Raw genomic sequence first — 70178 nt, 5'->3', positions numbered from 1 at the left:
CTGGATTTCTTGGCTCCTTTGCAGGTTTGTGTTGAAGGATTTTCTCCTGAAGAGCGCAGGTGCTTCCCGCCCTGCTCTCGCTGACTGCCTGCACCCTGCACGTGCCTCTTCCTCCTCACTCTCCCCTGAGCTTTTCCCTTCTTGCATCTCCCTCCTCAGCTGTTCCTCTCACCCCTTTTGCTTCCCTCTGACTTGCCAGTATCGATTGCATTTGCGTGCACAGGCTGTGTCCAGGCTCACACCTCATGTGTCTTCACCAGGTAAGGTTTAAACTTTCTTTGGGTGAAGCTTCAATACCATGTGCAAAGCTGTTGTGAGGCTACATTAGCAAGGGGGGGTGACGGTGCTCCCCTGCCTAGCACAACGCAGTCATGTTTGTTTAAACTCGTTAAAATGAATTGGAATCTCCTTTGTACGTGCTTTCCCTGTGAGATGTTGGGAGGAGTGTCATTTCTCTGCAGTCATGTTTTCATACTTGGTTGTGCTTGAGTGTATTTTCCTTAATTTATATCTCAGATAATGGCTTCTGCTTCAGCAGCAGCTTGTGTGCCCCTGCTCAGCCAGGGACGTTTCGGTAAATTGTATCTTCATTCATACGAAAATCAAAAATCAAACACTGAATTTCAATTCCTACTTAATTTTAATTATTTTCTTCCAAACGCCCTTGGTGTCTGCTGTGGGGAGAGTTTCTCGCTGATTCTCCCCTGGAGATGCCTGCCTCTCGCCAGCAGCCGCTGATCCCCGGCACGGCACTGTCCTCCTGCCGGGTCTCACTGACGGTGCTCCCGTTGTTCTGCCCGGTCCTACTGACGTGTTTCTCCCCTGTGTCTCAGCTATACCCTGGACAACGATGTCCTCACCACAGAGCAAAGGCAGTTCTATGAAGACAATGGGTATCTGCTCGTTAAGAAGCTCGTTTCTGACGAAGACATTGAACGCTTCAGGTACAGGGCACTTGCCTAAGGTGCTGGCGGGTCCTGTGTGCTCCCGAGGGAGCTCTGGGAAGCTGGACTCTCCCAACATAGATGTGCGTGGTGTTGCTGGATACCTTCCTCTGTAGCAATAGTCTCTTTGAGGAACATGGCTAAAATATGCTCTGGCTTCTCCGGTTCCCTCTGCTTTGCAGGAAGGAGTTTGTGAGGATCTGTAACAAGGAGGTGAATCCGCCGGGAGTTCTGATAATGAGAGATGAGATCCGCAGACCCAACTTTGTTCAGTCGGAAAAAACAGTTAATAAAGTGCATGATTTCCGGGAAGATGAAGAGTTGTTCAGATACTGTATTCTGCCAGAGGTAAAAAGCCAATAGAGGGATGGTGGTTGGAGAATGTAGTAGAGATTTGTGAACATATATATATGTTTTAATGCCAAGGTGAAGGCAAAGACCAATCTGGGCAGGCCAAACTAACCTTTCCGGAAGGTTATGTGATGCTCTGTTCTGTACAGCCTACTTTAATACATGCTCCATCCCATATCAGATGGATTTGTACTTTGTGTTCATGTTGGGGGAGTTAGCAGCAGCAGATTCCCATCACTTTTCATAAGATAAGAAAGTATATTAATGTATGTAATGTGTAGATACAGTTCCTCATGTATTGGCTTGTCCTGGATTCTGGAGTACTACAACGGTCAAGTTGTGTTGGAGAATCAGAGGTGGACATACGAGATTTCGTAGAGCTCTTGAGCTGTTGCCCTGGCAGTCATCCATCTTGGGCAATGCCTTGGCATATACTGCAGCAGAAAAAGCGCTGGTGAGCATTGCACCTATGGCAGCATCTATAGGTGGTTTGTTTGTGCTTCTTTTTTTTTATTTTGGATAAAATCCAATCAACAGTTAGTTTCCGGTATACATCTGCCTAGCTTTTTTTTATTTGCAATATATTACTGTAGCATAAAGCACATCTTTTTTCCTATTGCTTTTTCCTCTGCAGATCCTAAAATATGTTGAATGCTTCACAGGGCCAAATATAATGGCCATGCAGATGATGCTGATAAATAAACTTCCAGATCCTGGTAAGCAGAGCTCCAGGGAGAGGGAAATGCAGAAGTTATTACGTATGCCTGGGTTGCCGTGTATTTAACCGAAGCGGTACTTACCCTTTTAGAAAAGTTGCTTGAATTGAATTAAAAAGAATTCTGAAAATATATGAAGTTATTTTGGTAATAGTGTGTTTTAGTTTAGTCCTGGCTTGGTGGGATACATTTCTTATCATTTGGTTTGCTGTAGATGGTTGGGTTTACATGTTGGGAGATAGGTGTGTGCCTCCTAAATTGAACTGCTGTTATATCTAGCCGCATGTTACATCTAAAACATTCTTTCCAACTAATTTAATATGTTTCCGCAGTTTAGGTCTTTGCACCATATTAACTGTCCCTCAACTATTTTTTTTTAAAAGCAGCACTCAAGTTTCAAAAAGGAGCATGCAAAAATCAGACACCGAGCTGCTTATTCAGCCGTCTGCACTTGCATGAAACCCCACTGTTTAAGACGCTTTTTTTTTTAGGCTTGACATTTCAACATGTGTTGAAAATAAGTGCTTCCTGGAGCTTGGTAAAAGACAATAAATACAGAGAAGATCCTTTGCTTAGAGTGTATGTGCTATTTTCCAGACTAACAGTTCAGACATGTCAAATTTAGTCTGACTCCTGACCTTGATGACAGTCGTTGCATGCTCAGCGCTTTGATATGAAGACACATAAATAGGTGCCAAAGGAAGGATTTGGAATCCTGGCTTTGGCTTCTAGTGCTGCAGATCAAAGTCTTACTTCATACAAGAGAAATGGGAGGAAAAAAGAAGTTTAATTACAAACATTACTGTTTTTTCAAAGTTGATTTGACTCTTCATAAGCTTTTGCAGTTCAGCAGAGCTGAGACCCGAGCTGTTTCCTATTCTGAGGTGTCCAGCTTCTGCGCAGGCACAGAGTGCATTTAGTTATTAAAACACTCAGTTTGTTCATGCCATTCCCAACAACTCCGCAGAGCAGCTATGGACCCAAGAACCGTGTTTGGAGTCTCACTGTGCCATAGAGTGAGATGTAAACTCATTTGGCCTCAGAATTGAGTGCCAGCAAGGAGCATGCTTAGAGACTGCAGTGCTTCACCTGCAGCTTTGGAGCAGCTTCTTGGGACACATTACCACCATAAGTGACATGATGTTCCCCAGGACAATTCTATGTCACATCTAAAGTGCATGAAGAGTCTTTTCAGTGCAACCACCTGCATTCCCCGTGTTTCAGGTAACCTGAGTTCTCGCCACCCCATGCATCAGGACTTGCATTACTTCCCCTTCCGACCCGCAGACCGCATCGTGTGCTCCTGGACCGCCATGGAGAGGGCCAGCCGGGACAATGGCTGCCTGGTCGTGCAGCCAGGGACACACAAGGAGCCTCTGAAGCCTCATGGCTATCCCAAGTGGGAGGTAGAGCAGCACGGGGGGTTGGGGAGGGCGTGCATGAGGGGACCACATTTTGGCTGGCGGGTACACTCTAACAGTCTGTGTCTGGGAAACTGTCTGTTACCAATTGATCTCTGTTCACACTGATCAACTGTTTTTCTTTATTCTTGCCAAGTCTGAAGATGCTTTCTCCTTCTCTGAATTTGTTCCTGCCAGGCAAGCATGTTTATTTTCCTGTAGAAGAAAACTGGATGATAAACAATTGACCAGAGTTTAATTTCAAGCAGTATTTTTCTCCTAAGCGAGGATGCTTCCTGACCTGGCTGAGTGTTGGCTGTGCTTGGAGCTGGAGGCTGGACTTGACATCCCAGAGGTGGCATCAGGCAACAGGAGCTCCCTTGTGCTCTTCTCCATTCTCTCCAGTGGAGAGAAGTTCTTAATTGTTTGAATTCAACTTTAGAAAGCAGATGAAGAACATTTTAGTTGTGAGATGGGAATTTCTCATAGGGGTTTGCAGGTCAAAAGGGAAAGTGAGCAGAGAAGTCCTGTCATATGTGTATGAGGTGCAACTGGGGAAGCTGAGCTGTCCGTGAGATGTGCAAAGATGATCCAGAAAGCAGAGTGGACCATTCTGGTTCTTTACAAATGAGTTTTTACAACTGATTAGCAAGGCTTGTAGGCAAACATGCAGACTCTTCATCAGGTATATTGAATGTACTACCTTCAAGAAAGAAAATGAGTAACTGCCTTTGCATCTCTTCTTCTACACTGAGAAACCGGTGTTGTTCTAATTTTACTGAATTATTTCCACTCTTACTTGGTTTCTAGAGTCCACCGATCAAATTTTTCCATGGGCTGCTGGATTACGATGAGAAGAGTCCCAGGGTTCACATTGTCATGGAGAAGGGAGACACGGCGTTCTTCCATCCCCTGCTTATTCATGGCTCCGGAGCAAACAAGACATCAGGTTTCCAAAAGGTAGGAAACCGCCTCCAGATACAGCTGTCAATATTTGTTTAGCTGCTAAATACCATCAAAGTCGTCTTAACTAAGTTCTGATTACAAAATAAGTGGGCTGATGCGACTGTCTGAGTGCAGAGCAAGAACCCTTACTGAAGACACAGGTCTGCTCTGACTGACTTCTCTGATTGCCACTCTGGTTGCTTGTAATCTGAGATCAAGCAGGTAAAGTATTGCTTTAGGTCGCGTACGTCCACCATCCGGGATGCATGAGCTTTTTTCTACCAGTCGTTCGTAATCAATGTGGTAGTGAGTGATGCCTAATTTCCTCACGCAGAGTATAAGCTGTCACTTCGCCAGCTCAGAGTGCTACTACATTGACGTCAAGAACACGATCCAAGAGCACCTGGAGAAAGAAGTGATTGAATTTGGACAGGCAAAATATAAAGTGACTTCTGCCTCAGACCTTGCAGTAATCTTAAATCATGACCTTATCTTGTAACTAGCAAGAATTTTTGGCTTTTTAGCTGATAAGGCTGCTTCTTGCTGCCTGTCTGCCTGTGCTGGAGAAGTGCCCTTGCTCTCCAGGCAGCCCCTTCATGTCTGTGGAAAGCAGCGGAGGAGCTCTGCAAGTTCCTCCTCCAGCTCTGCTCATCGCCATTCCCACCTCTGAGCTGCCAAAATGGATTTCATCCACGTGCCTTGGTATCTTTCAGAGCAAATCAGCCACGCTAGGGCAAACTTACGCCAGCAGCTGTTTGGGTGACTCTAACTGAATATGCAAGAATAGGAGGACAGAGTTTATTCAGTACCCATCTGTGGTGCCTTCTCTGCATACCACATCAATCCAATGAGCCTTTTGGCTTATTTCAAGTATGGTTTTGTGCATTGGGATTTGTAGCTTTTTATTTCATTTAGTGTTTACTTTTCTCATGGAGACTTTGAAGAGACAATGAAGAAGTTAATCGGTATTTTTATGAATACATGGCCAAACAGATAAGCTCATGCCAGGAATAAGCAGGAAACACTGTATCCAAAGATGGTGGCTTCTAAGTGTTTGTTTGTTTGTTTGTTTGTTTGTTTTTTAATGCAGGATGTTTGGAAGAAGCGAGCAAAGGTCGTGCAAGGAAAAAGAATTAATCTTTAAAGTGGCCTCTGAAGACCAGGATGGAAAACATGTGCCTGAGCATCAGCTTCTGAGTAGACAGATTTATGTGCTTTTGGCCCTCTTTTTACCCAAATACTGCATTACAAAATCATTTTATGCTAATACAAAATAGTTGCACTGAGGTTGAATAGATAATGTACTTCAAAGAAAACCTGACCTACAAAAACAGATTTGTTGTGGTTACTTGAGGTAATCAAAGAAAAATGATGATGGTAGATGTGCTTTACTTCTTGATGATTTTTTTCTAATCTCTCTCTTCATATACTTTTGGGCTGATGGTCTATTAATGTAAGGGTATTAATAATCTTAATAGAATTACAATAATTATTATAGTTAGATTAAATTAATATTATTAATATAAGATTCTATGCATGATTATGTTTTTAAGGTTTCTAACATCCTTTCTCCATGCAAAGTAAACACAGTAAATCAGAGTTTCACGCAAGTTTCAGTATGAGCTCACATGGGAAGTCATTAGTACAGCTGATGAAGACGTGGATTTTATTTTTATTTTTGAAATAAAGATTAAATTAGAGCAAAGACATGTTTGGTGGCTGAGTCGTATTATTTCTATGGTTCAGAAATTCTGCCGATGGGTGTGTGGTTGAATAACCAAAGTGAATCCTGGAAAGGCAGGTGTTTGGTCTGAGAAAAATGTCAGGACGCTGCACCTGAGAGTCACCCAAAAAACAAATAACACCTGCCTGTGTCCTGCCTGTCTTGCAGGATGTTTGGGCAACCGGGCGCAGGGCAGGGCAGCTGAGAGCAATCCCGGTGCTCCTGCCGCTGAGCCCTCCCGGTGTGGTTTGCAGGACTGGGGAGCAGTTCAGGGATGGCTCTTCTTTATTCCAGGAAATCCCGCTGCCGTTCAGCTCGATGCTCTGGCATGCTGGGGTGTAGTTTTGGTGTGTGGGGCTGGACACCCTCTCCCGAAGGCTTCCAGCCCAGTGGGAGTTTGGCTTTACCATCATTACTTTCTCCAAAAATCATCAGGACATCTTAATGAGTCCGGAACTGGTGGGTGCTTCCTTGGCACCATATTTCAGTGCACTTAGGAGTCTTCTTGCTAACATTAAAGTCAATCTCCTTGAGGTGAGCTAAGGCCATTTTTTCTACTTTTAAATCCTAGCAGACACTTCATGACTCTTTATTACAGGCTTTGCTCACAGATATGGTAATGCCAAAACCATTTTGGAAACAGCTTTGGGCAACCCACCTGCCAGTACCTCATCTCCTCACTGCGTGACCATCCTAGTCCCAGCCCACGTCCTGGCTTCCATGCTGTTACAGCCAAATTTTCAGAAATCAGGGTATTGGTGCAGCAGTAGCTGAGTTATGCAGTGTCTGTAAAAGCCAACTGTCATTAAGGAATTGTTATGTGAAATATAAAACAAGCTGCCTCTGAAGGCCTCAGGACAGCTTGTGTAAGGAAAAACGGTGTGCATGCTATTTAGGGAGAGATTTATTTTTAATAGGGAGATTTATTTTTAATAAGGATATTTATTTTTAATAAGGACTTCTGTTGAGCAATAGGCATGAAGCAAGGTTTCATGCAATCAGTTTACGCGCATGGCATGCATGTGGAGCATAGACAGCTTGTCCATGGGGTGTGAGGCAACCTCGATTGAACTAGAAGCTTTCAAGCCCATGGTCTCCTTGCAAACATCTGGTCACCCGCACCATCAGGCAAGGTGCATGATTTCAGGGCTGTGAGTGATGCTACAAGACTTAACATGTCCATGGCTTGGTGCCTGGTCTTCCTTACGTTGCTTTGCCCCGTTGTGCTGTGTGAGGGTGAGCAGGAAAATTCAGGACCTGAGCATCAGGCACGTGGTACAAAAGCCCTGGCCCTGATTTTGTCATTGCTGCATCCTCCCATTGGGTGTTTGCCCTCCTCATCATAGTTCAAAGCTGACAAGTGAGGGGAACATAGAGCTAAGGAAGATTTCGCAGAGAGAAGGTATTTTTTCCTCTAAGGCAGTGAGTGAATCTCCTCTCTGCACCCATGCCTAGCTCCCCTCCTGCTGGGGCTCAGGGTGATGCTCTCCGCAGGAGAGCAGGACACACACCTTCCCTCAGCATCCTCCGGCCCTGAAACGCAGGGGAAATGCTCTCTTCAGGGCTGTTGTCAGCGAGCTGGAGAGACATTTTCCACAAAACAATTTGGAGGAAGGTTTTTTCCGTCAAAGTAATGTCCTGGACGTCCTGATTTGCACAACAGCTAAAATGTTGTTCATGTAATTTTCAGACCACTTTTCCCCTGATGCATGCAGTCCTTCCTTTCCTTTTTCCTTTTCCCTTTCCTTTTCCTCTCTTTCTCTTTCCTCTTGCTCTCTATCTTTATCTTCTTCTTTATCATGTACCTTTATCTTTCTTTTTCCTTTCTCTCTCTCTCTTGCTTCCTTTCATTCATTCTCTCTTTCTTTCTCCCTTTCTCTTTCTCTCACTCTCCTTTTCTGTAGCTTTTTCTTTCATGCATTTGGTCTCCAAGCATCATTTTCTCTCTTTTTTTTTTTAATAAAAAAAGAAATTAAATGTTTCCATTATATATTTTGCCTCCCCTATTGTTTCAAGACTCACTAAATTTGCACATCCCCAGAACACCAAAGCTGCATTTCTCCTGGGAGCGACAGACACCCAAATGCCTGCGGGGACACATGCGCTCAAAGTCAAAGCCCCAGTTCTCCACCAAAGGGGGGTCACGGCTGTTCCCGTTGCAGCAGGTGCCCTCCTGTCCCAGCTCGCCCCACATCTGCAGCCCCAGAGATCCATGATCCCCTTCTAGCTGCAGGATCACTGGCGAACCCAAGGGCTAGCAGAGCGTGACCAGACCATAAGAAAAATCCCATTTCATTGTAGTTTTAGCCCTTGTGATTCTTTAAACTGGTTTCATTGATGTGATAAGGTCCGTTCATAATTTTCAGCACTTGACAAAGCTGCTGCTGGCCAGCTTTTTTAACAAAAAGCATACGCCCTCTCACACCTAGGCTTGTGGTTTGGCTTGGGAGCTTTCCAGGTGTTCAGCTTCAGTGTTCGGCAATTGTTTCTATTGCTGCATGAAAAAGGATTTTCTCAAAGAGTTATTCCGTTCTTAATCTCAAAACTAACGGAAAAAATTCAGCCCAACCTTTCCAAGAAATATCCCTTCCTAAGACCTGGCATGGAAAATTTCACCCCCAAAAAGGACTTCTCAAAAGCATCAACAGCAAAAAAAAAAAAAAAAAAAAAAAGAGCATGAGAAAGCATTTATTGCCACTGTTCCCAAGCAATTTCTGGACTAAGAGACCCCCACGTTCAACTGCAGCCTTCTCTAAGGAGCAGAGCAGCAGTTTCAGGGATGAAAGAGCATGGAGATTTTTGGGAGGGATTTACATAACTCACTGAATCTAACCAGGGTGTTCAAGTACTTTATCACCAGGATCTCCACGGGCCTGAATGAAACCAGACTGACAGCATTAGGCAGGTTTAACACACAGGGCATAGGAGTCTTGGCATGTGCTAGCAAGTAACTGAGGCCTTAATTTACAAAGGTAATTAAGACCCCATATAATTACTTCCTGTGGCACACGCTGTGCTGCTGGTGTACAGGATGGGCTCAGATACAGGAGCACCAGGTGCTGTGATTTGCCCATGATGGGCTCCCATCCAGCCCCTGACCTCCTCTAAGCCACCCTATTTACTCCAGCTCTGCAAGGGAAGGAGGAACCTGCTAATTTTATGCTTGTTCATTTTCAGTGTCATGTGTCCTCGCCTAAAATCAGCACAGCCAACATGCGCCGAGTTATCTGGGGTTACAACGCAGGCGCTTGCCCGGTGAGTACTCCCTGTCAGGACGGCAGCCTGCACCAAGGTCGCTTATTTTCGTGTTTGCATATGTATCCTGTCCCCTGCGCCTTTCGCAGCCCCTATCTGTGTTATCTGCGTAACCAGCCCAGACGTGTCTGTTCTCCAGCCCTTAGCTGCTGTGGGGAGAAAGAGGGAGCAATTACCTTTTCCTACACAAAATATCCCCCTTTCCTTGCCCTGATTACTCCCCTGCTCATTGTCTGGGTGCAGTGCGGATACCCTGAAGCCAGAGCTCCTCCTCCCTTGGCTCCAAGTCTATGAAGACAGAACAGCAAAATACAATATAAGCAGCTGTGCTGGAGGAAGCCACATGACATGTTGATAGAGCAAGTCCGGCCACCTGTGCTGAGGGCTGCCAGGCAGCCAACAAAAGGCATAAGCAAACACCAGGACAGGTAGCAAAGTCTGGAAGAAATCTAACAGCAAGGTGCAAACTTAATAGTGAAAATTCTTCCTGGAGAAGCCATGTCCCCAGAGACACTAGGGATTTCCCCTCCCTCTGCATTTGCCTGTCATTCTAAAAGTCAGGTTTTGAGTTTTTTATCTAAGGGACCACGGACAAAGGTTATTGTGCCATTTTTGAGTCACTGTTAGTCATATAAATAGAAAAGAGCACTGACCGCCCAGGCTGTTTTTTCAGCCAGCAGTGGAGGATCCTGGCTGCACCTTGAGGCTCTCCCGCTTGGGCATCACAGGGCTGTTTTCTGGGCAAAATGAACGGGATCTGCAACACGGCTTTGCACAGGAAATGAGAATAAAAGAACAGGAGAAAAGTTTTGCCTGCGCTCTTGTCCCACACATACTTAATTTTGGGAAGGAAAAGCCAGGCAGCAAGTGGGTTAGGAAAAATGAAGTGATGTGAAATGGCTGGGTGAGTCCAGCTTGCTGGGGAAGCTGCATATGATGGCCCAAGAGACCATTGCACGAGCTCTGCCATGAAAAACTGACGGGCAAAAAGAAAGGTCCTTTAGCAGTGTATTTATTGTGAAAGGGTATTAAGTTTTGATTAAGCTGATTTTACTCTAGAATTAACAAGCCTAAACTGGTTAGTCCAGAGGGAGAAAACGCTGAAGGTTTGATTTTTCTTCAAAGTGTTTGTAAAACTCCAAGGAAAGACAATTTGTGGCAGCAGGGGAAGGTGTTCTAAATTATCATTTCAGCAGTAGCTGAAGGCTGAGGAGAGGCAGGATGCTTAACTTATCTAAAAACCAAGACTGATTTTGTAAGAGGTTATTAGGAGAAAAGTTGGATATCTTCCTGCACATTTTGACATACACACAGGGCATTTTGTAGCTGGAGAAAAAACCTTGCAGATAGGTGAAAATTTGGCTGGGAAAAGGGCTGATTTATCAGCTTACTACTCTGCAAATCTTAATAATGTCTCTGAGACTGCACATTCAGCATTATATTTCCAGTGTGATTCTGCTTCAGTAACAGCGCTGTCTTGATTCACCAGCAATGCTAATGGCGGAGGTTTCTGTAATGTTAATCCAGTTTAATGCCTTATACCCACTGGTAGTGTTAGGGCAGACTCACATCCCTCGACCTGCTGGCTGCTCTCTTGCTAACACAACCTGGCATGCAGTTGGGCTTCTTCATTGCGAGGCTGGAGGTCTTTGTATCATGTTCCCAAAATTTGGACAGCTTTAGTGACAGCATAGATCCAGCTGGGCTTGTCAGGTCACACCTGAGCTGCCTCTCATGGGTCTCTGCCTCTGCTCTTGCTCCCAAGTATTGGTGGAAATGTAATCAGCTCGGTACGGACTGGAGACCCTGCAGGTTGCTCTGGCACGGTGCTGGGGCTGTGCGCTCACGTGGCAGCATGCCGCAGCAGGTAGCTCCCCTCCTGCCTGCTTCTGCTGGGCTGGAGCCATCTCTAGCACGAGAAAAGTATCTCCAAAAATAAACTGAGGCACATAAAATCCATTACATCAATCATCTCGCCCACTCCTTGTTTACTGCTAGGGTTTAAGCAAAGCAATGGGCCTTGGTTTCTTCATCCTATTTTTGCATACAAGAATGAATTGAGTATTGCTTTCATTCCTTGGCTCCCAAGGAAGAACATACCTTTCCTATCACAGTCCTGGGGGCATTTATGAAGATAAAGCGTTACCCCACCTTTGACAGTTTAATTTCTGCAGAAATCTCCTTTGGCCAGAGACAGGAACTGGAAAAAGCCTGAAGCTTTCAACACGCTGGCTGAAGGCTGATACTGATGTGGAATTTCATGCTGGTTTTGTGGACTCCAGGTGAGAAACTCTGTTGGTCTGCATGAGAAATCTGCATGACAGCTAGAGTTATAGACCACGAACCAATTCCTTTTGGTGATTCAGCAATGAGCTCTTGGGCAAATGAAGATGTTGAGTGAGCAACTCATCCTCTTCCTCAGAGAAATGATACCATACAAACCCAGGGAGTGCTTTATTGCGCACTGTATTTATTCCAAATGAGGAATCAACAGGAGACATTGCCAAGCAATGTCAGAGTTACATATTTAGTCACCTACCAGTGACATCCCACCCATCAAATGGCATCTACACGAGACTGAAATGCGTGTAACATGCTGAGCAAAGCTGCCCAGCAAAAGCACCGGTAGGAGATGAGAGCTGCAGAATACTGAGGTAAATCTGTCCAGTTGCTTCAAATGAAGTAACTTACTTCTCTTCCAGCCCTTGTGCAAGCAAACAAAAGAGGTATTGACAAGGCCACTGGGACATGTGAGACTGTTGGTGGCAGTCTCATCAAAGCACTGAGGTACTAGTGGTTTTAGGCACTTAAAAATACCCTGTGATCCTACTGGGCATGAGCTAGGAACAGCAGAAGGATGAGGTCCAGGAAAAGCTGGCCAAATGCCACAGACATCTCTACAGAGATGTGCTTTCAGAAAAACGCCTGTACGAAGACAGCCCTTCTCAGGAGCCACGCCTTGGAGATCTCGTCCTGCTTGGTCTGAGACAGCTACTGTCCCCCAGGCAGCTGTGCCAGCAGCCAAGGTTGACATGGTGATGACTGGGAAAGATTTCAGGAAAATTTAAAATGCCAGAAAAAGGGTAAAAGCTATTAAATGTAATCGCTCAGCTCTTTAAAACCACTCACAAAACAGTGCCAGATTCTTTAAAATGCTTTTCAAAGTGGGAGCTGCAGGTTTGTAGCTGTAAAGCTGCTGTAGTGTGGATGGTGCTGGGAACCCAGTACAGGCTGTGGCATAGGGAAAGGGCTTTCAAAAGAGCTCCCGATAGTCTGCCGTGTAAACACCGCTGGTTTGCAATGCCAAAGCCACTGAAGCGTTTTTTTTAACTCGTAAGCTAAGGAGACAACTCGGGAACTGTTTGACATCTGTTCTTAAGGGTTCAAAGTGAGTAATTTTGGACCCAGTGAAGACTGCTCTGTGGCTAAAACCCTCTCGCACCCCTTTTCAGCCAACAGCTGAAAAACCTTGACAGGCTAGCATTTACGCACCACAGTATTAACAGTCCTCACAGTTCATGATGATTTGTCACTTAAAATTCTGGTGAGGTCACTCTATATCAGCCATTCAACAAAAATTGTAAGATTCCTAGGGATTTCTTGGTACAAATTCCTCTCTAGATGTCTCTTTCCTACGTTAAATCTTGTAAACAAGTTGTTAGTAAGAAAGAACAGGCATGAATGTGTATTTCACATGCAGCCTTATTCAGTCAATTTTAAAAAGATCGAAGCTGAATACCCATGCAGTGGCCTGGTGGAGACTTTGTGGACGTCCTTCTCATGAGAAATTGATTCCCCTGCTCATTCATCCCTAAAACCAGAATCCTCTTGGCATTCCAGTAAAGAAATGTGTGGTTTAGACACAGAAATCCATCCTTAAGTTGTGAAAAAAATCAACTCCAGGTCACTTAAGACTATTGAGAAATTTTGGTTGCTCCTCCCCTCTTGGTAAAAGTGTTTCTCCACCAATCTTCGGACCTTTTTTCTCCTAGAAACATGAACCATGGGAGAAAAGAAGTTAAATGTGTGGTAAGATGTCTCCCATTTCTTTGATAGAAGTTGTGGTAGGGCTAAATTATCTGATTAAATATTGACAGGCACTCTAGGAACCTTAACATTCTGAATTCTTACAACTTTGGTCAAAAGCAAATTCCCCATGGTTAAGTAAAAGCTTCAAGAACAGAAAGCAAGAAGAGAAAGTCCACTAAAACACAGCCTGCAGGTATGCGTATGTACCTGACAAAATGCAGAGCTGCTTGGTTTTGCTGGCAGCTGTAAGGGCACTAAAGTGAAGTGTGGGATGAAAGCACCAAGAGAAGCAGAGTGCTGAGGCGCTCAGAAACTGCTGGCTCACACTTACCTTTAGCATCCCGTCTCGCTCCCACTTGAAGAGGCCACAGGTACTGAAAGATGAAGATGGCAGGTGAGGACCACTGTGGTGTGTGTTTGCTGCACAGTATGAGGGGGTTCAAAACTAGCCCCACACCCTTCCCACACTGCTTAGCACAAGGGCTAACGTTCCCGTTTTAGGGCATGGTTATGTGACTCCCAACACGTTACTTGTGAATGGACAGTAGAAAAGCCCCAGCCACTATTTCAGGAGGCTCATTTCTTACCTGCAGGGCTTTTTTGGAAGCCTGTCAAGGGAAATAGCTCGGTTTCCACAAGGACATTTGAAAAATCGCTTGATGGCATCATGCCAGTGGTAGTCGTGGTTATCCTGCACACATGTCTCCAGAGGCTTGAAATAGGTATAATTACACTGTCAGGGAGGAGAAAGAGAGCTGTGAGCGCTTCACCAGCATGCGAGACTGGCGACAGCTGAACATCCAGAGGAAAGCACCTCTGTCTTCTCCCATCCTGAGGAGCCCACCAGTCTGAGATCATCGCCCCAGGCTTTGCCACTGTTCCTTCTAATGCCATCCTCCCCGCTCTGCCACCACCCTGTGGCCCTGCTCCCAGCACCTCATGGGACACACAGTGGCCCTCTGTGCAGCCCCAAAACAGATAAGAAAGGCAGCGAGACGGAAAGTCCAGCAGGGGCTGAAACTCTGGGAATGGGACATAACTCCTCCCTTTCTCTCCGCACATTTAGGAGAGTAACAAAGCTCCACACCTCTTCCTGATGGCGAAGTCCCTGGAAATCCAGATAGAGGAATCCCACCCAGTGTTATGTTTTCAAGGCACTTTGCTTATTTTGTCATCTAATATGGGGAACCGAGGGTCTTGGTACAAAGCACTTCAGGGAAGAATGATAAATATTTTCAGGACACCAACACACAAGGAACCCACTGGCATAAACATCAAGATGAGATGTTCAGCACAGCATTAAAGCCTGCCTTGCCAGTGTCTTCATGTCACTCAGTGCATGGGCTGCTCTCAGCAACAGTCATAAGGAATGAAATTGTCTCCATTTGATCCCTGCACTGGACTACGGCCAATAGAGTGACTAACGGGGAGTCTGCAGGATGGCCCAGCATCATTTTGTACAACCCATGCCCTGCTCCCCTGCTCTGGGGAGTTCCTACTCTGGCTCCCCTTCACTCACCGTTTTACATGTCACAACTCGACATTTCACTTCTTTAATGCTCCTCATCTTCTCTTCCATTTCTTCCTTTTTCACCAGGGGCTGAAAGTATTGCTCCTGCAGTTCAGCCTCAGCCTGTGGGGGCACACAAAAAGGGTTGTGGGGAGACAAAGATGGGAGAAACCACTCCATAAATGGCCTTCAGGCAAATTACTACCAGGCCTGCTTGAAGTAGACTGCTGTCTGGGAGTCAGAGAAACACCAAATATCTCTTTCTTCAAAAAATCCATATAGTGCAGATGCTGGGCTTCACCAACACTGAAATGAGCCACCCCTGAGATGTATGAGGGGAGGGTTTAACAACAGCATATGCTACTGAAATAAGCACACACCTATGATAGTGCAGGGGTGGTCAGGTAGGCAGATGTAATGAATGGAAGTGGTTCTTAGCCAAAATATTACTCCTCAGAAGACCTTAAAACAACTAGGATGTCATACCAATACAACATGTCCAAGACAAGAGCCCTGTGCCACTGGAGGTGCTGTATCCCTAGGAACATGCTCAGCAAAGACCCCAATGGGAGAAACCCAACCTCTTAGCTCTTCAGGGCAACTGCTGGCATTTCACAGGCTCCACAATTTAGATGAGTCCCAGATGAAGGTGGCAGCTGTCTTTATGTGGCCAAGATGTCAAGAAATGAGGGTCAAAATAGGCACGTGGCTAATTTGGTTTTAAGGTAGAAGGATTTCTTTGATCATCCACTAACCAGAAAACTTCACTGATTCTTCCAAACACAGCAAAAAAGATGATGGCAACTTGACCTTACCATGGCTATGGCAGTAATGCTGACTTGCAGGCACTCTCCCCTCTGTGCTCAGAGACCCCTGACCCTACTCATGAGGACGATTTGGTGCCTATGACATGTTTGGGTGCCTGCTTCCTGCTGAAATCATTATGAGGAGTCCAGACAGCTCCCTAGTTCTGAGCCCTCAATCATGGCTGGATTGAGGCCATACCTCTTTCAGGACATCTGTGTGCTTGGACTTGGCATTCAGGATTTTCTGGAACTCTTCTGACTCCAGATAGGCCAGCTGCTCACGCCGTTTCTTTTGGGCAGGCTCCAGTTCATCCATACCTAGGGAGACAAAAGGGCTCAGTCCTACAGAAGCCAAGTTCAAAACAAGGTTGTGATCTCTAAGCGTGACCTCTGTAGGAGATTTTGGAAGTCTCAGGTCTCTCAGGCAGATGTTCAGGTCAAACAGCAGCCTTTCATAGTTCAGTAGAACATGAAGCCAAGTTCAAATACGGCTTCAGACAAAATAAAAGCATTTTTTAAAACAACACTGCATCTTCTCTCAGAGTACTGTACTAGGAATTTTCACATCACTCCCAGGGGAGAGAGCAGTGTTGCCTCCCTGATTGATGGAGAAGCTTTAAAGGGAATTAAGCAATTCATCCAAGATCACACAGTAAATCACCAGCAGGCAAACTCAAGTTCCTACAGAAAATTCAGATACCTTCACAGGTGGGACTATTTCTTGGTTTCCCTTGGCTAAGTCAGCCATGCATTGCAGATGCTCAAGTGCTGGAGTAAAGGGAACAGAGGCGAGGACAAGGAGCTATGAGAGATTACATCTCACGCTCTCTCCAGAGAGTTAGAGATTGTTTAAGCCTTTGCAACAAACCCTTTAAGTACCAAACAGACCTAACTTGGCCTCTCTTTGGCGCAGCAATTAAGTCCTTAACCCAGCAACTAGTGCTCCGTTCAGCAGGACATAATCATATTTTTTCTATTCTAGAAGCTAACATTACATACCATTCTCTGCTTCTGTACCTTGTGGCTGAACAATGTTTTTCTCAACTCTTTCAACAATTTCTAGGACATCGTCAACATCAGCTCTTTTCCTCTTGATACTGTTCGGGTCAGTTTTATCAAGAATCTGGCCTTTTGCTTGTAGTCGATGTATCGCAGCCAGCTAGAAAACAGGAAAGAGCAGTGAATATGTTGGTGACCACTCTAGCTCCCATGTTCCTACTTCCAGAAGTAGCAGAGGAAGTCTGTCAAACGGAGGAGACGAGATCCACTGAGCATGGAGCTGGCCAAAGAGAGGCCCAACAAAATTCCCAACTCTGCTGTACATCTAATTCACCACATCACCCAACCTCTCATGACTTCCCAAACCATAAAATCACTCCTCCAGGGATGTTACCAGGCTTGACATCTCTGCAGCTGTGCTTTAACTGCTTCACAAATCATTAAGTTTTCCAGAGGAATCAAATCACTTGAGATTTCCACATAAATTGGTAATAATTGGGAACTAATAGAAAATTGTGTACAACTCTTTTTTTCCATACTCTTAAAATGTTAAGACTCCTCCTTCCTTGCTGGAAGAAAAAAGTTTATTTGACAAACGTGAACAAATTTGTGCCAAGGAAAGATGCAGTCTGTTCTGTCTAGACACCAAACTTGTCCAAACTCATGGCACAGCATAGCTAAACCATTTTAGTTCCCTGTTGCTTACCTGGCAGACAGAAAACACCCACAATACACAGCACTAGCAATGCCAAAAACCAAACATGTACAGTTTAGCACTCCAGGGATTTTCAGCACAAATCCTCTGCCCCTTCCTAGCACTTAAGGGTTTTCATGCTTGTAAAACAATCAACAGCGACAGGCCTTGCTCTCCTTTCTTCTGTAAAAATCACTTCAGCGCCTCCCATCCTGGTACAGGACCTATCCAGAACCTTATGCTTTAAAGTGTCCCAAACCCCCAAAACACAAGAGCAAAAGAGCAGCCACTGGTGGACAGAGAAGCTCTGTCCCAGCTGCATGAAGAACAGAACAGAGTGTAAGCAGAGCAACACAGCTACTCCAAACTGCTCTGCAAAGGTGATGTCCCCAGGAGGTGACAGACTATGTCAGGTCATGAAGAACAGAGTCACTTCTACTCACGGAAGCTGCTAGCATGCATAAAGAAAGAGGTGTTTCTTCAGCAAAAAGCTTAGCATCAGGCTCACAACTTAAATGAGATGCCTTATCTCCCCATCTCCTTTTCCCCAGTCCCATCCCAAATGACTCCTCTGTCCCCTATCCACGCCCAACTGGCATTTGCTGAAATTGCCATTGTGTCAGTGGCTTCAGTGATGCTTGTCTTCAGGGAAGATCAGGAGTGAGCTCATGAACATCACATGCGAGACAGATCATAACAACTCGCTGCTGACCAGTTCAGGTGAATTTTGAATTAGCAAGAGACACCAGCTCCTGTGGCCAAACGTCACAGACACAGCCCCCTCTTCAGCAGCTATTCCACTGCTCTGGAGGTTGACTACAGGCAAGATGGTAGCATGAACCTCGGTACTAACAGCTGTCAGGAACCGCAGGTTTCTTGTGTACTGTAATACAGCCCAGTCTGATCCCACAAACCAGGAACTTCACCAATATCAGCACTGAGCTGTCCTGTATCTGATCAAAGACTCCTCTACTACCACAAACCAAACTTCCCTTAACCTCCCCTTCTTAATACTCAAAAGATTCAAAGAGATGTTACCTTTTTGGCTTCTGCCAAGCTGTCTGGCTTTGGTGTTGGAGGTGGAGACCCATCAAAGAAGAGGATATCTTCTCCTTCTGAGAAGCCTGTGCCCAGCCTGGGCCTTTGAGGAGTTGACATTTTTGCAGCTCTGGGAAACTCTGCCCCAGGTATTGGGGAATGGAATGAGGACTGTCTGGAGGAGGATGGCAAAGCAGGGCTGCTGGCTTTACTTGTGTTCTGGAGAAACCTTGTAAGATAAGAATAATCCATTGAAATAGGGACACAAGTCAAAGAGACAGAAAGGTTTAAGAAACAGGAGTGGAAGGGACGCAGACTGATTTTTCACTAATTGGCCTTTTATTGCTAGAAAATCATGCAGCAGTTCAGGCATTCAGGAGAGGAAAAGGAGACTGGTAAGGAACTCACTGGGTTGCTGAAATCAAGAGTGACTTGAAGAAGTCATCAGAAGGAGTGAATGGCTAATTGCTTTCCAAAACAAAAAACAGAGAGAAGCATCAAATGAAGCTGGGAGGTGGGAGCTGAAAGCACAAAAATGGGCTTCTTTGCAGAACAGGTAGTTTAGCAGTGGGGCTCCTTGTCACAGGAGTCACATAAACGCTTAGGTTTACATAGGTCATAGTGAAGAGGTTGGGCAGGTTCATGGGAAAAAAAAAATACCTTCAGAGATATTATGACAGACACCACCTCTAGCTTGGAATACATGATACTTGAAGATACTTGAAATACATAGTGTTGTAGGCTGGAAGAGTATTTAGGGGAAATATCATCATGATTGTGCCTAGATTTATTATTCTCCTTCAGGTTCTGTTTTGGCTCCTGTTGAGCCTTTTGAGGCTGCTTGGCTACATCAATCTCAGTCTCACCCAGGGTGGCCCTTCTGAAGTTCTTCTTAGGTTTGTTAACAAGATATGCACAAAACACTTGGCAAATCTTAAGGTTCAGATGACACTTGCAAGCCAGCAATGAACAGAACCAGGACCCCTGACCCCAGTTTCCAACTGTAATCAGCCTCTTCCCATCATGCCTTCCAGTTGCTGGGCACTGCACTGGAGCATTTGGTTCTCCACTGAATACTGGGGTATTTCTATTTAAATGAAGTTTTTATTAAAACAGCAAAACACCTCCCACAGTTATACTTAGGGCCACAATAACGGAACCCTTCCTGTGAAAGTCAGTATGTATTACCGCCTCTGAATCTCTTCAGATCGCTTTTTTCTGGCCTCCAGCAATTTCTGTTTCTGTTGCTTGAGCAGTGCTGAAGCAGAGACAGACTGGAAATTGGTCCCTTGCTTCTTTTCAGCATCTGGGAAAAAAACAAACCAAAACAAAATAAAAAGCCACTAACGTTTGCTCAGAAGGAAGTTGAGTGTTTTCAGGAGTGGGTTTTCCTTCAAGCAAAAGGACAATACCTGCTTTGGTCCAGTGTTTGCAGAGGTTTCGTGCTCCAAAAGTTGGCTGTGCCAGCAGTTCCTTGAATTCCTCAGAACATTGCATGGGTCTCTTTGCTGCACCTGGAGCAGAAGAGGCAGAAATACAACAGATTTGGAGCCAGGAAGGGAAGTAGGCCTGGCTTTAGAGATGTGGAGTAGTCTAGGTTGGAAGAAACCCCTGCAGGTCACCTGAGTGAGCATCCCCGCAAAGCAAGGCCAACTTCTATGTTATATTTGGTTGCCCAAGGCCTTGTCCTCACAGAGCACATCACGAAGACATTTCTACCCCTTCAGCAATTTCATCAGTCAGTCAGCTCCCCATCAGCCTTGGCTGTCTGTGGTGCTCCCACCTTTCCCATTTTTAGAATGCTTGAAAGCCCTGAAGACACCACATCTTATCCCTGGAGAATTAAGAGCAGCTAAAAGCTAGAGACAGGACACACACTATGTTGTCTGAAATTAAGGCAACTGAGGGAAGTGAAAGATCTAAGTGGCATCTAGAGCACATAGTTTGAATAATCTGTCATCTGCTCTCCACCGAGCATAAAGAGGGCGTAATATTAAGTGCTTTACAGAAATGAAATGGAGGCAGAGATGATCGGTGACATCCCAAAGGCTATGGAAGGAACATTGTTTGAAGATCGCAAAAGAAAAGCACTAGAAACTGGGTATTCTGGAGGGTATTCAGAGGTCCCCTGCATTGCTGACCTGACTCTGATTTATAGTTAGTATTCCTGGGAAGCTTTCAAGATTGACAGAAGTAATTTATTTTAATCGAAGAAAATAAATTCTCTGGTTCAAAGTTCTTAAAACTTCCAATCCCCATTAATCTGGCAAAGATCTTCTGTCACTGTCCAAAGACAGAACAGGAGACTTAATTCAGGGGCACTGATGAAAAAAAGATGCATGGAGCTAGACAGTTGCTTAGTTACATTTGCCTTGCAGCTGCGATTCTAGAGGGAAGAGGAGTTTTGATCAATTGAGAAAGCAGCCTGCAAATGGCGCTCTCTGTAGCAAACCAATTGTCAGATTCATTCAGTGAGTAGCAGGGTCCTGGGACACATCTACACATCAAGCTGGAAATATCTGGAGGGTGAAGAGACTACATGGGTAATTAGGTACCAATTTTCTGCCTGGTTTCCTGGACAATTGCATCAACTCCTCTCACGACCAGATTGGAGAGAGTGGTTTGAATCTTCCTTTTCGGCACTGCAGCTGCTGCACTAGAAAGAGGAAACAAAACCAGAACATCAGAGTTTTCCCATGCTTAGAGCAAGGACAGGAGCTCAAACGCTAGCCCAGTGCTTCAACAAAATTCCAGCTACCCTAAAGGGTGCCTCTCTCCTGTCATCTGTCTGTCTTTGGGAAGGACGTGGGTCTAAATCCGAATTCTAGCACAATGTTCAGCATCTCCCATTTCTCCCTGGGTTGAGATATGTATTTCCTATGCATTAAGAGAAAACTAAGCATAGGTAATGGCTAAGCTTTGCTCACAGTTAGACCCAGGGATGGAGAGGAGGTTGGAATTGCTTCATTACTGCAGAGTCACACCAGTTATCAGAGGGCAGTGGTAAAGGAATGAAAGTCGTGTGCAAGCATGGCTTGATCCAGCTGTGACTTAAGTCTTTCCACAGCTGTCTTCAGAGGGATTTGGATGAAGGACCTGGCCCCTCCATGCTAATTATGAGATGCATACTGATCTACTTATCTTGGTCACTAAATAATATGCAGGGGGTACTACTGTCTCTTCATTAAACATAGTGATACTGTATTATTTCAGTCAAGGAAGAGAGGAGGAGGAAATACAGAATACACTGAGTCCGGGATTAAATGCAATGAGCCATAACAAAATACAGTAAGGGAATGGCACTGAAAAATACTCATCTCGGAGACTCAAATGCTTGGGATCTCATGATACAGTTCATTTCATCTACTGAAACACAATGCTGCCTGGCTTCACAACACAGTGTTAATTTAGAGGTAAAAACACTCCTTACCACATCTTAGCGCTGACTGTTAAAATTTTCCTATCAAACAGCAGCTTTGTTACCCCATGGGGCCAGGAGGATTACACCAAATGTGGGGCATTTATTCCTATTTGGTGAATGTAGTTAAGTCAAAGGGATCTCTAACTAAATAGTCCCCCTTAGAGATGGCTTCAGGCTCGCTTGTATATTGGCGGGATATTCTGTTCAAAAGCAAAGGAAAGAAGTGGTTTATCTTACACTGAGGCTGCATATGCTGCTGAAGAGACACCTCCATAGTAAAACCCTTCCTGACACAGCCTCTCCTTCAAACTGGGATTTTTCCGACCAACTTTTTTGGGAATGCGGCCACCAGAGAAGGTGGACTGCAGATCTGCCCGCTTCGAGCTGAGCTTCTTGTACTGGGATTGTATGTGATACTGACAATATTCACAGTCGTTCTGAAAAGAAATGGGAGAAGCCTGTTGCAGAACACTAGCAATTACAATTTACTTCATTCCTCTCACCTACATGCATCCTTCTATGGCTAAACTGAAGTAACATCTCTGTTGCAGTACTCCAGCATTTGACCAACTCAGCAAACATATGCCCACACTCCAGCAATGGAAAACAAAATTAAAATTGCCCATACTAATCACTGGAAAAAAACCTGCGTGTCAAGGAATTTTAAGGCTATTCTTTGGCTCCAGTCAACTTATTGTTGCCCAGATTCTGTACTCTTGACTCTGAACTGTATGCGATTTTCTTACTGGTATGAACACAAAGGAAAACTAACACTGGAGCAAGATATTTCCTGCACTCATTTCAAACTAATTTGCCATTTTTCAGTGTCAATCTGAGGGAGTTTAGAACTGAAGATAGTGAGCCTGCCAGTCAGATACAGCAGTGCCATAAACGCACTCACTCAGGGTGTTCTTTAACTTTTTACCAAAAAACCCCCTCCATTCTCATTGATATTTGTCTGCCCCAGATTTGTATAACCCCACAATCAAACATTTTTTGTCACTAATTAAACAGATAGACAATTCCTTCATGAGGTTCTTCTGCCAGACAGCCTCCATCTACAGTTTGATGTCTGACAGTGAGAGCCCTGTGCACAGCCACCTCCCGGAGTGTGGTCTGCAATCACAGCCTTGTTTTGCTACAAGTGCCTTCTGTGTTTGTCTTCCTCCCACTCCACACACTTTGAGTTCCTCCCCAGTTCTTCATTCCTTCATTTTCTCTCCTCCTTCTAAGTGCTACCCTACTAACTATAACCCTTCCAGCTTAGACACGGTTCCTTTCAGGTACCATAACATCACATGGTTATGAAGTGACATAGTCCTTTAAACTAGTACAAGTCAGTACTGTCCCTAAAAGAAGAATCCCAACACCTTTTTCCTCTCATCTCCAGTGTCCCATATTCAGGTATAAATATCCCGGCAGCTTGCAGGCCCGCTGGACCAGGGAACTCATTGGGTTAAAACCATCTCTGAAAAACACAACCATTCCCAAGAGAAAGCTCCTATTGTTTTACCTTGGATGAGTTCTCTAGTGCAGTGCATGGAAGCTTGCACCGGCACAAAGGAGAGTGAAAGGGTGTGGAGACGGTGGCAGTCCTGGGTCAAGACCATCTCTTTTCACTGCAGCACCAGCTTTGCATTTAGGGAACTACCGTGCTGCTGTTACAGTGCTATCACAGAAGCAGCTCCTCTGGGTTTCATTTCTCAGTTTCTCCACCCACTTTAGGATATCCTAACTACTGAGATACAGACCAGGTTCACAATCTGTGCACAAGGATCACCGTTCTTCTTCCTGGCTTTGCAGGTGCCCATGTCCAGAGCTTCACCCATGAGGAGGATCTTCTGGGGATGGTCAACAGACAAACACACCTAGAAAGAAATCAGAACATGCCTCGAGGAGGACTGGATGGGCTTCTCTCTAGATGTCACTGGTTTGGTACCTCTGGTATTAAGAATGCAGTTTTAAAATGCAGGCCTAGTTTAAGAAAGCCACATGTCCTGATCAGATTGAGAAAAAGCTCAGTTAAAAAGAAAAAAAGTGAATTTCTTTCTCACAAAGAGATGAAAGATGTTGGATTTCTATGCTTAGAACCTCAAGAAACCAAGGACCAGCAAAGGCAGATCTAGTTGTGCTATAAATGATGGTCCTGTACAACCACTTAGCTCTGACGCCATCATGGCAACCACATTTGGCAGTGGATAGGAAGAGGAGATGTACTAGAGCTCTCTGTCCCTCTCCATATGTCTAGGTCCAATCAAAACTTGACTCCTGTGCAAGAACAGTGTCTACTTCACACAACCAAAGATACTAGGAATTGTGTCTGTAGGTAAGAAACAGTCTGAGAAGTCAGTTTTAATGTAGTTCTAAATGCGCATACTTTAGCTAAGAAGAGCCGTTCTTAACAGCTAAATACAGCCCTTACATTAAATCTGGTATGTCCTCCTACTCACCAACAGGACTTTCTACTGCTTATTCATGTTAATTCAAGCAATTATATGGCTTAATAGACAATTAATGAGATTCTTAATTTTTCCATTTGGAGAATTTAAAATGCAAAACGCTACATCACCAGCTACTAGATTGAAATTCCCCTTGACAGAAGTCAGTAAAAATGGTTTCCATTCCAGTGCAATTAAAAAGATATTAAAAAAAATTAATTTATTAGCAAAATGAAGCCACCTTAAATGTTTTGATACATACAGAAAAGTAATCCATCATGTTCTGCATTTGTAAGTAATTGATTAAACAAGTGAACTACTATGTATCAACTTACTATACATAATACATCGTTTGTTTAATAAATCAAATATTGCTTTATCTCAGTCATGATTTTGGAACCAGGAAACATTTTGCAATCACATCTCATGCTTAAATTAGAAGAGAAAAATGAGCTTCCCTGCCTTTTTCAGCTTTGAGAGACCTCTAGGCTGAAACAGGCATTGCACTGAAGTAGCTGAATAAATTGAAATGAAAATACACTCCCTACATCTGTAGAAGAGCCGACTGCTACCGAGAGCAGGTTAAACACTTGAATAAACTCTGGTTTTAGATGCTTAATAGGACTTCTTGAAGTTCAGCCTACCAGAAGACCAGGAGCAAATACACACCACACAAATATCTGAATGCAATTCAAACTGTTTAGGCAGACTGCTGTAATTTCAGCCTTAATATATGTTATAAAGCTAAATCTCAAGCAGATATGAAAAAGTTCAGCTATGGGTTTTTATCTACAGCTGATGAGCAAGTGAAAAATCCTCTCACCTCATCTGAGCCTTCTTTAGGTTTCATAGGATTAGCATTGAGCAGCCCGATGACTGTGCCTTGGTCTGTCTTCCAGTGCTCTTTGTGGACGTCACCGAACAAGAAGAGTGAGACACACTGATTGAGATCCCGTAGGTCGTTCAGCCGCCAGATACTGAAGGTTCTGCCCTGGAACAGACACTTCCTTTCAGGTCTCAGTACAGAGACACTGACTGCATCCCCTCTTGCTATTGCTTTTAAAGAGTTATTCTGATTCCCCCACTCCGTTCTCCTGATTTAGAAAAGCACAATTTGTAACCTCAGTAGAGGTTAGATACAGTATCTCTAGCTATGCCACACAGCTAGCTCTGGGATTCTTGAAGGCCAAAATAGCACAATAATATTGTTACCACTAATCTTCCTGATATTAAAGCTGGACAGCACTCTCGTTTGCTGAATAAAAAGGTTTTTACCCCACTGAACAAACAAAACCAAGGCATATCCAGATCTCTGTTTCATCAATGATTTTCTATAGGACATGTACACCATCTAGGACAGAATGACCTCTAGGGAAATGATGGAAGCAGAATGTGTTGGCACATTTAAAACAAGAGGCCTGTCCAGAAAGTCACAGTTCTTTTTTTCGCACTGGCATTTAACATATAACAGTGGATGAACAGATTTAAGACAGGTTTATGCCATGGTTACATTAGCCAATGCTACTGTCTGGGATAGTTGCACCAGATAAGCTAAGGACTTAAGCGAAGAACCTGAGGACTAAAAGCAGCATTACTGCATGAAACCAGATGAGTCAAGATCTTTAATACAGTAGCTTTTCATTAACTACATGGAGTTGGCTGATTAAGTTGAAGACCTAATTAGTTTCTCAGGAAAGAAGACCAGCATTTCACTTAAGTGAGCAAGGGATACAACAAAGTTACTTACATTATTTGCGCTCTGAGGAGTGATCTTCTTCACTATGACTCCAAATGTTACCCAGTCTATTTCCTCCAGGTTTTCTGCAGCAAGTTTGCTCTTCAGCTGGGACAGTCGGATGAGCTTCCGGTTAGCCATTTTCCTGTCCATTTCAGCCGATGAAACCCGGGGTTTTCTAGATCAAGCAAAAGCATGGATAACAGAACACATCCATCGGCATAAATGGACAGGGACAATAAAAACCACTCAGCATTCTCCTATGGAGACTATGTCTTGCTGCAAAATGCCTCTGTGCCTTATATCACCCTGAGTTCACTTGAAACAAAACCCCTCAGTTCAGGACACTGTACAAATATCAGAAAGCTACTGATCATACTGGTTTTTGTCCAAAAAGCTGCACTGCAACTTAGCCCCAAGCCTGCATTAACTCTGCTCATTTCAGGAAGGACTGAGTATCATGACTTTCTGAGCAAGGTTTGGAAATCCAGCATGGTTTCTGGTGAGGAAAGACACCGTGGGTATTCAGAGACCTCTTGTGGCCACATCGAGTTGGGATCACGAGTGGCTCCCGAGGCTTCTCAGAGTGGTGCAAAATCTGCTCAACTGGAGCACAGTTGGGCTTTGCACATGCCCACTGCTTCCCTCCTCCACCACTGAGGACATGCCAGGGAACGCAGTGCTAATGAAATTATAGCTTTTTTTGTTAGAAAAGAGCAAAGGTGAAAATAGAAATACGGTAATAAGCCAAAAATCAATGTTACCTATTTACTAATCAACCAGCCAATGCTGTGGCTTTGTGTTACATCCCCTAATGACAATTGACTAATTTGACATAGTTAAACAACGTATATACAGCAAATCAGAAATCCAGTCCTCCGCACACCGCTTATGCGACTAGCATCCCAGGACGTCGGACTGATGGCGTTTTCTCTCCCATTACTGGAGGGTGATGTCCCCAGACAGAGCTCAGTGCTGGGCTGCTGACCTTAATCTCAGTCCCGAGAAGGTTTCCACAGACACTGGCTGAGTTGTTGCACTGGAGCATGTAGGCATGTGAGGAGTCTTCTCTCTGGTCACCTTACTGGGTGTGTTCCCTGCAGCAGACTTGAGAGGCTGGAACGCCAGACTGAGGACTTGCCGTGGAGGAGGAGTCTTGTTCTCTTTAGCAGGAAAAAAAGCAAGAAAAAAAATCTTGATAATGAAAGAAAACTCCTAAATAAAAATAACACTAACTTACAGCTGACCAGAGACAGGAGTCTAATATAACACACTTAAGAAAAAGGTGTAAAACTGTCTTATTTGTACTGAACTGGTCTCCCAGTCAGCTGGGAACTGACAGCTCCAGATCAGTAACTCAAGCAATGAGTTCTGCCTGGTGAGGAGCTTCCCAGAGCAGCTCTCATCTTCCAGGCAAGCTAAACTGTAGGATACACAGATGCAAGGCTAGACTGCTGTCAGTGTCGAAGTTAACCATAGCAGTACAGAGCATAGCACCCATTGCAAAGAACACAATAATTAACTCTGTAGCTCTGTTTGCACCAGACTGCTACTGGTGCACCGACTGGTGTAAAACTGGATGCGTCTACCCTGCTGCTGTGAACTAGATAGGCTTTTGAAAAAAGTCCAGCGTGTTTCAGTGAAAGGCAGACTGAGAATGGTACCTGGTGAGGATGCTTTTGATTTCTGGATTCCTCGCTTGGCTGGCGGTAACTGATTGCCCAGCTGGGCTGAGAAACATGGTGACTCTTGCAGCTTCTGAACTTTCCTTTCCTTTAAGGGTGGACAGGGAGATTTACCTGGGCAAGAAAACAAAAAAATATTTATGTGATCTCAGGATCTGGACTCAAACACTAAGGACTGCTCCAAATTAAGTAATTCTTTGAATAACAAGTCCACATAGAAGCCCTTCAGCTAAGTTACCAGCATCTGAAATGCAACAACTGGAAAAGCCCCAATGCCTCTTCGTCATGATGACCTAAAACTCTGGATGTCACAGAAACCACAAAGCTGTGGAAAGTAGGAACACGCCCTTGCTTTTCAATTTTCCCATGAAGTTTCATTACTACACCCAATGTGCTACAGCAACATAGTTGTGTTTTCTGGGTGTACCAACGTCTGCCAGTAAGAAGGGACACTTCCAGCAGAAGACCTGGAGCACTTCAGTCATGAAAGCTGCCCCACATAGAATCAACCCATGATGCAGATAACAAAACTGCAGCGCATTAATTTAGTCTGCAGCTGCAGGAAACAACCTGTGTGGGAATACAACAGACCACCATTCCTCCTTGCTACTCAGTGCCCACTTTAGGATTATCTGGAGTCTTGCCTATAAATTGTACATTGGTAGGCCAACAAATCATAAACCCATTTAATTAGTCTCATTACCAGGGGTTTTATTCTCAGGGCCTAAACTGGATTGCTGCCCAATAGCCGTCTTTTGCAACTGCTCCTGTAACGTCTTCATCTGTTCTTGCAATTTTCTCAGCTCAGCTAGAAAAGAGAGAAGAAAAAGGATAACAATGAAAACAGCGGGAAGCCATTGCAAACAGGGATTTATGAGATCCCTGGAAGTCTGGCAGTTTTACTACATCATAGGAACTTAGAAAACAAAGACTCGAGCCACAATACAGATTTACTTGAGTCTACATAGCTCACAGTGAAGGGACACTTTTCCATACAGCCTGGAGCTGACCTCTCTCATATAAATATTTTACTTGACCGTGGTATGTTCCTTGCCATGTTGCACATATCTTTCCTACTGAACATAAGACAATTTAAACGGCTGACAATTGCTATAAAGAAATGCTTCCAATATAATTAAATATGTGGCCTGGACACAGGAAGGCTCAGTGGCCAGCTCTGCTTCCACGCTGACTGGTATGGCAGAACCTCCTGCTGATAAGTCCTGAGGGGGAAGGGATTGCTGTGTTGGTGAAAGATGCCAGGATGACAGCCCTGAAGACAGGAAACATTGCTCTTCATCAGACAAGGCACAGGTACATAGGCAACCTTCCCTGTCCTGCTCACCAGAGCTAGTTTAGTCTCCCTGGCTTACTTCAGTCCTCTGTCTTTCTTTTGGAAAAACAGGTTTGGTGAGTTTGGCCATTGAGCACTGAAAACTGGACTTAGAAACTTTCACAAGGGCTTTCTGTATTCCCCCTCTGGGCACCATCCTAAAGTGAGAAGCAGCAGGCCCTGCCTTCTGCCCATTAGCTCTCTAGAGACAAGGTGTAGATCACAAATCAGATAAAAGATGCTGTTTCAGAAACCTTGCAGTTCTTGGTTGGTTTTCTCTTTTGCCTGACTGGGAGCTGAAGTGGGGACAGTTTCTTCTGCTGCCTCCTCTTCCAGCAGGTCATCTACATCTCCAAACAGCGTAGCCAGGTTCTCCTTCTGCTCATCAACCATGCTGTCCTCAGTATCGACCTCCTCAGTGTAGGATGCATCATCTTCTGCATCGAAGAGCTCATCGTATTCATCTGGTTTTCCTCCCTCATTCTCTGGGGCATCTTCCTCCTCAGGAGAATTCCCCTCCTCAGTTGCCTCGCTTTCTTCCAGGAGGGAGGCCAACAGATCCAAGTCATCATCAGCTAAGGCAAAAATTAAACTCTGTGTTATTTCTGTCCAGTTAGAGGAAAGCTGCCATGGAATAAAACATCCAAGATACTCTAATCACAAGCTAATGACAACTGAAACTAAATCAGAGCAGTAAGTGGCATTCTTAAAAAACTACTTCAACTTTGGCTAAAGGAAAATAAAGCAGTTCCCTGCTGTTTGGTCGGATGGAAATGTGGTTGCAGACACTCTCAGCTTGTGATGCAGGCTGGCTGGTAGGCAGAAAACTTGCAGGCCGCTTAGCGCTGGCTTTTCCTCCGATGCAGCTGCTTGTACAATAGCTGCTGCTACAAAGAAAAGCCTTGAGACCTGTAAAGGTGTAGCCTACAGAGACACCCACGTGGCTTTTGCCAATAGACGCTGAAGAAGACGCAAGGCAGGCAAGAAAGCATATTCTCACATATGCTTTGCTCAAGGAAGAGAATAGAGCAAAGAAACATGGATCAAAGGTACAAATAGCAGAAAAAAGAAAATCAAGGACGGAGAGAGGAAGGGGACAGACAGAGCAGAACTGAAATTCAGAACAACATAAGAAATGTATTTAGCTTTTGCTGCTGAAGAAAACACAAAACCAGGGAAGGGGCAGAGCAGCATCACAGAAAGGTGACAACAATGAAGAAGGCAAGGGGCAACCTCAAAGGCCTCCTCAAGTGAAGTCAGTGCAACATAATTTCCCTTGCTAAAAGGTTTACCAAGCTTTCTGAACACTTGAACTTATTAACTAACATATTGGTCAGAAGACAACTTTCCTACTAAAAGTAAAAGAGTACTTTCCCCCTTACCGTCCATGATTTCACCAGGATTCCTCCAAGAGCCCCTCAAGGAAAAACATTCTCTGTTATGGGGAGAACAACATTGATACTGTTAAAATAGATATAGCTCAGCTAGAAATACATGTTGTGTTCAGGCTCCTTATTTGATGATTTGCAAACCACCAGCTTGTTTTTGTTTACAGCTGCAGATGAGGGTTCCACTAAATTTAAAATCTCCATGTACATTTTCTACATCTAAAGTCTGACCTATGCTGAACTCACTGCAGCGCATGGGCATTACTTTCAGAAAAAAGCCCATAACAGACACAGATTTTAAGAAATGCTTACCATGTTCTCCTAGTAATAACCATTTCCACCTCATCAGTCCTGTGTTATAATCATAATTAGCACTTAACTAAAGCAAATTTTCCAAAATGGATTCAGTCTCCATTTGAAAATGGAAGAAGGTAGTAAGGTTTCACTCCCTCCTCACAACACAGTTCTTATTCTTAAAAGCATACGTTCTACATTTCTCACAGCTCCTCCATTTCACGGACACATGGCCATGAAAAATAATCAGCATAGGCAGACATAAATGGCCAAGGGAAGACTGGATAACACAAAAGAAATCCACTGGGGATGGATTACTCACAAACCCAAACTCTAACTCTGTGCTTACAGGTCTTCCTGCTGCAGAGACTTTTGTTTCGCCTATAAACTCCACTTATCATAGCCCTCTCTTTTCTCTTGCTCCAGAATATTAATTTTCAGCAAAGAACACAACAAAACTCAAGAGCATGCACGAGCAGGCCTGGCTAGTGACCACCACACAGCTCCGGCCTCCTGCTGTCCTGGTGACACTGGCCCAGGGATCCACCCTGCTGCCACCGCCCCCGCGGGGGCTCACCCGGGCGGCCGCGGCGGGAGGCGGGTCACCCCGGGATCTCCCCCTGCCTCTCTCCTGACAGCCAGCCCCGGGCTCCCAAGGCCCGGCAGAGCTCGGCTGTGCCCTGCCCGCCGCCGCCCATCTCCCCGTGGACTACAGTAGCTGCGGGATCCCCATCCCTCCCCCAGTGGATCCCGATTCTCCTCCAGCGCTGCCCGGGATCCACCCCGCCCTCACCAGGAGATCCCCCTTCCCCTCACGGCTTCCCTCCCCTCACGGTTCCCCTCCACGCTCGGCCGCCTCCCTCCCCCAGGGGAACCCCCACCTCCTCCAGAGTTTCCCCGTGGATCTCCGATCCCTCACCCCGGCCCCTGCCCCCCGGAATCGCTTGCTGGGCTCCCGGTCCCCCCGCACCCCCAGTCCCCCCCCGGCCCTTCCCTCACACCGCCCCGCTCACCGCCGGCCGCGCGCTCACCAGCACCCGCCAAAACTCCGACCCGGCCCCGCCCCCTCCGGCGCATGCGCGGGAGCCGCTCCGGAGTGAGAGCGGCGGCGGCGCGCGCGCTCGCGCCATCGTTAGTCCTGGCAGCAGGGGCGCCGCCCGCCGCCATCTTGATTGTGGGCGGGCGGCGGGAAGGATGCGGGGGCCCGGTGGGGTTTGGGACAAGGGAGGGGGACATGGCGGCGTAGGGATGAGCTGCTGTGCTGAGTGAGGTCACGGGGGTGAGGATGACGACGTCATGCCGTTGTTATACACCTTGGTGGAGCTGCATGAGGTGTCAGGGCCTGCCCTGTGGTGTAGCCCCATGGCATGAGGCCTGTGTCCACGCAGTGCTGTGCCGTTGGCTCTGGGTGAGCCCGCTTCAGCTGTGAAGAACTGCCAGCGTCTGGTCAGAGCAGCCTCCGGGAGTGGTTACAGCAGGCGCCATAGTTGTCTGAATAACCTAAATAGTCTCAGCACTTGTCTTAAGCCAGAAAATTCAAACCCAGGTATTGTCATGTGCAGTTGACAGGATTTTGTAGTCCAGTTCAGTATTTCTGTGGTACAAGCAAGCACGATTCTGTGAAAAATAATATGTCTGAATATGTACAAGCCTCATTGCTCATCCTTTCCCCTTGCATCAATTACATGCAGAAATCACCCCCAAAACAGAAGGATTTGAGCTCAGATCCCAAGGCTCTTGCACTAAATCCACCCTGCAAGACAATATACAAAGAAAGAGAGGATGCCTCTGGTATTTAAAGGCGAGTGGTACCAGTACCGGGTTAGGAAAGACAAATTACAGCAATTCTGTGGTAGCTGAAGGAATCAAGAAGAAGTTCCAGCAGATGGCAGGAAAAAGCTCAAGATACTTCAAATATCCAAAGCAAAGAGAGAAATGCTCTGATGAGCAGTTGAAATGCTCTACTGAATAGTTGTTAGCCAAGTTGTCCAGCATGTGTCATGTTAGATTCTCTTGGTTTTGGGTTTTCTCCCAAAAACCACATGCCTTGCCCAGGCATGCTGGGCTAACTGGTTATGGATGCATCCGCCTGCGTGGTACTCGTGCAAAGGTGTTTCAGGGGAGCCGGAGCAATGAATAATGACAGGAGCTGGGGAGGAGCGTGTGGGCGCTGAGGGCCCAAGGGGGCTCCGCTGTATTGTTGCTCATCCACGATGGAAGCAAGGAAACACCTTGTGCCCCATTTTTGCATGTGTGCAAAATTCGTGGACAAGCTCGAGAAGTGGGCCTGCGTGAACCTCATGAGGTTCAACAAGGCCAAGTGCAAGGTCTTGCACCTGGGTCGGGGCAACCCCCGGTATCAATACAGGCTGGGGGATGAAGGGATTGAGAGCAGCCCTGCCGAGAAGGACTTGGGGGTGCTGGTGGGCGAAAAGCTGGACATGAGCCAACAATGTGCGCTTGCAGCCCAGAAAGCCAACCGTATCCTGGGCTGCATCACAAGAAGCGTGGCCAGCAGCTCGAGGGAGGTGATTCTGCCCCTCTACTCTGCTCTGGTGAGACCCCACCTGCAGTCCTGCGTCCAGCTCTGGAGCCCTCAGCACAAGAAAGACATGGACCTGTTGGAGCGGGTCCAGAGGAGGGCCACAAAAATGATCAGGGGATGGAACACCTCTCCTGTGAAGAAAGGCTGAGAGAGTTGGGATTATTCAGCCTGGAGAAGAGAAGGCTTTGGGGAGATCTTATTGCAGCCTTTCAGTACTTAAAGGGGGCTTATAAGGAAGATGGGGACAAACTTTTTAGTAGGGCCTGTTGCGACAGGATGAGGGGGAATGGTTTTAAACTAAAAGAGGGTAGATTCAGACTAGATATAAGGAAGAAATTTTTTACGGTGAGGGTGGTGAAACACTGGAACAGATTGCCCAGAGAGGTGGTAGATGCCCCATCCCTGGAAGTGTTCAAGGTCAGGTTGGACGGGGCTTTGAGCAAGTCTGCTCTAGTGCAAGATGTCCCTGCCCATGGCAGGGATGTTGGACTAGATGACCTGTAAAGGTCCCTTCCAACCCAAACTATTTTATGATTCTATGTCTTCCTGTTAGCGTTCCTGTGCTAAGATCCCTTCTCTTTCTGAAGCCTCTTAAAATGATTAATGTTGACTTGACGGATGCATAAGTAATTCCTCCTTTGGCCTTTTGCATTGATTTTCTGTGTTTTCATTAAAGTTAGTGCTGCTCAGATGAAATCAGCTCTATTATCATTCTATTAGTTTGATTTTGGCCTAGTAGCATTTCCATCAGATTTTGATCATTGCAGAATCCATAACTATCACAAAGCTCCCGTAATAAAATTGGATTCAGGGAAAAAAGCCCATAAATCCTACTGTCGCAAGGAACCAATTAAAAGGCAATAAGAGAGTGCATCTGCTGGGAGTACTTGTAATTGATTGAAAAAGAAGGTTGCAACCAAGCTGATGAATACCTCTTCACAACAGATTTCAGTCAGCTCTTGTATTACCTGAAATTATGGCTGAAGCTGTGTGAGAACATGAGTTACAGCTAACAGAAAACAAGAATCCAGAGTCTACAAGAGATAATTAGAACAGCAGTGACAACCAGCAAAATAAAAGCAACTTCTCACCTTAATTACAAGGGCAAAAAAGGGATTGTTTCTCTTGGTATTGGTAGCTGAGAATTCACCGATGGCATGACACGAAAAATACACTGAAGGAGTATTTTCTTTGGCCTAAGAAACATGTGCAGGTATTGTTCTTGTGTATAGTTTAAGAGTATTCATCTGCTTAGAGTGAAACATAAATCTTACACTATTAAGGCCTGTGTTTTGCATTAATCAACTCTAGAGTAGTTTCTATTTCAGATTTGAAGCAAAATATTGAGTCACCAAACTTTTTATTTCTAATTCCACTATTGATCTGTTCAGTGTGTTTTCTTCTCTGTGATTTGGATCTTCATCCACAGGCAATTTGGAGAAGCACTTATTTAGGGAAGTAGGTTGACAGGAGAATTTGTCACGTACAAGTACAAAATATCTGCTGTAACTCTGCCCATTCAGTTGTGGTATCCAACATCTCTAAGGCTTTCTCCTATATAGTTGTTCCATTCTCCTTAGCTCAATGTCACAAGATGACATAAGCTATATATATAAATTTCACTGCACAAGCATCTCTCTCTCACAGGTTGTACATCCTTTTAAAGTTCAGAGTTCAGAAGCATCTTGGTCAGCCACACGTGACCTGGTCGTTACCTTCGTTTGGAAGAAAAGCATTCCTGCCCCCGTACCTGAAAAGCTGTGCTGCTCTCCGTTAGCCATCACTGATGGACAGCAGTAACGCTTGGACTTTGTACCACGGCTTGACTTCTTTTCCTTGAGAATGGTCTGCATTACCTTGTCTGAAGCTGGGGGCCCAGTGGAGTTTTCCATGTACCCTCTTATGCTAGAACAGCCATCCCCAAACCAGAACCCCTTTTCCAGGTGCACGAATATGCCCTTTCTCCTCACTAGTCAAAGCACCGAGCTGGGATCTTCTCAGAGAACCCGTGAGCGCAGTGGAGAGAGGACAAGCAATGACAAAAATGGATGCTGCTTTTAGCGAATCTCTCTTAAAATTGGAATCCAGTGTTTCTGGAAGTGAAACCCCTCCATGAAATAAGTCAGCAGTAAAGCCACGGACCAATTGCTGTCGGTCGTAGAGCATAGTCTCGTATTTGTTACGGACAGATGACACAGCTCGTAAGCCACGTCAGGGAGGGTGAGCACATGACTTCTTCACATACGCAACACTCCCTGAGGGTGTCAGATGTGTGAGGAGATGCGTTTGAACACTGGGTCTTACCTCCCTGGTGTAGTGCTTGTGGGGAAGGGACTGTCCTTTGGTAGCTCAGCAGTGACAATTGCTTTCTACATTTCTGGTGCATGTAGAAACTGAGAAACCCCAGATTTTGGGACTAAAACCATTGCTAATTGTAATCATATCATAATTTGTCCTGACATTTAGGACCTTTCAAGACATATTCTAACTAACTGAATTGTATTATGTGATTATCTGCATAACAGGTATGGAAGTAGCTGTTCTTTTCAAATGAAAAAAGATTGCATTGATGGAGATCTGTTAAGTCCTGAACTCACCTTACTGTGTCCCACCTCCTTTGTCCTCACCTGATTTACTAAATCTAATACTATTCCCTGTAACTCCTGCAGTGGGACACAGAAAATACTGTCATCATAGCTGTCAGTTCTCTGTTCACAAATTCCCACTTTGGACTACTCGAAGGCTGCCTGGTGAATGATTGATGTTACAATGGTCTTTTACCCTGATTTGCTATGTTTGAGTAGATTTCATGTCCCTTTTATTAAATAACTTTTTTACCATTTTATTAGACTAATGCTGAAAATCTAGTATTTTGATCAGGCTGTGCAATAGTAGCAGTTTACGATGACTGTGGCACTATCCTAATGAAGTTGGCTACATAGAGGAAGTCAACCACTTTCACTCACACCAGCTCTGTAGGAAACTTATGAGCCACACAGTCCGTCAGGGGGATTTTAGGTGACCCTCTCCACAAAATACATTTCCTTCACCTTTTCCCTTCTGCTCCTTTCTTTCTGCATTAGGAAAATGCAATTGCCTAAAATCCAGAGATAAAAATTCCTGCTTGCTTGCTTTTAATTCTAAACTGCTTTTTAACTGATGAGTCCCTCAGATAAGCATACCTCACAGTTAGAGTAAGGTTTTGGGATCAGGGCTCCGGTTTTTGTTAAAATCATTACAAATGTACAAACAAAAATTAGTTACAATTGTATTTTGTTAGTTTTGTCCTTTACATAAGCCTGCTCCAGCATAGGTGCTTTAGTTATAAATGCAGTTTCTCTTGCATTTTAATCTTCAGAGGTCCAAGTATTTCTACAGATCACCTGCCTATATATGAAGGAAGATTCGGGCTTCCCAACTCTGGCAACCCAACATCTGTGAGACCAGTGCACTGTAATGTCACATCAGGAAACATCCAGGCTTATTTGAATGGAAGGGTGACCCAAGAAGTAATAAAGTGATATTAAAAATAAAATGTTGAACTTTCATATTCAGGTTGTGTGATCATCCCAGTCTGCTCCTTCTGAACACCCAGCTCACAATTCTGGCACTCAGAATGAAGTGGACTGGGCACAAACAGACTTTGGTGGTGGCCCTCAGTGAGCCTAACAGACCTACCACAGAGCAAGATGGCATAGATTTAACTACTGGGTTGTAATGAGTCCTGGCACATTTGCTTCCAGAAATTCAGCTTTGAACAGTGGAGGAAAAAAATAAAAATCTTTCCCTACGCCAAGGTTGGCAGATCGGTCCAAAACCACTTGGAGGCTTCCTTCCAACTGGGCAGTGCCAAAGTGACCAACACTTTCGTTTCTTCAGCAGGAAGACGATGCCATAAGTAGACACCATTTTGGCTGCTCAGAGGTTTTCATGCATCTCTTACTTCCCTTCCCTGCCAGTTTCCAACAGTGCGAATGTTAGCTATTTGCAAAAGACATGAAAATCCTCATTTGCATGGATCCCAGCAATTTGCTTGAGTTGTTTCCTGTCGTTCATGCTGGTTCATGTTTTGTTAAGAGTTGTGTGTTTTCCTCCCTTATGCAACTGCAAGTTAAGAACTGTTTTTTGTTGAGATAAAAACAACAGTGAGGACAAGAACAGATCTAATACACTACAGTTCTTTCTATACGAGCTTTTCAGCCATAGAGATTTGCAATCCTGTTTCAGCCTCCAAGGTATTCACAGACATAGATAATTTTATACTTGCAATAGATTTATTTTGAGATGTGAAAATCCATTATACTCTTCTCTTTAAATTAGGTTACATCCATCTCAGCTCCTTCTAGCACAATACTGTACAGGTTCAAATGAATTTATTATAATAAAGAAGAATCAACACACCACCTTAAAAATGAACAGTTCTATAAAACCAAGTGACTAGGTACACCAGGAGCTACATATATCAGACCTAAATGATCTGTTTTAAACCTTACCCACAGCTGGCTAAAGCAAGAAGTTACATAAGCCATCAAAAATTTAACATCAGATTAGTATGGTCACAAGGGCAGCAATAAAACTGCCATCTGGAGAAAGAGCAGGGTTCATTTAAAATGCTCGATGGATACAGCACTATTCCATTTTGCTGGAAGCTTCTCAAACAGCTTTTTTAATGTATTAGTTTCCTGATATATAGTATATGAGAGATGAAGTATTTACAGCCTCACAGTACTTTAATTGTTCAGCATATATCCCATCTCCCTTCTGACTTCAGTGATTCAGCCCCGTTCTGCAGGCTAGCCATAAGAGCAGATCATATCAGGGGAATGTTCCTTAAAGATTTCATAGCAGCAGACACACTGGGAGTTCTTTAATGCATCCATAGAAATTCTTTTCCTAAAGCAGATTAAAACAAGATTAGTGAGTACAGGGCAGGGTAGGAGTTTTATCCTTTTCCCATTGAATGAATGAGAAAAACCCCGAAAACCTGCTTTACAGGATGTAGAGTTGAGTGTTATTCAAGCAAGAAGGAAAAAAAAAGAATGTGTTTGGCAGGTGAACTTCCAGAAGATGAAGAATTGGAGGGCATCACTCAATTAATGCAGTCCATAACGTGAATTTGCAGTGTGTCCAAATCAGGTAGAATTTCTTCACATTTGGGACATGAATACATTGAGATATTCCGCTGCTCTGGCCAGTCTTGACTACCAGTTCCTGCAAGCAGAGAAGCTAAATGATTACCTGTTATATTACTTCATTTTTCCACTCTTTTTGTGGAGCGGATGAAAGAGGATTGGCGGCTTGCTCCTAACAGCCAGAGAATCACGCTCTCTGCAGCTACCCAGTTGCCAGAGTAGCCACAGGGGAGCTGGGGAGCTGCTTGCAGCCAAGCAAAGCTGTTTTAAACTGAACACAGCAGGGCCTGGCCCCATGAGCTTACAGTACCTCTTTGGACAAGACGAGGTGAGTGTTCCCGATCTGGTGCCCTGGCTCCGTGGCGATTCTGCATCTCCGCCAAAGAGTTTCTGAGAATAAAAAAAATAAGTCAAGGGCTCTGAAAAAAGCCTGAGCAAAAGTTATCTTCCCTTTGTCTCCAGAAAATGTAAGAGGTTTCAAAATAAATCAAAGGATTTGCAAGTAAATCATGTCAACTAGTCATGCGTTTAGTTCACAAACGCTGCTCAGAAATGGGACCTAGAAATGCTGCTGCTTTGTGAGATCGTGCCAGGGTCCTGCTGAAATGAGGGTCATACAACTGACACCAGCAGGATTTGGGTGGCCACACACCTAGGGATCTTGGGCACACACTACTGGGAAACTTCAAGGACTCTCAGCTAATCAGGGCAAACTGCAAATTTGGTTAAAGTAGAAAAGCAAGTCATACCAGAAAAAGGGTTCAGTGCACAGTTAATGTGAAATGTAACTTGATTTTTCAAAATCTGGGCACTCTTATTGTACCCATGGCTTCCACAAGATGAGTGCAGGACACATGACTAAGATTTCTTTTTTCTCTTTTACAGCTAAGAGTGCTAAAATGGTGCAGTTCCAGGGTATCACAGTACTTGAAACTACGGATACTCACTTACCACTGCCACCTGGAGAAGCAGCAGATATCCCTGGCATACATGTAGCAAGCTTAGCTGCAGATTCACCACTAAAATTGAGGCCAGAACCCAAAGAAACGCAAATAAATCAGCAGGGAAAATTTACCAAGTATGAATCATCAAAAGTGAAATCTCGCTAAGGCACCCAAGTAAGAACTAACATGCCTTACAGAGATTCTATCACAAAATTAAAATGAGAAGTCAGCCAACTAATTTTTTTTCTCTTTTAAAATTCAAATTAACCAAGAAATAAATGTCTGCAAAGTTGTCTGCCTTTCTACTGAGATGCTAGCAAGACAATGTTGGTCAACTCCAGCACACAGAGTAACAAGACAGTCCAAAGACAGCTCAGCCAAAGTCTGTTCTCACCGGCCAAGATCTTCAAGGTTTTGCTGCTCTTTTAGCAGGTATGCCAGCTGGACAGCCAACTGCTCCTTCTCCTCATGGATCTTCTCTCTTGCTGCCCTCTCAGCATGGAAGTCAGAACAATAAACCTCCATCTGATCAGAGAAATGAAATCATGCTGAGAATTTGTAACTTAGACTGAACCGTAGTCATATATTATATGCCAAAATAGCAAATCTGTATGATAGCCTGCATCTACTTAAAACAGTCCCACAGCACCTACACACTGCAAAGTGAAGACCTGCACTAGTTACAAGGTGAAGACGACTCAGTAGTTTCTGGATTCTGTATAAGATACTTCAAGTGTCTTATCTGGGACAGTGCTATTGCCCTCTGCTGTACAGAGGCAGATATAAGGTAAAACAAGCAGTGAGGAGGTGACTTGATCGATGACACAGACAGATCTGTGGCACAGACAGTGGAACCGGGTGAAGATGTCAGTTCTGTGCCTTAAATGTGAGGCAGATGCTTTTTAGTCACTGTTTACACATACTGGTTTGATTAAAATCATCCCTAAAACATACGCAGTGATTCTTAAGACAGTGGTTTTAAATACACAAACACATCTATTCCCAGCTTTTGTTTGTTGTGCCAGACTCCAGCATACACAGTTCCTCCTACAGAAGCGTAGGATATGGTGTAAAGGCTCTGCAGGGATCTGCAAGGCAGGCCGAGTAAGGGAATTATGCTTTGGAATTGAGGAAACGGATACTCAGTATTCCAGAGTGAGCCATTAAATAGCTCCTCCTGGTTTCTGAATATTCGGTGGGGGAACTAGCCAATTTCTGAATAAGAGCTGATACCTGAGCACGGAGCACAGCCATGGTTTCAAGGTCCTCCTCTTGCTTAGCAATTATCTGCTTCATTTCATCTATCTGGAGCTGCTTTGCAGCAAGGGCTTGTTCTGCCAACTCCACCTTTGCATTCAGTTGTTCCACCACCACTTTATCCACTCTGTCCAGCTGCAAGGAAGAACTATGATTACAAGATGAACTCAGAATACGACACTGCTTGAAGTGAAAGTTTGCTTCTTACTCCTCCTGCCCTTGGAAAAGTTTCCAATTTTGGTCAAAGGAACTTGGACTAAGACAGCAATGATGACTGATATTTTAATTTAAAGATTAGTTTTGAGCTTTCAAACTACATTTTATCCAGGTAAAAGAGAACTCCTTAACGGACACTGCAAAGGATGTTTTCCCACTTTCCAAAATTATACAGAAGAATCTGCCATTTCCATGGAGCCTCAGTTATGAACAAGACCTCACTGTGGCAGGTATTCTATTTAAGATTACAAAAATGTTTAGAGGCCTACCTTCCCATATTTACAAATTATGCTGCAGGAACACCTATATGCCTTTGCATATCACTGATGTCTAAGGACCAGACTCCATACTGCACTGCAGATTAGACCTTACCTAGAAAACACCATGGAAGTACTGCTGTGTGGATAAAGTTTTCTATAATTGACAGCACAGGATGTATGTTTATCAGAGCAATGCTGCTATGTTGCATGCTATATTATGTGGAAGGGATGACAGTTGTTTCCTGCCCAAATTTGTTCCTAGATACATTCTCGCATCCCTTCCCGCTCCCCCCTAATTAATTATGATTTCTTCTTGTGATCAGTTTACCTCTTTGAGTTTCATTTCATTGATTGTTTTCATTGCCTCAGTGAGTTCAGGAAGGAGTTTGCTGTATGCATCCTGCAAGCTATTACATCTTGCCCTGTTTATGACAAGAAAAGAGGTGAAAGTTTGAAACACTTAAAAATTCTTTGAAATCTAAAGAATCTGGAAGAATTTAGAAAAAACCACCACCAGCTCCTGGAAAATGAATCTGCATTTCTGATGAGAACAAATCACGCTCCATGTCTCAACATCTCTCTTCCAATGAGTCGTGTGCTGCTCTATCCATGGACTGAGTCCAAACAAATGTCCTTACTGATCATCTGCATTTCAAATTGAAGAATCCATCACCCAATATTTTTATATCAAGCTCACAAATTCTGTTCAAAATTTTACACCTCTCTTAGGAAGACATCCAAGTCTTGACTCAGAGACTTCAAGTGAAGGAGAAGAACCAGACACAGTCTCCAAAGATAATAAGCAGCTTCTCCAGCAGCTGAAGGCAGGTCCTTGAGGTAGTTCAGTCTCTCTGTACAGCTTGGACTGACATTTTCACACTCTGTACATGGATTGCACATGAAAGGGAGGGGGGAGCCAGAGCGAACAGCAAGTTCTTTACCTCAGCTTCACTGCATACTTACTTCTCTTAGTTGCAAATGTATTGTAGAGACCACAGACCTCTTCATTAACATCAGTGTCTCATCACTGTAACCACCTGACTTGTTCCTACCCTCCAAGCTGTGGACGCATTTACCCCTGCTAGTCAATGGGACAGCTGTTGTCACTTTTCTGCTTCCTCTGCTTGTATATTAGACCTGACCCTATTCCGCCTTTGACTTTATGACAAAAGGAAGATACAAGTCAGAGCTTACAGCTCAAATTTTCCTAAGTGAGGGGTTCACTAGACAAAAGGATACAATTTGGGCCTAATGTGGAGACTCCAGATTCAAAGTGACACAGACGCTGAGGTGAATGCAGGTTTCTAGTTCAGACTCTACAAACATAACATGGTTTCAAAGAGTGCAGAACACAAAACTCGTATTTCAGATTCAATTCCCCTTTGACCAGATTCCCTTGGACTTCCCTTCCTCACTGACAATACCTCCCTGAAATACAAACCCAAGTCATACTCACTTTTCTTCATGTGTCTTGGCTTGTTCCAGCTTGACCTCTGCCTGCATGCTCTCCACCTGAAGTTCCAGCTTCTTGATGGTGTATATTAGCTGCTGCTTCTCCTCCAATTCTGATGCAGCAGTTGAGCTTTTTCTTTCCAGTACTTGGCACCTGACAGAACACGGAAAAAAGGTTAATCTCTCCTGTTCACCTTTTTCTGACGGATTTGGCACACTAGGCATAATATAAAAAGAATCTTTGTGTGATTCACCTTAAAGGCTTATTCTGATGAAGAACAAGGAAGGAAAATAATGAATTTATACACAATCATCAGAAAACAAACCAACACTTACTTTCTTACTACTATGAATTTCAAAGAACTGGAATTTGACAGAAAATTGAAGTGAGGGTCTTGTAACCACTTTTTATAACCTATGCAATTGGTCTTCAAAAGCACAGACAGTTCATGTGAAAAGGGTCATAACTGGGTCCCTTAGCTTCTCCCCCTAAGACTAGAACAGGGATCGAGTACGTGAAGCAGAAAACAGGAAAGATTTGCCTTTACATCAGGAAGGCTTAAAACCCAAATCTTAAAATTCAAGGCACTGGGGTTCTATTTGTAGAACTAGGTTGGCAGCTCAGATTTTCTGACAACTACTGTATTTCTGTACTTTCATCTCCACTTACAAAGCAGCAGCAATCTTCTACAGTATTTCTATGAAACAGATATTTAAGTTGGTATTTGTAGAGCTGGTGAGTTTCCCAAGGTGAGAGTTGTCATACAAATATATACTGGGTGTCACAGCAGAACTTTTATTCTCTTACTTTTCTTGAAGCTTCTTCTGAATCAATTCTGCTTCTTTTAACTTCTCATGGGCTTCCTGAAGCTCTTTAAACAGAGCACAAACTTGCAAATTCAGGGTTTCTACTTCACTGCCAACCTTTTAGAGAAAAAATAAGGAAAATTACATATGGAAAATTCAAGATAGGAAAGTTGCAGGCTAACTAATAGATCTAACCAGGAAGTATAATTTTTTCTCGAGAGAAAACAGTGTAAGTCAGTATGCACTGTTACACTCCATGCTCAATAATAAGGCCCCACCCACAAGGCTTCACAATTACCAATTACTCCTAAATATGGCAGAACCCCATTTTGACTTAACACTCTCATAAAATCCAGGTGACTCAAAAGACAACACTATTACTGACTTTCCAACGTTGGCTAGAATACACCTCATGCAGATGGAAAACACATCTACATTTTCTTTCTCAGAGTTTACAATTTAAAACACACATGAACAAAGCAGGCAGACTTAGTGATTACTGCCACTCCTCTAAGCAATAGTTATAGTCTGTCAAAGAAACATAAACAAATGATCTATCCCTAGGTAGGCTTGCAGTCTGCTAGCATCAGTAAGCTCTGTCGAAAGAGGTGTGACAGCAGATGTAGAACAGAAGAAGCAGTTTGGAAGTAGAGAAGGAGGCAGACTAAAACCTTAGACTTTCTCCTTCCAGTTATATCCTGCACTGGGATTACCCCCTCCATTCTAGTTTCCTCCATTCTCGTTTCGCACAGAAAGCGGAGAACACAGAAAGTTTTATGCTTTGTTATTTATTTCAATTATGCATGAAACCCCTCCAGCCAAATGGCTCTCTCCCTACACACACCAGCCTCTCCCACGCCACACGCACTGAGTACCACAGGACTGGAAGGCTTCAGCTGTTGACCTTTTGAAGGAGAAAATACAACCCCAGATGGTAACTCCATTACCATTCATTCATGAATCAACTTTGCAAACCAAGAAGAAAATGATTTCTAGTAAAACTGTAATCAGTTTTGTTGCGAGTCACTGGCCCTCTCATCTGGGCTTTAGACCACAGGAAGATCACTGAAGGATCCTAAAGACAGGCAAAAAGCAGGAGGAGGAAAGAAACAGCAGCTGTGTTCTCCTCCAACCCAAGACACAAAGGACACATAAAAGTTTCAATTCTTAAAATACATCCCCACACTGTAGAAGACATGAAACCTTTGACTCCTGCTGATTTGTAGTCTCTGGAGGTACATCCTGGAGCTTTCCTAAAGAAACATCTGAATCTCATCATCACGCTAGCATCAGTTTAATTGTCCCTAGTACTGTAATTTTCATTGATAATGTCTTATCTCATCAAATGCACGGAAACTCTCAAGTCCAGCTTGGGAATGAGCTGGGTGGCTGTGGCTAAAAAGATACCAGGTGTATCAAGAGCATGCTGCTGTCCTATTTCCTTGAAGAAAAGCTCCAGTTTTCTAATAGGGAGAGTTCACCACTTCCCCAGGCAACTGAAGCAATAGAAGTTGTTCATCCATGACGACCTGTGAACACTCCAGCTTTCATCTTGAAGCAGAAGTGTGGAACACAGCCAGTGTGACTGAGAAGCAGACAGAACACAATTGTCTACTGACAGATGCTGCTGAGGACACCCTCCACAAGCTGCCCAAGCTAGTATCATTCACCAGTCATACCAAGCAAAAGGGACTGAATATAATGGTGTAAACACTCACAAAGCACATTGGATTACGCTTTTTCTATCTCAGAAGGAAGAAGAGATTTCTGCTGCAAAACAAGCCACAAAATTATTTTAGGCAGCAATCCAACTAATCCATCACACTCACAGATGAAAGCACTGATTTTTGTGAGGTGATGGCATTTCAATTTGCAGAAAACTCGACATCAGCAGAAATTGCCTTAACAGAAAATGTGTCAACAAATGAAACCACATATCACTGGCAAAAGTCTGACTTCTAATAAAGCTGCACTGTGAATTCTTGGTCCCTGGTGAAAGCCATTGTAATTCAAGGTATTTTACTTAATTGGAACACAATCAGTCCATGCTTCTGGAAAGCAAGTCTGGCAGCCTTGCTGAAAGAAAAGGCTAAACCGACTCAAAAAATCCCATCACACAGTACAGACTGTCTCTCCCCAACACCTATTTCTTAGCCTCCCCAAGAAAGGAGCAACACCTAAATCACAGCCTCCTAGACCTCTGCTTCTGGGAAGCTTGCAAGCAGCCTCCCAGGGAAGGCAGAGCAATAACTGCAGTGGTGCTTTAAGATGACTTGTCTCAGGAGACCTGGCTGAGGTTACTGTCCAGCTGTTGTTTGGCAGAGGATGTGCACTAGCCTCTTCTCCAGCCACTCCTCACTCTTCATACACAGCCAAAGCAGGTTTCAAAACTTTTCCTTCTCTCCCAGGATGTCTTCAAATGCAGAGCCCTCAAATGGTCCACGCTGCACCCCCACATTGTTTCATTAAAGATCTACATTTTACAATAGGGGGAGATAACATGAGCTCCGCTGACAAAAGCCCTCTGAAGAAACCCAACAGCATATAAATGGAAACAACGAGTGCCATCACAAGGATCTCACTATGCTGACCTCAATATCAGTACTTAGATGAGGAGCATCTGGCTCAAGCTGTAACTCAGGCAAAGCTGAGATAAAAATACTGGAAAGAATTAACTAAGACATCATCTGCTTTCCTTAGAAAGGACATCTCTTGGCCTGACCACAAGCTAGTCTTGTTTAACTAAGCCAGCCCTGCCCTAAAATATTGTCCTGGCTTTCAGAAGGGCACAGGTCTCAAGCAGATCCCATAGCGTATTTGCTAGCTCCACGCAGCACCTCAGATAACCCCACACGGCCTCATATACAGGCATTCTTATTTGCCTGTATTATGCAGTTGCACTGAACCTGAACGGATCTCCGCTGCTATGGGAGCTTACACACTTACCTCACATGGAGGCATCTACAACAGTAGGCACATAAATTTAGGTATCTGAATCTGTAGCTGAATCCCAACCCCAACATCCATCCAAACCTTAATGGAAAACAACAGGACTGAGGTTGCCTGGAACGGTGCCTCAATCCAAGATAGTTATGTGCCACCATTGTAATACATCTCACCAAGAACATGAAAAACACCCATACCAGGTGCCATACAAGCTCCACATTTAAAGTCTGTTTTACAGTATGCTGTCATTAGATTCTGATCCAAAAGCTGACCTAGCCAGCAGTGAGGAAATTCACTCAGTCTAGAAGATTTTCTGGAGCTAGAAATGACTGCATCTCTCTCTGTTTAGTGGGCGTGGCCAGGGCAATGAGGTATACCTGCAGTTATGCCATGCTTCCCTAATTCTTGGCCACCAATCTCACCCCTTTTTAGTGGCTGGTGTAATTTGGAACCACCTCTTAAGATATGGATTGGAGAGTTCAAAATTCACTTCCATACCCAGTGCAAGATAATTACCCCTTGCTCCCTGAGTGCAAGTGGAAATCTAGGCCCTGAGGTTGCTGGCCTCAACAAGTAAGCTGTGTGTTGTTAAATCTCAGCTCAAGAGGACAGGTACTTACAGCCTCTGAACTCTCCTCTTCTTCCTGTTGAGTTTGTGTCCCACTCTCCAGGCAGTTGCTGGTCTCCTTCTCCAGCTTTGACAGTCTGGAAAACAGAAGGATCCAACAATAATGGATTTGGCCTATATTTAAAGTGAGATTGTAACTATTCAAGGATTTCATGCAAGTGATGTACTCTCTTTCTAACATCACAGCCACAACAAGAGGCAAAACTGAAAGCACACACATGCAGGAAAGCCTGCACAATCATGGGGGTTCCTGAAGAACACAGCACATCAAGCATGTGTATTTAATTAAAATGGATGTATAAGTCTGCAGGTGTGGTGAATGAAATAACATTCAGTCCACAGTGATCGACCTTTGGTACAGTCCAAAACTGCTAACCCTTTGGAAATGGGTCAGTCTGTTCACTGAATCTAGTAATTAATATTGCCCCTATTTTCCTTTGGTATTTTCAGAGGCTGAGATTTCCAAGAATCATTTCGCTATGGCTCATTACCTCTTCTAGGAAGACCACGTAGAAGCAATTACCGTGACACCAACCTTTCACAGTAGATATTGTCCAGGAAGTCTTACTCTGTCTCTGCGAACCGGGGATTTGCAACAGCTACTGCTTAGGCAATTTTCCACGCCTGAACAGTCATGCTGATTTATACCAATATAACTGAGCTGAGATGGACCCTCATGCAGGTCTCACTTGAAAAACTCTCTCTTAGATAAGTTTGGAGTTGAACATATTTTAGACATTTCTAAGGAGCTTTTCCAAGCTCACACATTGCTAAATGTAGCCTGCCAATATCACGAAGAGGACTGTAATCCTCGTTTTATACATAGTGATTTGCTTAAGGCCCCACACGCAGATGATTCATACAAAACCAAATAACTATGGAGAAGTGAGTGGAGAGAATATCCTCAACTAGTCATCATATCATTCTGACATAACCTGGGGAAAGTTCGAACCCAAGAGGAAATGGGTAATTTGTCCTGATCTGTGGTGTTATAGGAAATAATAATAAAACATGAAAACTCTTTTGCCCATGGAAAAGAACCTGTGGTTTATCCCTATAAGGACTACCACAAAAATAAGTTATTACTACGGAGTGCTTGGGAAATTTCCCATCCAGGTCACACTGATACTTCAGCTTGTCTCTGATCAGCCACAGACTTGGTAACTGCAGCAGCCCTGAAAGCTGCTCCAAAAGTTACAGTGCACCTACTCCATACCTCTCTCTGTGATCCCGCAGCTCCTTCTCAAGTTTTTCCCTCCTCTGAGTTTCATTTCTAAGGCAGCAGAGCAGCTGGCTCACAGTTAGCTCCTCAGACTCCAAATTCTTTGATTCATCTGCAGGTTTGCTCCTGCTTCAAACCAAACCAGATGTAAATAACAACAGATTTTACTAGATTTTACTACAGCACTCCCCTATCCCTAGTTCTGGGACCCAGTCTGAGAGGCCACCGTTTCACACAGTGCTGAAAACCAATGTTCTGAGCAAAGGGCTCATTCCCAAAAACCAAGACCTGCCCACAAGCCACTAGCCACAGTCCCCATGCGTGCAAATGCAGCCCTTGCTTTGCACAGTGCTCAGACTTCAAGCTGGGGGAACAATTTAGTACTTAAGCAAGGAAAACAAAAGCAGTCAAGACAATACAAAACCCAGTGCATTTATTCTAACCTACTTTGCAGCCCCTTCTGCAAAGTGCTGCTGATTGTTCCCAAAATAACATTTTTTTCAATGAAACATGCAACATTTCTTATCTCTGTCTCAGGCTTTTCCAGGAAAAGAAGGCATGTTCCACTAAAAATGGTCATCAGAAATTGATTTCTTTTTCAGAAAAAATCTCTTCAATATTTCACCTCCCTCATATTCTATAGCTCTTTTCAAAATTGCATTATGCTACTGTAGAAGTGAACCAAAACAAATACAAAACTATCTGAAAAATAAGGTAAGTTAATTTCCTGGTGTTAAAATATTGTATTCCATTCCCTCCATTTTTATGTCCATCTAGACAGAAAGTCAAAATCCCTTAACTATATGTAAGACAAGCAGGTTATATACACTGTATGTTTCAGAAGCTCAGCTGTAAAACAGCATGTGTTTAAAACTTTGCTTTTGTAGTTCAGAACAGAAAGTAAAGTCTAGTCTTCTATGTGCTCCTAAGAGCTAGAAATCTTTGGCAAGCACAATTCAATATCCCAAAGACAAGTGTTCAGCCAGGATATTTTAAGTAAATAACTTTTATCAGGGGATTTTTAGTGCACAGTTCTACTCTTACAGAAATAAACCTGTCCTAAGTGGATCACATTTCTCTGAACCTATTAACAGCACCAGTCTAAAGTTTCAGTGCTGGACAAAGACACATGGTGACACAGTAAATATTTTAAGAGGTACATATACCCCCTGTTCTTCTAGATATGGCCCAGATACTCATCAAAAGGTAAGCAAGTCCCACAGAGAATGTCTTCTCGTAATCAGAGTGTTCTCACAAGCCACTGCTAACGACAAGCTGAATACTTGCAGCACGGTCTGTGGTCAGCAACTCTCTCAGTTTCATCCACGACCATAACTTCTTTTTTTTCCTCCTTCAACTTCTTAACTGCATGCTGAGGGACAAGTTTTCTATGTCATTACATTAAAATGCCATTCTCCCTTGCAGTGACATAGGGAGTGACAGGGGTTTAAGGGAAAAGCTGTACATGGAGCACAGCTTTCTGCCCTGCTACGTCCTTAGCATTTTCTATATCCTTTCCTTCCAAAAGCAAAGGCCACAAAGTAAGTAAGAGAGTTCAGCCACAACCATCTAGCTGCTAAATTGGGCAGTATCCAAAATGGAAGGTTTAATAGTATCAGCTGTCTATGTCCATGAGGAGTAAAGGTTCACCTAGGGGTAAGAAAGTCCCTTGTGCCCTGGAGCTGAAGTAAAAATCAAATTTTGAGAAGTAACCTAAACAGAATGCTGGTATCTTAAGCCTAGTAACCTGAAAAATAAGGACTAAGTCATTGCACTGTCTACCCTACCGTGATACACTTTATACCAACCACACACAAACAGAAAAGACGGAGTTCAGCTTTGAAAGACTACAAGACCTCCAATTCTTACCAACATCATTATAATTGGTAGAGGACAGATACTCTATTAGATGGTCTCCAATGACTAGAAGGGAGGGAGTCCCTGCAGCCTCTATCTTTATCTTTTCTGTTTGGCCTCCCTTAAAAGTCTGAAAAGTTGGCAAGTCAGCATGTACATAAATGCCTGGCCAACCGGCCAGAATATGTGCTCCCTCTTGTCAGCTAGTGAAAATTGGAAGAAAAAATGCCAAAGAGCTGAGGGTCTTTCCAACACGGTAGGTAGGTAGAGCTACTGCAATGGAGGGATGCAAGGCCACAGAAAAAACAGGATTTTCTAGTGCATTCCTCATAGAAAAAACTTCCCTCACATTGAAAACAAAACACATTGCAGAATTCTGAATCACACGCATCAACAAGAACCTACATACACGTAGATATCAACGTTACTGGTCATTTCACCACTCTTCTCTTGATGTTCCTTTGCGGTTCTATTTATTTCTCCTTCCTAGGAAAGAAAAAGCACTATTAGCTTGGTATTTGGACTAAGGAGGACACAGTTTTATTTACTTGAGTTAAGGAAGGAAGAAAAACAGGGGAAACTACTATAGTGGCAATAAAAATAAATAAACCACAAAACTCCTACAGATCAGTTTCATGTTTGGAAATTCTTTACTTAAATACTTGTCGTGGTTTAATCTCAGTCGGCCACTAAGCACCACACAGCCGCTCGCTTACTCCCCCGCTGCGGGTGGGATGGGGGAGAGAATCGGAAGGGCAGAAGTAAGAAAACTTGTGGGTTGAGATAAGAACAGTTTAATACTTGAAATAAAATAATAATAATAATAATAGTAATAATAATAACAATGACAACAATAACAACAACAATAATAATAATAAATTGTAATGAAGAGGAAAACGACGAGAGAGAGAGAGAGAGAGGAACAAAATCCAGGAAAAACAAGTGATGCAACCACTCACTACCCGGCGACCGATGCTCAGCCAGTCCCCGAGCAGCAATCGCTGCCCCCCAGCCAACTCCCCCCAGTTTATATGCTAAGCATGACATCATACGGTATGGAATACCCCACTGGCCAGTTGGGTCAGCTGTCCTGGCTATGCTCCCTCCCAGCTTCTTGTGCACCTGGCAGAGCATGGGAAGCTGAGAAGTCCTTGACTAGGGTAAACACTACTTAGCAGCAACGAAAACATCCGTGTGTTATCAACATTCTTCTCATGCTAAATCCAAAACACAGCACTATACCAGCTACTAGGAAGAAAATTAACTCTATCCCAGCCGAAACCAGGACAACACTTCACATGCCTTTCCCTGTATCTCTTCCGGACTGATCGCAGAAGAGGAACAACAATGAGATTTGGCCTTCTCCTTTCATCAGCAACTTCCATGGCCACTCTTCCCTATAAAGATGACTGGGCACCACACAGCAACAGCCAACATCACTGCAGGTGACTTATTAAATATAAGCCTAAAAACCACTCTCCTGCCTCCCAAAAGGACCATGCTTCTTTCCCACTACAAAACTCATTCCTTGATCTTCATAACCCAAAAGAGAATCTTTGTAGCAAAAAAAGGAGAATGCATCCTTGAAGGTTTCTTGCAGTCTGAAGTTTTCTTCAACAACTCCAAACAAGTTTTAATTAAAATTCTCTTAATTTCTTGTTGCACTTGTAGTTTCCAGAGAGGGATCTGCTATTATGGGGATAGCGGAGACCCACACTTTCACGTTTTGCCTGTGAAGATTTTTCAAATAGAAGAACAGCAGAAAAAGTAGATTTTTGTGCCTCTAGGGAACACTCTACAGCTTTGCACTTAGTTTTGTTTGCCTGCATCTTTACATATCTGTCAGCAGAAAGTGAGCGCCATTCTCAGAAGAAAATGCCCCCCTCTATGCATAGGTGTTGCCCCTTAACAAAATATAGTACAGATGTTCCCAGGAATTCCAACTAAGATAAGACTCTTAACATTTTGAACTAGTCTGACCATGCTGCTGGACCATGTTGTTTTTTCCAGAGAATATTTTTAGTACAATGGAGGCTACCTATGAAATTAATTTACTTTGAGCATAAAAGTGGAAGGACAAAAACAAATCCCAAGTCCTTTACCACTACATCTTGTAACACACAAGTGCTCCATGCCAGGTAGTCTCAGAGACCATAGAATCATCGAATCATTTAGGTTGGAAAAGACCTTTAAGATCATCAACCATGCAACCCTTCTCCCAAATCCACCATGCCTGTATCTTGTGTTACTGCTGTTGCTGGTAGTTTGCTGTTCCCTCTCAAAGAGGCATAAAGTCTATTCATTGACGTGGGTATAGATTCATCCTTTCTACTAAAGGAAGAGAGGGTGCTAAATACCTCACTGTAGAATGTCATCAAGTAAACGTTGTCACCCTAATTACACTCAGACCTGACTTCCTCATCATTTACCCTGGTATGAGAAGAAAAATTAAGTTTGCAAAAAAAGGAGGACCAAGCTGGAACCAAAGTTTCTGGCCACAGGTCACTGTGTTCTTTTTATTCCCCTCACTTACGTTCATCCCAATCTCCACAAAGGAATCTTCTGCTGAGGAGATGTTCAGCTTGATCTGCAGTTCTGAAATGATGGCTAACAGATCTGCCTTCTCAGCCTGGAGCCGCTGCACCTGGGATTTCAGCTGCCTCGCTTCCTTCTCGGGAGCCACGCAGCCCTCCTGGGATAAACAAACTCTGCATTAGCCAACCAAAAGGAAACATTGGCCGAGGAGCACAGAGCCTGAACATAACAACGGTGTCCCGCATCCCTTCTTCTCCATTTAGGTTTGCCTGGAAAAATCCAGTGTACAGAACCCTAAACTATGTTTTGGTCTGCTAGACAGCAAGAAGTCTAAACTTTGAAACCAAGTTAATCAAACGATGAGCATCATGCTTCTGGAAAACATGGGCCTGGTTCTTTGAATGCACAGATAGGATTAGGATGTAAATCTTCGCCTGAATCTATGCCTCTCACTACCACATAGGGTCTCAGCCAACCTACAGAATTATTGTCCAGAATGATTTTATTTTTTCACCCATATCCTTATTCCTCCTTTCCCAAATCTACCTAAGATTCTAGGGAGAAAAGACCAGCGGGCAGAGAGCTTTTCCACACACCCCACTTTCAGCCTTCCTCCACCATACAACTTCTCTGTACCCCATCTTCATGTATAAATCTCTCCCTATATCCCTTCCCTTCCACAAAGCCTCTGTCCCTCAGAGATTCTCCCCAAACTTTATCTCTCCTTCCAATCATGACTATCTCCTTCACGTTCTGCCTCTTCCTTTTCCCCAGGATCCTCAAAACCCTCTGTTAAGCCTCTACAGAACCAGGAAGCCTCATTTTTTTCTCTCCTTTAGATGCCTCTCCCCATTATGAAACTTTCCCTGTGAGTTTGTTTCTTCCCCATTTTGTAACCCGAGCCTTCCATCTCCTGGTAATGCCTTTATTACACCACATACCATCAATGTAAATTCTGGACAACTCCTGGAGTCTGAATTACATTCTAATCTATCATTCATGCCAAATCTCCAAACTCTTGCTATGCTGACAGTGTCTCTCATCCCGCAGTACCACTCTACCCACCTGATTTGTTGCTGTCTCTGATTTTGTGCTTAGGCTGTAAGAGGATGCAATTAGAGTCAGCTCCAGTGAAGAAGAGAGAGCTTTACAGCAACCTGTGCTAACAGAGGTACGGTTTTGAGAGAAACCCTCCTAGGAGTGCTGGTTTATCACTAAGGGAGGCAACACAACACATCTGTGATTTACTTTGAGTGAAACAGAGATGTCACTTAACGGTAGCAATGGACTATAGTCTATCTCAGTTAATAGTAAAACAGAGAGGTGAGAGAAATTAGAATAATTTTAAATTAGTCTTTCTGTTAGAGGAAATTTTTTCATGCTCTTTCTAAACAAAAAAAGAAGACAAAAGAAAAAAAATTAAAGTGGAACTAAAGCATTCAAGGAGAAGGTAATTTTGGCTTAAATGACAGTCAGCCTGAAAATCATGATCAGAAATGAAAATGTTGCTGTCTGAATTACAGTTACCACTGGCTGATAAAACTGCAAAGTATCACAGAAGAACCAGTGCTTACTCTATGAAGCTCTTGGAACGAGATAATTAGAAGATATTTATTTTTACTTATCCGGATGTTGGATTACTCAAGCAGGTTGGATCACTCTGTCAATAACATACTTTAAGTATTCAAAGTACAAGAAGTTCTAAAACAGGTAGAGGCAGAATAAATCCTCTACTTCCCCTTAAAAACTATTCCAGATTTAAGAAATACTGAGTTTCCTTGACAATCCTGAAACACAACTTTTAGCCTGTAAAGTAAAGATTGTGTAAGTAACACTTACACAATCACATATTAATACGTGACTTTCTTCCCCATTGTAACTTCTGAACTCATTGGCCAATTTTGATTTACATGCTGAAACATTTCTTACAGAGTTCCATAAAATACGCAATCAGGAGAGGAAAGGAGAGTCTACTAGTGTCTCTGCTGACAAAAAGGCTAATACACTCATCCTTCATCAGGCAACAGAGAATCCACCTGGGTCCTGAAGGTACCAGATACCAGGATGCATCAGTTTGGCTCTGCATGAAACTTCTCGTTAAACACATGACCATGTGGGACACAAAGCAGGTTTTGTTTTAATAAACTTTGTCCATAGATGTCTTCAGTACTATCTGCAAAATGTTGCCTGGCTACTAAGCAATCACCTGCAACATCAGAAATGATGAGTTACAGAGCCAAAAGTAAGACAGAGGGAGGAAGGTCAGTCAGACTCAAATGGGGCAGCAGAAGTACAGATCTAATCTGACCTCAGTAAGAGTTTTCATGAGAAGAAAATGATATACATGGCAGGCCTTATTTTTTTTTTTTTTGGCTTACATGTCAACTTCTCCCTGGAAGCACAAATACAAACCCAATTAAATGATCATGAGAGACAGATAATCTAACAAGCAAAGGGAGGGATAGTCAAGAGATACCCAACAGTAAACAAAATAAACACTGAAAAGTTAGCAAGAAATGTTAATTTCTTATTTCTTATGTCAAGAATGCTAATTATTATTGTTAATTAAATGTTAATGGAAATGTAAATTATCTTAGGTGTAGCACAATTTTCTGTTACTACACTCTGAGAAGCCTCACTTTATAAAATAAGTCAGGCCTCACTTTATAAAATAAGTCAGGCCAAGACCTCTTGTGAGAGCAAAAGGATAAAAATGGAGATGTTAACAAATCTCCAAACCTCCCACTGTGACGAAAGGACTGAATGCTCCAGACTTTCAATTCAAAAGCGTGTCAATCCAACCAATTCTTTATTTACCATTTCAGTTCCTTCTTCTCTTTCCTTTAAGTTCTGAAGTTGTTGCTGTAGCTGTTCATTTTCAATGCACTTGGCTAGCAAGCACTGCTTAGCCTCCTTAAATTTTAACTCGTAAAATTCTCGTTCTTCCTTCTGCTTCTCTCGCCAGATGGAAAGTTCCTCATATCGGTCCTTCATAGCTTGGTTATGCAACTTCATGGCTTCTAAACAATAGCCAGAGACAAGATATGGATTCACATTAATACTCTGTCAATGAAACAGCAGATTTCCACTACACTGAGCTCAGCATTCTTCAGTATCAAATGGGTTAGCAGTAATTGGGTATGAAATGCAAACCTCCTTCTCATGTACCTTAAATACCAAACCAAAACTAAACTTCTTATAGTCCGTTAGCACTATAATAAATAGCATTAAATCCACTGCTAAAATCACACGCTCACTTCTTGACTTACTCCTAAACCAAGTACAAGCAAGAAGTATTGTTGACAAGAGGCATCTTGCTGCATGTGCTATTTACATGATCAACAGGTTGCCCAGAGAGGTGGTAGATGCCCCATCCCTGGAAACATTCAAGGTCAGGTTGGACGGGGCTCTGAGCAACCTGATCTAGCTGAAGATGTCCCTGCCCACGGCAGGGGGGTTGGGCTAGGTGACCTTTAAAGGTCCCTTCCAATTCAAACTATTCTATGATTCTATGATCAACCCAAATGAAACTACTGAACAGAGATTCTGAAACTACTGAGACTTGGTAGGGAAAACAGACATCCTAGACTGGTAAATTACTACATGAAAACGGATGCTATCAAATCAAATGTGTCAAATATGCCCAACAATGCTCTACTTGAACATTTGGTTAAGATTTGATTGAAAGCATTGAAAAAACATACCCGACAACTTACAGCAAAGTCAGTTCCCCTGGCTGGGAATGTATGTAACAAAGTCAGTCTTACTATTGCAAAATGCTTACAAGATTTTTAAGAAAAGCCAGTGAAAGTATTTCAGACTTGCTTTTTTTAAAGCAACAAACTCAAAGTCAGTACATTGTACTTTCCAGTAACTTCCATTACGTCCTGATGTCAAGTTATAAACTGCCAACAAATCTTTCAGGTTATGTAAATAAATGTAGCTCTGGAGAATGATTCTGCAAGGTATGAGTTACAGCAGCTGTAATTATGGTCTTGAAACATTATCTTATATGATATAGGACCTTTTAGCAAAATACCAGAGGTACTTCTAGAAACAGCCTTCCTGCCAGATATCCATGAGACTCCCAGGCAAAGAACTTGGACCAGGCCCAAAAATGATTCAGGCGGAATTTAAACACTAGTGTAAAATCACAGCACACACAACACATGACTTCATGCTATGCTGCCATATAAACAGTGAGGTACCTCTGTCTTTTACATAAAAAATTCCCAGATCCCTTGGGTTTTGCTCCATCCATTAAAAAAAAAAATCAATCATATCTGACACCTAAACTCCTGGGATCCAGAAACAAATCTATCTCACAAGACTCAAATCACTTGGCATTTTCAGTGAAACGTATCAGTTTCTCCCAGATAGACCCTGCCATGGCCACCACTTCCTTTTGAAGTACAGACATCTAAACGTTACTACACGTTATTATAGTCGTTACTACACACAGTGCAGGACAGCCTGCTCCAATTCCCCTCTCCGCCCAAGAGGATGCAGCTCCTTTCAGACAGCATCCTAACCCAAACTGTTCTGGGCACTGTGCAGTACCCACCCCTCCTGATGCAGCTACGGCAAAATGTTAGTCTGTCTGTAATGGAGCTGCCCAACAGTCCTAAAAAACAAACCAAAAAAGCTTTTAGAGGTTGATGAGCAAAGAGCATATGATAGCAAGAGATTTTTCACCTCGCCTCCTGAAATACACAGTGCTATACTGCTTATATGTATAATTCTAAAGCAAGTAAGTCAGCCATATATTGGGCTGTTCTCTCCCTAATCTTCCATACCGATTCGATTTGGTATGTCCTATCAAATTGGCCTTGCCACTTGCAGAGTCATTTATACAGCGAACGCTACCCAGGTATAAAATGTTATCCAGCAAGGGCAAATGAGAACAGAATTCATACTCATAGGACAAAAAAAAACCCAGAAGAGACTCGGGGCTTTTGCATTTCAAAACGAGTTCACACGCACATTCACCTTTTAACTCATTGTTCTCAGTGATTAGTTCTTTCATCTGTTGTACCATCTCTTCTGGGGTGTAGGTACTAAGGGCAGGGGCAGCCATGCTGTCTGTTCCGTTTTCCATTTTACTCCTGGGATGCTCTCCATTTTCAGCAGGACGGCTCTTCAACTTGCTGGACATCTCTGAAGCGTATACTACAAGGTTTGTAAAGGGAAAACTCTCGATTTCTTGCCCAATAAATGTTTATAAAGAAAACATAATCATACCTTCATCCTATTAAGACAAGCAAGCCACGCTTCTTGTCATAACACACAGGCACCTTCCAATCCCTCTGACCCTGCTACACCAGAGTATCCATAAGCCTCCATATCCCATTAACCCCTCACAGGACTGCATAAGTAAAGCAACTGATCCCCGGGACGTCTCTCGGGCTAACCAACCCTTCCTCGGGCACCCCTTCCTCTGGGCATGAGACAAGAAGAACCCCTGTCTCACCCACCCTCCCCTCTTTCCCTCACCAGCCCTGACAGCATTTTGGAAGGTCGGCAGCTCCCGTCCCTGAGGAGAGCGGGCCCCGACGCCGGCCCGGCCTTGACAGGGCCCGGGGGGGGGGGGCGGCGCCGCCGCCGCCGCCGCCACCAGCACCTCCCCCCGCCCCGCTCGGCCGCAGCGCCCCCGACGCCGCGTTTCACGCCGAGATTCCATTTCCGCTGGTTTTTAACTTTCATTTTCGCTTTCCTGCCCCCTTTTCCCCTCTCCGCCGCACACCCGGCACCCCGCCGCGGCACCGGGGAAGGCGGGGGCGCCCGCACCCGCCTCTGCCCAGTCACGGTCGCTCCGTCCCGCCGCAGCCCCCCACCTCCAGCCCCGGGCCGGGGGCGGCCTCCGGTAGCCGCAAACCGGCGTTTCCCCGCTTGCCCTTCCCCGGCGCGGCTCGCCCTCCCCGCAGGCCCACCCCGGACCGCTGAGTCACCGGGCGAGCCCGCCCATGGCGGCCGCGAGGGAAACCGGCCGCCGCTGCCGCCGTCGTCCCCCCGCGCCGGGCTCGCCTCGGGGGCAGCCTCCACCGCTCCCCGCCGAGCGTCGCCCCGCTCACCCCTCTCACGGCGCGCCCATGGCGGCGGCGGCGGCGGCTCGGCTCAGCTGACCACCGTCCCCGCCTCCTCCTCCGCGGGGACTTCCCGAGCTCCGCGCTCCCCGCCCAGCGCCCTCTGGGTGCCAGGCCTCCCGTCCCAGCGCTCCCGCCCTCTCCCGGGCACATAGTGTCTCCCTGCCCTCACAGTCCCCCCGGTTCCCGCCCTGAGGAGCCCAGGGCCTGCCAGCCGAGCGGGAACCGAAGCAAAATCCCCCAAGGAGAAGCAAGGTCGCGTGGGGAGCACACTGTCCGTCAGGGGGGAAACCGCCGGGTCTCCGGAGGAGAAGGACGGACTAGAGGACATGGTGGAGCAGAGAGCAGCGTCGAGAGGGATGATGAGGAAAGGCTTCTCGTTGCTTCACGAGGCGTAAAAGATGGGCTCAGGCAGCGGGTGTGAGGCAAACGAAAAGGAGCGCTTTTCACACAGGGCGTAATGACGTTTTAGTGATTATTGCCACGGGATCAAATCAATTAGGATGGGGTTTGCCACACTATGGGGCTGTTAAATACATAAATGGCTGTTAAATGTCGTGGCTGGATGCAGCGTGTGGCCCGGGAAGTCCTTAAATGCCTGGTTCCCAGGGATGGAGTTAGTTGGGGCAGTGCGTCCTGAACGACTGCCCTTAACGGGATGCTGGGTGGGAAGTACCCCACCGTGCCTGTTCTTAGGTAATAGGGCCAACTATATTTTCGTTCCTTTTTTTTCAATGGGAAAAATGCCATTTTAGCTAAAACGTCAGCTTTCCATGTGGAAAATAACAGTCTTTCATTAAATAACCACATGGCTTGAAAATAAGCTCTTTTGATTTGAAAATGCTGCTTTGATATCTCCTAGGAGTTGTGAACTGTCTGCTGTTTAATGACACCGTGCCCTTCTGCGGACTGGTCTCCCGCGCTGCCCACTGAGCGCTGCAGCCAGGGACTCCCAGCACGAGGGAGAGAAGAGAGGTGCACGGTGGATGGGACGTTGGCAGGGAGCAATCCTTTTACAACTGAGGAACTTCAGCATTCAAACTGAGGGTGCAGGTTACAAATTTCCCTAGAAATAAAACCAGCAAACATTTGGGACCACCTGTGTGGTAAAGAACAGGTATGATAACAGATTTATGCGTGCTGAGCCCATAATCCACATTCTTTCTGCTTACACTGCTAACAAGTGGATTCTGGCTCCTTGTAGGTATACTGAGATCTTCTCTGCTCGAGGGAGTGTGATCTCTGAATTACTGTTGTCTCCCATCACTGCATCCATGGCTGGTGTGTTAGACGGGAGTGTGTGGGAATTAGAGGGGCGATAGAGGTAGCTTTTGTGAGAATGAGGAACAGAAATACTAGCAGCTCATCATGGCTTTTTATTTGAGCTCTGAGCTAAGTTCTTGCAAACTGCGTGACTTTGGTGCGTGTGCAGCAGAGGCAAAAGAAGAGCAACAAGGATCAACTGAGTTTTACTTGTCAGAGGAATTTATAGAAGCATTTGCTGTTTTATTACACTTCTTATAGCTGTTTGTTCTGACAGTAATCCCAGATCAGTTTTTAGTACCCAGAATTAATTTTTGGGAACAGATCTTATTTAGACAACAAATATCCAAGTTTTGGGGGAGCAGTTCAGGATTTCGATGTGTGGTTCACTGCCAATAAGATCTATGTATCTCGCAATTCTCTGAAGAGATCCAAATGCAAGAACAGTCCTTGCTTGCAGTTATAAAATGGAGGGGGGTTGCTTGGAATCAGAAGTGATGTAACTGATTCTAATTGGAATGAAACATTTTGTTCTTTAAAAGCCAAAGAAAAATTGAAGTCCTTGTAGGTAAGGGAAGAAGAGAAATAACCAAAGAGGCCTTGTGAAAAATAAAAAATGAGACAGTTCAAGTTTTTTACATGAAAGGAAAAATTGCTTCTATCTAAGGAACATTAAAGTGTTTGCACAAAACTCTGTTGTTACACATCAGTGTTGTGGGAATGCAATGGAGAAAACAACTGTTTGGGCCCACCTATTTTATTCAGATTTTTTTCACCACAGTCTCTCATGTGATGAATTTGTTTTGTCGGTTCGGCAGGTCATGGATAACACGCAGGAGTGGAACATGTTGGCTCTGTGAAGGAAGGAGACTTTTGTTCTAACTCGCCGGTGAGTGGTCTGAGCTGCTGGGCTGAGTTATGAGTAGCTCATCTATCTATGCTGTACTGCACAGATGGTAAATATTTGGAGGCAAGAGGTATAAAAGTGTCTAGCTTTCCCCAAGCCACTCCATAACATTTGTTTGTGAAAATAGACATCGGTCAGCTCTGGGTCTGAGGGCTCAGATTCAGTCAAGTTACTTAAGAAATTCCCTTGCGGCAGCTGAGCCATGGAAACAGTCTTTGTGTACACCCTTACTCCCTAGCAAATGTGAGATAATGCAGCTTAGCTTAGTCTGAAATGACAGGGGGTTGCACTGAATTATCTTCACATCGCCCTGGGCTAACAGCTTGGATACTGTTTTTGCAGTTGTCCAGGAGCTGAACCCTGAGAATCTAACAAAGCCGGGACAAAGGCTTGAACTTCAGAAAGCTTTGGTACAAAGAACATGTCTCTATGTATATCTCTACGTATATACACATAGGGCTTAAGTTTTATCTGCCTGTCTGTCTGTCTTATATTATGTGGAACTCATGCTGCCTTTGACTCTCTTACGTTGGCTCTGCTCTTCCTGTCTTTCTAGTCTCAATGTTGCCTTCTTACTTCTGACTGTTGCTGTGGTAGCTGCTAGAAACACCTGATATTGGCCAGGATCGCACAGATACTGTACAGATGTAGCCCAAAGACTGACTTCTCTCTCAGGACACTATGAATATAGGCTACACCAGTCTGGACTGCTTCCTCTGAGCAGCTCAGGTTCCTGAAGAGGCTTTGCTTTATTCTGTCCACAGAGGTATCCACAGGTCTATGGAACGATTACTACCCTTGATTAATACCTGGGCTTCTTGCCAGTGTAATGCTGGAGTGTTTGCTGTGACTTCAAATTTGCTGATTAAGCTTAATTTCCAATTGATGGGTAATTGAAAACACCATAAAGATATGTTCTTTGCAGGCTTTAGGCAGATTAAGTGGGGGAGTGGGGATGTCGTGAAGTGCATCCAACTTCTGCAGTCAGCAGTACTGTGTGATAAATGTCACCATAACCTAGAGAGAAGTAAGATAATGAAATGCATTCATTTCTTCCAACAATTAAATGCTACCATGGCCTGCAGAGGGCTCAGAGCCAGCTGGTAAAATTTACATTAAACAGTGTCAGCCCTTAGATTATCATCTACAGTAAAACAACTACAAAGAGCGTGAAAGTCCGACGTATGATCTGAATGTTTATCTGCCATTAACAGATGGTATGGTGTGTTCAATCTGGGATCATCATGGATTTTTGATTATCAGTCCAGTATTGAACCTATTTCTGTTGATACTGTTATTACCTTCAAAGGGAGAATCATCAAATGTGAAGTCCAGGAAGCCAAGAGATGGCAGAAATAAAATAGTAGAAAAAAATGACCCAAGACCATGTTTTCAGTCTGATAGCCCTGTTGTGGGCAGGATATGTGAAGCAAAGGTAGTGCCAAAGAATGTATCTAACTAATTGCTTTTGGCCCATTCTGTGCAGTTTAATACAGAGTGTCATGTAACGTTTTCCCTCCCACATACAGCCGAATGGATAACTTCTTTTACAACCGCAATTATATAACATCCCTGTGCAATGACATAGAAGAGTAAAAATAGTACCTCTAGCGCAGCTCTTAGATGATCTAATTCGGAGCTTGCTGGTATGTAGAGAAATTGTACTGTAACTGTTTTCACCTTTTTCCTTCCTCAAATGAGTTGCAGTTTGATTGTGCCGAGTTGCTGGAATTCCTCACCATCAGCTCTGATTTTTTTTCTTGAAACAAGCTCATTCCATCACCAGTCAAAAATATTATCTGTAATCTTTTTTTCTAATAAATTTAGTGATTGGAGTCAAACTGGCAAAAATGTCCCCACTTATTCTCAGTGTAGGAAGAGCAGCAACCGAGAAAAGTACTCCATGCTATTTCCTCTAGTACATGACCCTGCATTAGGAGCCCTGATGACAAAGTAATTTTCCGTCAGTAGGATGCTTTAGACTTTTTGCTGAAAAGAAGAGTAAAATGTTAACCACAAGTCTGGTGTGTTTGTGATTCTGTCTCTGGCAGTTCAGAAGAGATGAACTGACTCGTGACTGCAGAGTAACTGCCATTGGCAGTACTATAGGATCCTTGTTCGGGCTGTCTTCTCCTTTCTTGACCACTCAACAGATACTGGTGTCCACTCGGGGAGCTGCACATCTCTGTCAACAGCTGCCAGGCCAGCAGGTGTTGCTGTTTCTGTCCTTACACCGTTGATGACAAAGGGCAAGGGAAAAATAAAACGGATAAATGTGCAGAAAAGCTAAAAGCCAAATTGACGGCTGTCCTTGTTTTCTCTTTCCAATAGATGGCACCAATTCTCCTTCCAGATCATCGTCGGTTGAACAGGTCAGGAGCTCCAGAATACCACAAGTGTTTAAAAACACAGGCATCTTTGCCCTTTTCTTTTGCTCTTTCTGAGTGTGAAATTTGGACCAAGAAGGCAGCAGACTGAGAAAATGTCTGAAGCCCTTGGAATGTGGCAGTGCTGCCAAGTACAGCTATGCCAGGAAAACACAGGCAGATCAACGAGGCAATGTGACCCAGGGCTAGGAGACGGAGGAGGGAGGTTTACTTTTGCCTAAGGATGGTCAAGAGTAAAAGTGGGACTATTTTAGGGAATTATTGAGAAGGAATTGGAGAGCCATGGAGAGAGGAGAATGAAACATGTGGATTCCAGGTCAGATGAAGGAGTTTTGGACAGCCAAGGAGCAATGACGGTGCACCTTGTTGAGGAAGAGCAGTGGTCTGTCCAGCACAGCATGCTCCCCTTGGAAGAAGTGGCTCCTCTTGGGGAGATCTCCCCATTTCCATAGGGGAGATCTGCAGTGCTTCTATAAAGCTGCCATAGGAAATTAAGCCAGAACGGGGCTGAGAAAGCCTCTATCTGAAAGTACTGTGGCAAAAATCTCTTGCAGATAATTCTGTTTTCTTTATCCTGAAATGCACCTCTCTTCATCATTAAAAGAGAACGGTGTCTGCAGCTCCATACCACCATATGGGCTGCGGGGAGAAATAAGCCAGGTTCCCACCATGCATTGAACATAAAGGAAACATTATTTCCTGGCTGCAAAGAGATGGTCAAAACAAAAATATTTGGGTGGAAGCATAACATTATTTTAAAAGGCGTAACTCTCAACTAAAGCCTGGAGGCAAATGGATTGTGACATCCAGTTCTTCATGAATTTTACCACTTAAATCCTTTTAAAAGTCCGCTTCTTAATATTTTTAGTCATAAATGCCCCTTATTTTGTTTTTACCTCCAATGTCTTGCTATGATATTTGGTTGAAGGGCTCTCTGACTCCACAAGCTGCTTTCCTACTAAGTGTGAAAATATAACTTCTGGTGGGTTGTGTAAATGCACTCATCACTATTTCCCTTTTTACACAGTCCAGAAGAAGGAAATATTGCTCTCATAGCGAATTGAGCTGCACTGGCATTGTTGATAGGATGCAGCAAAGACCATGTCAGGTGTTACAAACCACTAAAAGAACAATTATAGTAACATTATGGAGGTTTTGAAGTACAGAGTTTCCCAATGAGAGATCCCAGATCACACCCGTGGTAGGGGCCAGCTGGGTTTTTTTTTTTCTGGGGCATCTTCTGCCTCTAGAAGCTGTGAACCCTCAGCAATACTGAGAGCTGTGTACCAGCATGGGACCACATCCTTGTCTTGCCCTTGAGGTATTGTGGCTGCTACTGAGTGGAAATGAAGCTTGCAAGCGCATCTCACAAATTGCATTATTTCTCTGATCGCTTAGGGGACCTTCTGGTCTTGCAGCCTTGGCTTATCGCTGTAGGAACGCCCTGGCATACCTGGGAATGCACCTCCTGCAAGGAGACTTGGAGTGAAAAGTTTATATACTGTTTAAGCCTGTATAAGACAGCACTGCCTTTGAAAGAAGTGCAGATGGAGACTTACAGACAGCCAGATCAGAGTGAACCAGACCAGAGATTTTAACTAAATCAGTTTCCCTTGTGCTGGCTCACCACGTGTTCATGCAACTTTGGTGGACAACTGTGAAGTGGCTTTTGGACCTCTTGGAGTGGGTCCAGAGAAGGGCCATGAAAATGATCAGAAGGCTGGAATGCCTCTCCTGTGAAGAAAGGCTGAAAGACTTGGGGTTGTTCAGCCTGGAGAAGAGAAGGCTCCGGAGAGACCTTATTGAGGCATTTCAATACTTAAAGGGGGCTTATAAGGAGGATGGAGAGAGACTTTTTACCAGGACCTGTAGTGACAGGACAAGGGGCAACAGTTTTAAACTGAAAGAGGGTAGGTTGAGATTGGACATAAGGAAGAAATTCTTTATGATGAGAGTATTGAAACACTAGAGCAGGTTGCCCAGAGAAGTTGTGGCTGCCCCATCATTGGAAGTGTTCAAGGTCAGGCTGGATGGGGCTTTGAGCAATCTGGTCTAGTGCAAGATGTCCCTGCCCATGGCAGGGGTGTTGGACTAGATGATCTTCAAAGGTCCCTTCCAACCCAACCCGTTCTGTGATTCTGTGATAGAGGGGAAGAAGGGCTGATTCTTTCAGCAGCCGTGCTGGTTTATGCCAGCATAAACTCTGCTTGAAACTACAGTGTGTTTGAGAACCTTGAATCCCCAGGCAGAGAGAAGTCATGGGATCAAGAAAGGATGTTCTCATCACGGGGACGTAGAGTGAGAGGCCTTCAATTGACATCTGCCCTGCAGACCACAGAGGGGTACCCCAGCTCTCAGTGATGCCTAGATCCCAGAGGGATGCTGGTCCTGACCGCTCAGCACTTCTGCTCTGCCTGCTGGGTACAACAGGGGTAATCTGCCCTGCTTAGTGGCAAACATGCAGCACTCGTCCCTGCAAAACAGGCCAGAAATCCAGAGTCTGTCATTGCTTTGTCACTGGGAGAGTGAATACTGGGAAGAATTTGGTTTGCAAGAAAAAGAAGAGAAGGAGAATTTTTCCAAGGCTATTCAAGGCAGTAAACACAGACCTGAAATTCTGGCAGAAAACAAACTGCTTTTCAGACAGCTGAGGGCGCTCAGCACTTCTTACGTGAAGTTGGTGTTTTGCAGGTTTGAGCCTTAAGATACAACACTAAAATGCAAAGATAGTGCTGCTAGTGAGCAAAGCCTGGGCAGGGGCTTAGGCTCTAACACTGCCGACAGCTGAAAAATAAAAGGCCCAGAGCTGGTTAAATAACTGCTTATGTGCTTCAGTACAAGCATAGATTTAATGCCTTAATTTTAATGGCACCTTGAAAGAACTCTTTGATCACAGATTTCCCCTTCTGAAGCAGCAGGGTTTTATTTATTTATTACAATTTCAAGTGTTTCCGTAAAAGTAGAACTGGAGAATGATGTTAGGCTAATATACCTGGATATTTATGTTCTGACCATCTTCTTGCAGTTTTCTCTCATCCTGGTTTTATCCTTGTCTTTGGGATCTGCTTCTTGGCATGACGTGCCTTTGCCAGAATCACCATCTATATCTGTCCCGAATTTCCCGAGAAAAGGGAAAACCCACTCTGTTGTGGTGGATTCTACGTTGTGGGCAAGTCTGTTCAGTTCTGGAAAGAGACATGCTGACCTCACTTCACCCAGACCATTTTACAGTATTGTTTTTAGGGATTTTTAATATAAACCAGATTTCTCTGGGTTCTCATTTATCTTCCATTGACTTCTGTAGCTTATTCAGACTTCTTAAAATCCTTCTGTGATTTTTGTTTATTCGCCACTCTTTATTAGCAAATCCTTAATTCCTTAGTGCTTCTAAAGCTCCTTAGAACATGAAACAATGCTTCTGATTTGTTAACCGTTATTATTACCACTAGTGGTATGAATAAAAATTAGTGTATTTTGCTGAAATACACTTAATACATACACTTATTTTATTTAAGTCAAATAATTACTGCTACTGAAGTCTTGCTTAGTAGGATACCTCATGTCCTCGAGAAGAAAGATTAATCTAGTTATCATGGCAATGATTTTTATACTTGCAAGGCCAGTTGACATTGGGCATCTAGCTCATCTCTCTTAGGTACATGTGTGCATGGTGAATTCCCCTCATGTGGAAATAAATTGTCTTAATTTAGGGTTAGTGTATGACAACATGGCTGTGATAGTGCTTCCTAACTTGAGCTGTGCAGAGCCGCATGGCATGGGCTAGCTCATTTGCTTTGTTCAGATGCCCTGGCACCTGAGACCCTACGTTGTTGTGTCATGGAACAAATGTCTTCCTCTTTTTGTCTTGCGTGACAGGTCCAACCACACAGCCAGGCTGCAGCTGGCATGGGGCCTTCAGGTGGGGTTTCCTCTTCACCCCTGAGCACAGGACTTGGCTCCTGAGCTGCCTGACTCCATGGTTTCCCCACTGAGGGCTGAAGCACTCTGAAGTGCTGCAGAGAAATGGCAAAGCACTTCTTTCTTGTCCTGGTGCTCTCTTCACTGAGAAAACATAATTTCTCAGTACTCATAATCTGGAATTCCCACCCATTTCAGCATTTCCAATGAGATAAAAAATGGCTTTGGCACCACATAAGTTCCTTACAGCCAGGCAGCACAGTAACCATCTGTTTTCTCCACAGAAGGGTGTACCTGGGTATTAAAGGGAGAGACATCGGTGCATGCAGAAATCAGGTCCAGATTCCTGATGAGGTGCAGACTGATACCCAGATGTCATACCCTTTGTTGAATCCTGTTTCTGCGTGTCAACTCTGCTGGGGGTGGTTCAGAGTGGATTTCTCAAGGGATAGCCTGTGGATATCCCCAGTATTAAATGATCCCTCTCAGGTATCTCCTGCTTAATATATTGTCTATCTTTGTCCTCCAGGTGCCTTAGGCAGCAATCATTACTATCAGATCTAGAGGGCTGTTTGAAGCCATCCGCTTCTGTGCAGTTCAGTATCTCGCAAGTGTGACCCATGAGGACCACGGGATGCTAGAATACAAGACAGAGGCATTTCTTACCCTCTGACAGCCTTTCTGACTCGCTCTGCAACTTTGATATTCTGTTTTCAGCTAGGACTGGATCCAGGTGGGGTTAATGGCTGGAGGCTCTGTAACCAGACATCCTCAGCCACTCCACGGGAGCCAGACTGCGCTTCCCGAACCAGGCAGCGTTAATGGCAAGCCAGGGAGGGAAAGGATGCCGCAGACAGCCAGCACTGTAAATCCTTGCTCCTTTCAGAAGCGAGAGCCAGCCAAGGAACAAAGCAGATGAAGGAGCAGACTTTATAATCAGGGTTACAAGTTGATCAATTATTATCATAGCTGCAATAAACTAGTTACAGAGATGAGAACAAGCTGATGTTATAGAAAGCCAGCTATAAAAATGTGTTTCTAGACATGCTGATTTCTGTGAGGACAGAGAAACAACCTATTAAAAGATCTTGTTAACCCATAGGTTGTAGCCTCCAAGCTGATGCTTGCTTTATACGTGGGGTTTTTTTTCCCCCTTCTTCACTTACTTGTTCACTTGCTTTCTTGTCTGAAGAAATACAGTCTTCTTTGGGTAGATTATTGGAGAATATGGTGTACAGGAGGTAAACACATGGTCACTTCTGTTTGCTAAGCTCCCCCCGAGGTGAACAGAGTTGCACAGGATGTGATGGTGTCCCAAATAGGAGCCCAGGCAGCTTCTTTGCAGTCATTCCTATGGTGCGCTCTGTTTCACTTGCAGTCATCTCTTTTAATCTCTTTCCTTTCTCCCTGGCTGCCTGATTCTTGTGGCTGGCCACTGGGTTAGAGAGTACAAAGGAGAAGGGGTACCTGGCCTCAACTGTGTGCACTGCAGAGAAAGATTGTGTCTGATTGCATTACATCACAGCTTCTGTCTATTAAAAGGGGAGCATTTATGCAAGAGACACTGAAAAGGGAAGGAAATGTAATGATTTTTATGGATCTATTCTCGCTGAATGGTTTGGATACTCATTTAAGATATTATTAGTTTGATATATTGTTTTTATCTTATGCATTTATTAGCATTACGATGTCAGAGTAGGGCCCAAATTACAGAGTTCCTATTTGGGTCTCATTGCTTTGGTTTAGCCTATTCTTCCCCAGGAAAGGGACCTGTGACAAAATCTGAATCAAGGCCCTGTTGATCTATACATGGCCAGTTCTGACTTCTGCAAAGATTTTTTCTTGACCTGATAACTTTCCCTCTGAAACCACCCCCTCTGTTTATAGGCTGTGCTCTGGGTGGGGTTTTAGTACAAATCTCTTTAAAAGTCCCAGTAGTTCCTCCTCAAGGCCAAAGCTGGGCTCTAGCACAGCCGCTGCTGGAGTCCCAGCTGGACATGGTGGGTTTTGGCAGCGGTAGTGTGTTCCAGAGCAGAGAGACCATGTTGGAGGGTGCTTTAGGATCCTTCAGGATTTTTGTGTAGGATGGGTAAGCTATGATGTAGCTTAGGGCTGGGTCGGGGAGAGCTCATGAAGGTAAACTTCTTAAGAGGCATTTTCTCTGCTTTATTCTTTGAAATCAAGGGGTCATCTAAGATTTCAGGCTGCCTGAGACTGTAGCCAGTAAAGTACATTTTGGGATTGAGAGAGAAAGATTGTGTTTGAGAGTGAGAGCTGGGCTAATATATCACTTTGGTTTTGTAACTAATTTTGCCTGTAAGCACTTCAGTGTGTTATCTACATTCCAAATCTCAGAGAGCTTCCTAGATTGCAGCCAGCTCACATGAAGGTATCATTTGCCCAGAGCCATTACCCCAAAACACCTCATCCTTGACCTGGGAAATGAAGAATATGTTGAGTGAAAGTAACTAGAAGAATTTGAGAAGGAAAAAATAACTTCTGTGGGAATGACTTTTCACAGGTTAACATAATTCATGGGCCACTTGGATTTCAGATTACTGAACTGCGTTGGAAGCAGATGCTGTTTTTTCCTCATTCCTTTGCTTGCCACTTCCATTTTTCAGCACTTGTTTGCCACTAAGCTCAGGGAGGCAAAATCAATAGTTCTCCAACATTAATAATCGAGCAAAGCAGGCAGCCAGCTGAGTAAACTCCATCTCACTTGAAATCAGAGCAGTCATTTCCTAGATTGAGCTAACATATCTGAGAACTAGATGCAGGCTGAGGTGGAAAATGGGATAAAAACACCAAAATAAAAAAAAAGCCAAACAGCCTGCTCCCCCTGTGCTGTACTGTCATGGTTCTCACCAAAAGAGTGGCAGAAGTGAATAAGGATTGCTCTCTTGAATCATTTGGTGTCGGGATGCAATCACACAGAATGGTCTGAAAGCATCTTTAGTTTGTAGGAATGAACTCTCCAGGGGTTTGAGTGCTATTTCCAGGTTTCATCCCAAAGCTTAAATGATACACTTATTGAGAGCTGATCATATAAAGTACACGAAGAAGAAAAGACCCTGACAAGGAATAGCTTTTAAGTCGGGGAGTGAAGAAAAAA

General features: G+C 44.1%; 3 protein-coding genes and 1 long non-coding RNA gene across 8 annotated transcripts; 2 read left to right on the top strand and 2 right to left on the bottom strand.

Moving 5' to 3' along the window:
- The first annotated feature begins 827 nt into the window (after positions 1 to 827).
- Positions 828 to 6056, top strand: LOC142079484 (phytanoyl-CoA dioxygenase, peroxisomal-like). The gene is made up of 7 exons (XM_075143765.1): positions 828 to 944; positions 1127 to 1292; positions 1930 to 2011; positions 3236 to 3417; positions 4222 to 4371; positions 4691 to 4825; positions 5447 to 6056. Exons 2-7 carry the CDS (start codon positions 1182 to 1184, stop codon positions 5498 to 5500), a joined length of 714 nt encoding a protein of 237 aa, XP_074999866.1. The 5' UTR covers positions 828 to 944; positions 1127 to 1181; the 3' UTR covers positions 5501 to 6056.
- A 4274-nt stretch (positions 6057 to 10330) lies between these two features.
- Positions 10331 to 31769, bottom strand: MCM10 (minichromosome maintenance 10 replication initiation factor). 2 transcript variants are annotated; one of them, XM_075143753.1, is made up of 20 exons: positions 31736 to 31769; positions 30405 to 30457; positions 29277 to 29597; positions 28393 to 28497; positions 27669 to 27803; positions 26993 to 27167; positions 26017 to 26182; positions 25093 to 25260; positions 23583 to 23699; positions 22069 to 22268; positions 20966 to 21066; positions 19823 to 19924; positions 19599 to 19716; positions 18411 to 18639; positions 16679 to 16838; positions 15879 to 15997; positions 14883 to 14996; positions 13951 to 14096; positions 13695 to 13737; positions 10331 to 13322 (listed from the first exon to the last, which is right to left on the bottom strand). In XM_075143753.1, exons 2-20 carry the CDS (start codon positions 30409 to 30411, stop codon positions 13239 to 13241), a joined length of 2610 nt encoding a protein of 869 aa, XP_074999854.1. In that variant the 5' UTR covers positions 30412 to 30457; positions 31736 to 31769; the 3' UTR covers positions 10331 to 13238. The 2 variants fall into 2 exon arrangements, with proteins under 2 accessions (XP_074999854.1, XP_074999846.1); XM_075143745.1 differs by having other exon boundaries at positions 31718 to 31761.
- A 5732-nt stretch (positions 31770 to 37501) lies between these two features.
- OPTN (optineurin) lies at positions 37502 to 58671 on the bottom strand. 4 transcript variants are annotated; one of them, XM_075143696.1, is made up of 14 exons: positions 58577 to 58671; positions 57495 to 57674; positions 55323 to 55525; positions 52504 to 52662; positions 50380 to 50456; positions 48108 to 48242; positions 46884 to 46968; positions 43319 to 43434; positions 42515 to 42664; positions 41387 to 41480; positions 40559 to 40717; positions 39720 to 39850; positions 38692 to 38771; positions 37502 to 38460 (listed from the first exon to the last, which is right to left on the bottom strand). In XM_075143696.1, the coding sequence occupies exons 2-14, from the start codon at positions 57658 to 57660 to the stop codon at positions 38339 to 38341; spliced, it is 1677 nt and encodes a 558-aa protein (XP_074999797.1). In that variant the 5' UTR covers positions 57661 to 57674; positions 58577 to 58671; the 3' UTR covers positions 37502 to 38338. The 4 variants fall into 4 exon arrangements, with proteins under 4 accessions (XP_074999797.1, XP_074999807.1, XP_074999814.1 ...); XM_075143706.1 differs by having other exon boundaries at positions 48108 to 48239; XM_075143713.1 differs by lacking the exon at positions 58577 to 58671 and adding an exon at positions 58340 to 58511 and having other exon boundaries at positions 48108 to 48239.
- A 48-nt stretch (positions 58672 to 58719) lies between these two features.
- Positions 58720 to 67603, top strand: LOC142079474 (uncharacterized). Its single transcript, XR_012672686.1, has 6 exons — positions 58720 to 58843; positions 59451 to 59705; positions 59793 to 59869; positions 60670 to 60740; positions 63090 to 63130; positions 67348 to 67603. It is a non-coding gene; the product is annotated as an uncharacterized LOC142079474 (long non-coding RNA).
- Positions 67604 to 70178: the final 2575 nt, after the last annotated feature.

The sequence above is a fragment of the Calonectris borealis genome, chromosome 1, assembly GCF_964195595.1.
Source record: "Calonectris borealis chromosome 1, bCalBor7.hap1.2, whole genome shotgun sequence".
Taxonomy (NCBI): Eukaryota; Metazoa; Chordata; class Aves; order Procellariiformes; family Procellariidae; genus Calonectris; species Calonectris borealis.
Note: the sequence above shows the minus strand (reverse complement) of the source record. Positions and strands in the feature narration are given on the sequence as shown.

Excerpts from the sequence above, each read along its gene's own strand:
- LOC142079484 (XM_075143765.1), top strand. The coding sequence starts at position 1,182 with ATGAGAGATGAGATCCGCAGACCCAACTTTGTTCAGTCGGAAAAAACA. Across the intron at positions 2,012-3,235 it reads AAATAAACTTCCAGATCCTG|GTAACCTGAGTTCTCGCCAC; the intron begins GTAAGCAGAGCT and ends CCCGTGTTTCAG. Across the intron at positions 4,372-4,690 it reads AGACATCAGGTTTCCAAAAG|AGTATAAGCTGTCACTTCGC; the intron begins GTAGGAAACCGC and ends TTCCTCACGCAG.
- MCM10 (XM_075143753.1), bottom strand. Across the intron at positions 27,804-28,392 it reads CCCTGAGAATAAAACCCCTG|GTAAATCTCCCTGTCCACCC; the intron begins GTAATGAGACTA and ends TTTCTTGCCCAG. Across the intron at positions 13,323-13,694 it reads AGCGAGACGGGATGCTAAAG|GAGAAAAAAGGTCCGAAGAT; the intron begins GTAAGTGTGAGC and ends TCATGTTTCTAG.
- OPTN (XM_075143696.1), bottom strand. The coding sequence starts at position 57,660 with ATGTCCAGCAAGTTGAAGAGCCGTCCTGCTGAAAATGGAGAGCATCCC. Across the intron at positions 41,481-42,514 it reads GCCAAGACACATGAAGAAAA|GGCAAGATGTAATAGCTTGC; the intron begins GTGAGTATGACT and ends TGTCATAAACAG. Across the intron at positions 38,461-38,691 it reads ACCTCGTCTTGTCCAAAGAG|GAACTGGTAGTCAAGACTGG; the intron begins GTACTGTAAGCT and ends CTCTGCTTGCAG.